Genomic DNA, 60948 nt, shown 5'->3' on the forward strand with positions numbered 1-60948 from the left:
TTTCGACCTCTCCAGTGCTTTTAACACCATACGACCTGCCTGCTCAGAGATAAACTCTCAAACATGCAGGTGGAGGCCCAGCTAGTGGCCTGATTACCACCTACCTCATGGGTCAGCCACAGTATGTGAGGCTGCAGGGATGCGTGTCTGACACAATCATGAGCAGCACAGGGGCACCACAGGGGACCGTCCTGTCTCCATTCCTGTTCACCCTCTACACATCGGACTTTAGATACAGCTCACAGTCCTGCCATCTGCAGAAGTTCTTGGACGACTCTGCCATTGTGGGCTGTATCTGCAGGGAACAGGAGGCCAAGTACAGCTTTGTGAGGTGGTGTGAGCGGAATCACCTGGAACTCAACATCGGGAAGACTAAGGAGCTGGTGTTGGACTTCAGGAAGCAGAGGACTCCTCTGAACCCTGTCAGCATCAATGGTGCAGAGGTGGACATTGTGGACGATTACAAATACCTGGGTGTCCACATTGACAACAAACTCGAATGGACTAAGAACACTGCTGCTCTGTACAGGAAGGGTCAGAGCCGCTTGAATTTTCTCAGGAGGCACAGATCCTTCAATGTGTGCAGAACCATGCTGGAGATGTTTTACCACTTGGTGGTGGCCAGTGTGATCTTTTACACTGTAGTGTGCTGGGGTAGCAAGGTGAAGGCAGCTGACACCAGTAGACTCAACAAGCTCATCAGGAAAGCTGCGTCTGTCCTGGGAGTGGAACTAGAGTCTCTGGGGGAGGTGGTGGAGAGGAGGATGCTGCAGAAACTATGCAGGATCATGGACAATGCCTCTCACCCCCTGTATGCCACACTGCACTTGTATCCACAGGCTGAGACCACCGAGATGCACTACGGAACGCCACAGGAAGTCATTTCTTCCTGTGGCCATCAAACTGTACAACTCCTCCCCCCTCTGCAGGAAGAACAGCTGAACCAGTAAAAAATGGACAGTACCTTTTTTTTCAACATCTACCTGGTGCAACATAAATACCTCTTCTGTCAGGGCTCCGCCCTCCTAGCTGTGGTGTTTATGTTTTTCCCTGTCCATGTGCTTTTGTTTTTCCTTGTGTTCCAGCCCCGCCCCGCTCCCCGCCTGGTCCCCGCCCACCTGATTGCCCCATTACCTTCACCTGCCTGCCTGCTCACCTGCATCCCATCTCCTCATCAGCCCAGCCCTATTTCTACCCTGCTTGTTCCTGTCTTGTTTGCCAGTTCGTCTCAGCGTTTCCGTACCTGTTTCGTTCCCGCAGTTTTGGTATTCTCCGTGCCTGACTCTGCCTGCCCTTCGTCTTCGTTTCCTGCCTGCCGTTTTTGTCCCTTTGCCTGATTGTTTGCCTGCCCGGTTCCTGATCCTGCCTGCTTCTGTTACTGACCCTGTTTTTGTCCACGGACTGCCTTCCGGTTTTCGACCCTGCCTGCTTTTGGTTTCGCTACTTTCCTGCCGTCATTTATAAACCCGCCTGCAACCTGAAGATCTCTTGGTCTGCGACTGAGTCCCTGCCTGAGTCCTTACATCTTCAGAAATATAATACTGTGCAATATGCAAGCCAATATTAGCAAACACTTGTGCAATACTCATATACAGCTAATGGTTGTGCAATACCTTGCTATTTGAATATAGTCTTATTTATATATTATATATTATTTTACCCTCTATTTATTGCATTGCTTGCCTATTCTGTCTTATTCTATTCTATTTTATTTTTATTTTGTATCTTCATTGCTGCATTGTTTTTGATACTGTAAGTGAGCAATGTCCAGCACAATAATTTCCTTCGGGATCAATACAGTCTTATCTTATCTTATCTGACAAGTTTAAGGTTATTAAAAAAATTGATCAAAAACTTTTTTTCACAAATACAAAAGAGTTCCAAAAAAGTAGTCATTGAACATATGTTTACTGATAAAGCTTCAATTACATTGAATGACCACTGAGCTAATACTGTACACAGCCATAAATTAGATATACTTGAAAAAATGGTGCTTAAATGAAATCATTCACTGAAAAGAGGTCCAGGTTCAGGAGTGTATTCTGTGGCCGCACGAGACTGTGTCCAAACTCTTTGTGTTCAAATGAGGCTAATTAGATGGTACAGAGGTTGTGGTTATTGTTGGAGACCACAAAAAAGATTTTAAAATGTTGCTCCTTAACTACACAAATTCTGAATGGGCTGACACATCAACCTCTACCACACTCATTGGTCCATAAAGGTCTGGTACAAATGTTTGGTCACATGTAGCTAGTTAGCTTGCCATACTTAAAATGTTGAAGGTTAAAACAATGTTCAAAGTACAGTGTATACTGCATGTGTCCACACAGCTATAGTATGCTGCCAGTCTGGTGTCAGCTGAAGTCACTTGTGTGGGCACATCCCTAATGTGTAGGCTGAAATAAGAGACTGAAACTGTATCACAAAAGGCTATGTTATCAATCACTTACTGCATAGGGGCCTACAAGCCTTCTCTGTTCATCTTCTGAATGACTCTCATTGCTGTCAAGATCCTTTATGAGCTTTAACACTGATCCACATGTAGGGCCTGGATTACTCTAGATTCATACAGGGCAACTCTAACACAGATCTGCATGTAGGGGTTACTCTAGGCCACTGCAAAGGAATATTCACATTATCCTCATCATTGACAGACAGGAGATGGAGTATGAGGAATCCAGACCTCTTATCTAGCTCAGTTGCTTATGTCTGACATTTTGTCCCATAAACCTGTGTGAGTGCATTGCCCTTTTCTTCTGACACTTATGTTGAAAACTTAAAAGTGATTGCATGTAATACATATTCTGTTTAGGTTCACCTCAGGCCTGCCAAGTGATGGGGCAGATTTGCTTTTAAATCTTAACTCTGATAATAGGGGAATCAGGAAGATTGACAAGATTGACAAGATGAACATGAGTAACAAGTAACTCAGCCAATTAACATCAATTTACAACTAATTTACATAATTGTTCTTGAGGATTTCAGGCTCTCAGGAGCAACGTTAATACTATTGAAATGTGTCCTGTCAGGACAGTTCTTTGCTTACAAAGCAGCATAATTCAGATTATTTAATACTACTGTAAGGAGTTTTTCCTGACAGCGGTGAATGGTCGTGCTGCACTCCCTGGGAGAACAAGGGGCTCGGGCGTAATTTAATAATTGAATTATTGGGATGTTGACGGGATTAGCTGCCTGGTGCGTGCTCCACACCTGCTGCCTCTCTGGTTAAGTGGACACCAGGACTATTTAGGCAGGTGAGTGGGAGCAGCATTAGAGAGATGCTGGGAGGCCGAGAGCACTGGTTTTATTGTGGGATTTTTGTTTTTTTTTGTTAAACGTACCGGCACGGCTGTATTTATGTTGGTTATTTTTGGTTTGGTTGGTTTCTTTGTATTTGATTTAGCCCCAGGAGTCACAACCCGGGGCGGATTTTGGAGTTTTGTTTTCATTTGGTTGATTCTTTTTTTTTCCCTTTTTCTTTTGGTGTGCAGGAGTGAGTTTGTCTTCATGTGTGTGTTTTAGGTGGCTCCAGGAAGAAGCGGCGACCAGGAGAGTGCCACGGTGAGTCCCTGAGGGAGAAGGGAAACAACAGTTCCAGGACACAGCTGGGACAGAGGAAAGCCCCCACCCTGTGAAAGTGCATGCCTGGGAGGTGGACTCCCCGGTTGAGAGGGAAGCGACATCGCGAATCGGCGACTGTGTGCGTGAGTTCCTGGCACGAGGTGGAAGAGGGCGGGCTGGCTGCAGAACTGACCCCACAGAGCCAGCATAAGCGGCCTCTGTTACTCTGTTACTGGACACTGGGGCTGCAATCTCAATGCTCAATTTGAACACTTATAATTTCTTCGCTCACTTGCCACTTCACCCACCCTCCACTGACCTGTGTGGGTATGGCAACTCTAACATTGCATTGGTAGGCACGCTCCAGCTTCCAGTGCGCTACGGCACCACTTACCTGCCATCCTTCATATTCCACATCGCGAAGAGGGGCACTAACCTCCTAGGCCTTGACCTATTCACTGGGCTAGGGTTCTCCCTGCGGGATGACAATGGGGCAGCCATACTCCAGGTCACCACCTCGTGGCAGCAGAAGAGGCCAGCACTTTTCGAGCGACTCGGCTGTCTGAGAGCTTTCACACACACGCCTATGGTGAGAGACGATGTGAGCCCCGTCATCCAGCCCCTGTGCCGGAGGCCCCTGGCATTGCATGAGGGCGTCACAAAAGAACTTCAGTCAATGTTGAACGACGCCATTATCGAGCCGGTGGATGCCTCCCCCTGGATTTCTAACCTGGTCATTGCTAAGAAGAAATCAGGGGGGGTACGAATCTGCGTAGATCTGTGCGCTGTCAACAAGGCTGTCATTCCCGACAAATATCCCTTACCCATAGCTGAAGAGCTCACCACCTTGTTCCACGGCTCCACAGTCTCCACTAAGCTCGACCTCCGCCAAGGGTATATGCAGGTGCCCCTCCACCCTGACAGCAGGGACCTTACAGCATTTGTCACACACGTCGGTGTGTTTAGGTACACACGCATGCCTTTTGGCCTAAGCTCCGCCCCCAGCTGCTTTCAGAAAGTTATGTCCACTGTCCTGGCCGGAATCCCCGGGGTGGCGGTGTATTTGGATGATATAGTCGTCCACGGCATGGACCAACACACTCACGATGGGTGCCTTCACAGGGTGTTCCGCGCGCTGCTGTGCCACAACCTCACCCTCAACGGTGAGAAGTGCACCTTTTCAGCACCATACGTTGAGTTCGTGGGGTTCAGAGTATCGGCTCAGGGCATTTCTCCACTCACGTTGAATGTCGAGGCCATCCACCGCATCCCGGAGCCAGCACCTGCCTCTGAAGTGGCTTCATTTCTGGGCATGACAGCTTATTACCGGTTTCTGCCGGGGTACTCCTAGACCACGGCGCCCCTCCGCCAGCTCCTCAAGAAGGACGCTCCATGGACATGGACGACAGTGTGCTCGGAGGCAGTCTGCACGCTTAAGAACCAACTCACCAGCGCTCACTTCGACCCATCATGCCCTACTACTGTTACCTGTGAAGCCTCCGCCGGAGCGGTGGGGGCTGTGCTCTCTCAGGAGCAAAACAGCACCAAGAGGCCCATTGCCTTTGCCTCCAGGGCCTTGACCCCCACGGAACAACGCTACTCAGTGGGTGAACGGGAGGCACTGGCTTGCATCTGGGCGTGTGAAAGGTGGCACCTTTACCTGTACCTGTACCACATGTTGTACACGCCCCTCCAGCCGGCCATGGCATTGGACGAACTCAAACAGGCATCGGAAAAGCACCCCATATTATCAACCCTCTGTACATACATACGCACTGGGTTGCCATCACATGTGCCTGTGGAACTGGTACCCTATGCCAAACTCAAACACGAGCTCTCCTGCTGGGAAGGCATCTGCATCTCTCGAGGGCTTTGCACTGTGGTCCAGAGTGCCCTGCGGGCACGTGTGTTGTCCATGGTGCACAAGGGTCACTTGGGCATAGTGAGGCTCAAGCAGCGATGCAGAGGCTTGGTGTGGTGGCAAGGCATCGACCATGACATTGAAGCACTGGTCAGGGATTGCACTGTGTGCCTCCTCAGTGGCAAAACAGGACCACCAGCCCCGCCACCATTACAACCATTAGCATGGCCAGCCCTCTTCTGGGACCATATGTCCAGTTGGACATTTGTGGTGAAATCCATGCTCAAGGGGTCCCTCACCACCAGCAGTTCCTAGTAGTGGTGTACGACCTCCACTCCAAGTGGCCAGAGGTCGTCTTGGTAGGTACAGTCACTACGAGGGCCGTTATCAACATCCTCGACAGCCTGTTTGCAAGATGGGGTTTGCCTCGGTCCATCACCACGGACAAGGGCCGCAGCTAACCTCTGCAGAATTCTCTTCTTACCTCAGCAACAGAGGCATTAAGCATATCCGCACAGCCTACTTTCACTCCCAGGCCAACGGAGGGGTGGAGCGTTTTAATCAGACTCTTAAGAATGGCATTAGAGCACGTCTATTCCAGGGGTGCTCATTCCAGACTGCCCTGAACCAAACACTGATTCATTATAGGGCGAGTCAGCACTCCACCACTAACGTCTCACTGGCGTCCCTAATGCTGGGACGTGAGATGGAGCAGCCTCTGGATAGGCTTAGGGCCCACGGTGTGACGGTACATGGAGCTCAGTGCACTCAAGCAAAACGGGTCGTGGCCAGGCACCAGAGGGAGATGAAGCAACGTTTCGAGCACAGGGCGAGGGTGTCTGACTGGGTGCAAACCCGACGGCCCCAGCGAGCCAACAAATTGGGCACATTCTGATCACGGCCCCTCAAGGTCACACACAAACTGGGGGCTGCAACAATCAGACTGAGCGACGGTTCACGCTGGCACGCCAGTTGTCTCAAAAGAGTGCCTGCTCTCTCTGCGGTGCCTGCACCTGAGTCTCTCCCATACTCCGCTACAACCACCAGCTGGTGCGAGCCACCGCCTGCTCAGCCTTTCACCTGACATTCCACCGGAGCTCCAGGAGCTGGAACCACAACCAGGCCCAGCCATCAGGGCTGAAGGTCGGCCTGCATGGGCACGGACTCACCCTGCCTACCTCAAGGACTTTGAGACCCCTTTTCACAGTTGAATTTGTTCTTTCATTGCAGTAGCCACCCTTCGGCCAAGTTATATTGAAGTTATATCTGTTCTTATTTTATGCACTTTATTGTGGGACTCTGTTCCATTGAGGGGGGGGAGAAATGTTGTGTACGACAGTACCATTTTCCATAATGATAATGGTGTTTGTAGTTAACTACTGTGCGGACCTTCATTCATTGTGTCGGCTCCTTAAACGGAACAGAGCGGGCTTGTCTTTTTGCGTTTTTTTTTTGGGACATAGGCGAGGTCTGGCACGGTGGCACAGGCCGAGCTACATCCCCCCCTTATTTCATTTCGTGTTCTGTGTGTCTGCGTGGTGTGAGTGTGCGCGTGGGTGCATGCGTGGAGCCTCCCCCATGGCGGTAGGACTTCCCCTCTGGTGTGGAAGAGTAGTTCTTTCTCTCCCTGTACCGGGGGTGCCAGATCAGAGTGTACTGCAGTGGGGCACGTGCATGGGAGGCTAGTGTGTAGTGTGTGGGTTTATGGTGTGTGGGATTGCGCACCTGCTATCTGGGTCCGGGAAGGGGAGGACAGGAGTTGGTAGCTGGGTTGGGAAGGAGAACAGTTGCGGGCGGGAATCATGAGCGTCTCTGTTGAATTTTTGATGTACCCTTTTGTTTTCTTTGTAAAAATAAAGTGTGCTTATCCTACTCACCTTATCCTGGTGTCCTGGCTGGCGGATCCCTAGAAGGGAACAAACTGGTTGGGGCAGGGCTGGGAATTTTGTCCACTCCCGACACTACCACTTTCTGATTTGTTCTCCATTTGTACGTGTGCTGCTGCCCTTTGTCCTTTCCATATCCTGTTGGATCTGTCACAATGTTGCATTGCCTTTCTGCATTGACTGTGTGAAGGGCTTTGTCACAGTTCTGCTATGATTGCAAAATTGAGTAAAATCTGACTGAACACATGGCAGTTGAGTTACTGGCTGGATACTTGTGCTCTCTATATCAATGCCAATATGCTCTCCTGTCAGCTAGCACTGAGCTAATGATGGAACCTTGGTCAGTGTCAAATCCACTGTCAGTGTCAAATCAAAACCTGCCGCATCTATTGTGAGGAAGCGGTATCGCCTGTGAGATCACTTGTAGCAGCTAACTCACAGCTGTCGGTACAGATGTCAGCGCAGGTTCCCAGTCATTTCCCTCCCTCTGGTGGGGCGGCACTGCCCCCCGACACATTCAGGTCATGCCCATTCAGGTGTGAGAACAGCCAGCTCGCCTTGTCCCCAGTATGCCACCGAACAACAGTTTCGGGTACGAGGAGACCTTTGTTTGAAGTTTGATCCATGGGAAATCCTGGGTACAATGACGCAGGGGGACAATGCGGGCACAGTGCTGCTCGTCCCTGGGGTGGCACAGCGGTGCATGGATCCCATAACCTGTCCCCAATTCAGGGCGTCCCAGGGGAGGCACCACTCCCCCTGCCCTACCTGCGCTGGGAGCCTGAGGTGACAGCACAATGGGGCACAGATTGCCTTACAGTAATTGAGGGCAGGGTGCAGGGCACTGTTCTGTGCAGGGTGCAGGGGAGCCCTCACTGCTGCTGCATGGGCTGGTGGGCAGACCCACCAATGACATCATCACCAAGTGCAGGAGCACCAATGGAAGATAAAAGAAATGAGAACAATTCTAGTCCACAAACTCGTTATGGTCTTTTGTGTTGTCACACTTGTCTCAAAGGTGAAATATTTGCTCACAGGCCTCCAAAAATTGATTCTACGGCTATTTATTATACAGTCTTGGAAATGAAAAATACATCCAATTTCATTGATAATGAAAAGCACCAAAATAAGCACCAAAAAAGACACTTTCAGACTACGGTACTTCTCACAGGATAAGCAAGGCCACCTGCGTTTCACTCCCCTGGAATCGTGGGGAATCTATTGTTGCATTTGAGATCGGCCAAATGTTGATTTGGGTCAATATATATATACATACATGACTGCCTCTTTTTCTAACAACTTCATAGGTTTACAATTTTGCACATTAGAGTCCATAATATATGATGTGGCATGCTTCCTGTTGTTGTTAACCTGAAACCAGTGTTGAAAATAACATTAAATAACACTATTATTTTGTGTGGTACTTGATATCACAAAAAGTGACAAACAGCACCTGGTGTCATGTCAAAATTTACAAAATTGCAGCAAATGATCAGTTAAACAAAAAGACATCTATGACTGATTATTAAATGTTTGTGTATATTTATTAATGCATAATGTTGGACACTTTTGGTAGCTGTGGCATAGTTTATGTACTGAACTCATTGCGTTACAGGTGAATGGCCATTTACAGTCTCAGTCCTTAAAATGATGAAAAATGATCACAAGTGCTAAGGAGGGATTTGTTCCAGGAAAAGGGTGAGGACCACTGTTTTGGGGGCTGCAAACACTGAAATAAAGCCTCATAATGAGGATTACCCATTCTAACTGCCTCACTGAAAAGTGTGCCCCCCCCCCCCCCCCCCCCCTTAGCTTAGTGCTTGTTCCAGGCCTTCCCAGGTGCTCTGCATGCTAATGACACCAGTCTCAGGCCCAGACCTCCTCTGCTTTGCATTTTAACAGTGCAGCAGCATTCACCAAATTTAATTTATCGGCAGGAATAAGAGCCGAAGAAACCTTCCTGAAAGAAAGCAGCCCTATTTTCACTCTTCAGATGCACTGAAGATTGTTGGTTTGGAGTTCAGGGTGATTAACATGCCCCCATCGTTGGCCCCAAACTGTGGCTCCCCTTCCACCCCAGCCAAAATGGCCTGTTTGTTTTGCAAAGTTGAAAGGCCTGGCTTGGAATATATAAGCAGAAAAAATGTATTTTTGTGATATTTATTAATTCCATGTATCAATGTCAGTAATCACAGAACGTTGTTTGTGAAAATTGTGCAATTGAGAGTTTTTGGTGGGTTCTTGAAAAGTATTGAAAACTTTCTCCTCTGAGACATCGAAATTAGTCTGCAGTCTAATGGACTTAACACACATTCACACATTGTGGAGACACATGGCACAGTTATTGTATGGGGTTAGTGGGTCTGTGGAATGCATACTCTTCAATGACGCATTTTTCTTCAGTAATAACCTACATTTATTTAATTTCGAACTGTATTGTGGATTTGGCGAGCATCTATGGCAAAATGTAAAAACTCTGATGTCAAAATTAACTCATACAAAACAGTAGTTTGGCAAAAATTGGGTGTGAGGCTTGAAAATAACCCTGTGTTGGTTCTGTTCTGAACATTTTATTGGAGTGAAGACAGAATATTAAAGGCATCTGTATTCAAATCTGTCCTCATAAACAGATAAGAGGAAAGAGAGTGATGTATTGGAGTGGGTTCTGGAGGGAGAGAAGGAGGAGAGAGAAATGGGGAGAGAAAGAGGAAGAGAGAGAGAGCGAGAGTTGTGCTATCAATCATAAGAAATCTGACACTGTCACATGACAACAATCTTGGCAGAGTTTCACTGCTGTAACAGTAGCCTCTTTGTCAGCCCAGAGGTTGCACTGAAATGTATAAAAACACAGATCAAGAATTCTCATTTACATAACCAGCACTGTTTTTTCTTCCTTAAATCGTGTGAGGACACGCTGCATCCAGGCAAGTGAGACAATCCCAACTCAAGGATTTTCCTGAACTTTGACTCATCGCTCTCAGCAAAATGGAACCCGGCATTCCCAAATATGGAACAGGCGTTCAAAAGAACAGTATTCCCAGGGGGGGCAGGGGGCGATGGGGTTTCTTGCCTGCATTCATAATGATTCAACACCTGAATGATTTTAAAGAGTGATGAAGTTCTGTGAATGGCAGCAATACAAAACAGATTTTTTAGCACAAAAAGATTGGTTGTTTGACTGCTGCTCTGGGAAAATTCAGTTTGCTTTTGTTGTTGTAAGTAACCATCAAGCAAGAATTTTAAATGGTTAGCCTTTAGCTGAAGGAGACCTAAAATGGTTTCATGTTTAAACCAGGAAAAGTGAATATTTGGATGTACCAAATTTTTATGAAACACCACCACAAAGGGCATTTACTTGGTGTGTATTTTGCATCCCCATTCATCCTCTGGTTTTATTTTCAAAACTTAATGCCTTTTTAGAGGGATCATAAAATCAATGTCCAGCTCCAATTATATATATGTTAACATACATATATGATGTATATGATGATTAAACTAATGATTTAAAGATTTTATACTTTTTCCTGAATTACCATATTTACAGTAATGTAGTGCTGCCTCGATACAATCATAGGTATATAATTACTTTCATTAATTCTAATTGTGCTACTTTTTCTTCAAACTAACATCACTTTCCAACATCATCAACCACAACAAAAAACAGAAACAGTACAAAATACAACCAAGCCTAGAAAAAAAAACATTGCTTATGGTGACACCAAAGCTAAAAATAGATGCGTGCAGATGTGTGCACTGCATTCATGTGACTTTCTAACTAGGTAACTAACTGTTCAAAATCCAACACTAGCAAGATTGCCTACCGTACCCCTGCCAGTTCTGACCATCTGAAAACACAGTACTTCTGGTCAGTTTTGCCTTACTGAGCAGAAGTAGCCAGAACTAGTAATGAAAAGAGAAAAATGTCAGGCTGCAGGAGCAGGGAATGGGCATACTGTACTGACAGTAAGACTGTATTGACTGTTCATCTTATATGACTTACATGAGCAACAGTGAGCTGAAAAATGCAGGAACACATAAATATACTATTTGATGACAATTCCAATTAGATTTACAATGCTTATGAGTATGGTTTAATAATTGAGATACCAAATGCAATACAAGGAAAGCAAAGAAAACAAAACAAAAAACAAATTCTATTAGCACTGAGCAAGTGAGATAATTTTATTTAATTTTATTTATTTAATTTATTTAAATTATAATTTTATTTTAATACAAAAAGTAGTTTATAGTTGAACAGCAACCAAGCTCAACCAAGACAAACAGAAACAGATAAACACAATGAGAATGTGAGCTCTTATTGAATGCAGTAAGCAGCATTCAATAGCCCCTCATTGTTGATGACACTTCCCTCTAGCTTTTCCAGAGCTACTATCTTCCTATTTACTCTCTGGGGACTCTATGGACATAGAACACCATGGCATAACAAATAAGGAAGTTCCCTTGGTGCACTTTTTCTGTTATAGCCAATCAAAACTGCTGTACTGATAATTCTGATAACCTCTGGTTAACATGCTTAAACAGACACTTTTTTTTCCAATAGACAGGAGGCTAGGTTTCAGTTAAAAAAGGGAAAACTTTCTTGTTTCTGATAATAAAATGACAATGCAGCCAAAATAACTGGGAAGACATTACAACACTAAGAGACAGATATTTTAAGATAGGAACCTTTACATAAAACCAGAATGGTATAACTGATTTGTTATACTGTATTTTATTCTGTTGTTTTAAACCTGGTTTAAATTTGTGGAATAAATTGTCACCGCACCACCATGCCCAAACACCATTACAATATACAGACTGTTTTCACTACTACGCCAATAACATGATCAATTATGTCATGATTTGTTTTTACAATAATTTAAAAATTGTCAATCTAGAAACCAAACCATTAAGTGTTAAGAAAAAACATACTAAAAACACAAATATATCAGGTAGATTTAAATAATACTTAACCCAGCAGACACCAGGAGCAACTTAAAGATGCTCATGAGATTGACCCAAATTTCAAATGGGCCAATATTCCAAGATGAGGACAATATGTCACGGATCAGATCAACATTAGGGACCGGAATCAATGTATTTTTGCTGTCTAGTCATGCATATCGTTATGCAGCTTTCAACCTGAATGCAATTCAATGTGACTCAATTTTTATGGTGGCAGGATGTATTCTTTGGTTAATTTGGTTCCCAGAACCATCTCTCTGACCATAATGCCACAATAGCTCTTTCAAAGTCCACCCTTTGTTCCTCTGATTTCCCCGGCAAAGTGAATGTACTCTGAGGTTGAATAGAAGTGGCCGGAGTAAGGTCACCTTAATTTGGTAATTGCATGCAGTGTGCAGGGTCAACGAAATGACTATTCTCTCCACATCCAGACCAAAAGGGGCAGGCAGTTTGATATATGGGCATAGCCAAATTTTTAAAAGCTTCTCATCTGGAGGCCAAGCAAGGCCTACGACACTAACATCAACAAAGCAAAACTATGGAGAAGGAAGGAACTTGAGTTATTTTTTCCTCTTCTTTATTTTGTTTGCTACAGTTATAATTGTTACTGGTCTGTATGAGCATAAAACATATACAAAAACTGACCTTCTAGCTTTTCTATACCTACATGACTAAAAGAGGTCATTTTGAGTCTAAAGTTACTAAAGCACAGAGGAGTTATAGTTAAACACAAACAACATTGTCTGTCAGCTAAGAGCTAGTACAGCTTGCATAAAAACCACCAGAGCAATGAGAGATGACTTCTCTCTTTTTTATATTCACATTTTTAAAGACAGAAAATTATTTTTATTCAGAATGACCTTGATAAGGGAGATAGCTTCCTTTGGTTACTGGCTCTTTTGGCAATAGTGTGTGTCCACATTTTTGTGATAAAACAATATGAGGAGGCATAGAGAGACGCACCATCATTTCAGCTGGATCATTTCAGAGTTAGTAGCAATGTCTGCAGTACGGTGAGCTGCTATTGGGTTTTGAGTAAGTGGTGGTACCGGTCATGTTTACAGCAGGGGAGCAGAACGGGATATCAATGTGATTTTTTCCAGTGTAAACTGTAATCAAGCCATTTTTATTCTATTGTCCACAACATATGAAATTATTTTTTTCACAATACTGTAATACTGTTTCAGTTTTTATTGCTGCCAACATCCATAATTGTGTTTTGCCTGCATGCTTAGGCATTTTTTAATTGGAACTTCACCTGGAGATTTCCTTAAGTAGGTTTCCAGCTCAAGAGCAGCTTGGGAAAAGTGTGTTAATGACAGCTGTTGAGGTAGAAATGACAATGGTTATATTGTGGTTATTTAATAGCAGTTATAATCTACAAATTTTAAGGAGCAAAAGGAAGAGCATCACCACTAATAGTTTTCCAACATAGAAATAGCTGTATCTAAACAGACTAGTCATGATAATAAAGAATATTTCAAAGGGGGAATGGGCATCTGTTGATGAGGTAGCAGCTATATGGCATGGGAATCTGTCTCTATCCTTGGCTTTCCCACTGCAAAGTTGCCAGATATGACATACCACTGGTTGTGTAGCAACTCAGCCCACAGCCGTAGATTGAGTTTGTGAAGGAACCAGACTGTGAGTGAGCCAAGTGAAAATCCTGGGAATGGCCCTTCATTCAGCAACCTGGTGAGAAATTCCCCTCATGGCTAATTCACAACCGGCAAGGTCAACATGCCCTTCCCTTTATATGGGGAATGGTAGAGTCCACTTTTGCTCCTTTGGAAACCCCTGCTTTCAGACGAGGCCCCCTGCCAAGCTCAGGAACCGAAGTGGTCCGTTAATTGGAGGTGTGGATGGTGGCGGGGGAGGTGGGAGGGCTGCTCTTTGAAAAGCCAATTAACACCATCAGTGCATGTGGAACTGCTAACGACCCTGCTGCTGTTCGGTTTTGACTGGGTCTCTTGGTGACTGTCCCAATGAGACTGTCTTTAGCTGATGGGACACTGCTACTGCCTGGGCAAGGTGAGCCCGTCTTTCTAAAACATGGTTGTTAGTACAGTATAACTGTAATGTCAGCTTGGATTTAGAAGGTGTCTACCCAAGGGTCTTGAGTGTAATTTGCAAGGATGACAATCACAGGTTGTTTGTTGCAGAACAGTGTCATGTTTAATTATGCTTGTTTAATATATCTATTATAAAAATAGAAAAAAAAACATAAGTGAAATAACAGCCAGTTTCAAGGGGTTGTCAGCTAACATGTAGGCCAGTTCTATCCATCTGGCCATCACAGCTTGCCATAGCCCTGATATACAGCAGTCTTTACCAGGACATGCTTTTCATCTCCTTAGATCACTGGTACATTGGATCATTACCGACACTTTTTGCTCACACAATGCGCAGAGATTACCCCTGTTTTTAAGTGCCCTTGTTGTCTCTGTTAAAATACTCAGCATTAACTATGGATGCAATCTGCTCATATATGATACATTTAGTTCCAGTGGATCTTTTTCACAGGTTCATATCAGGTCATCACAGCTTGGATGCCTATGGTGGCATTGAATTCTCCTATTGCCTGGCAGTTGTTTTGGAGAGACTACATTCTTGGCATTTTAGGAGACCAACCTGTGGGTGACAGTGGGCTGGAAAGGTTTATAAATTTAGAAACCAGCAGTTGACCAATTCTGAATTTTCTTTGTTCTACACTAACACTGGGTGATAGTCTAGTAGACTAAAGTGTGCATTCTCTCTAACAGACTGTATAATACTCACAGAAATACATGCAGGACCCATTTTATATCATGCATTCTTTCTCCTACTGTAAGTGAAGGACAGAATATTTTTGAGTAAGACAGCTACTTGACATTCACTCTTGGTTTCAAACAGAGTTCCCACATTGTGTCTTCTTTTTTTATAGAATCCTGTCAGCCCTGTCTTTCTCAGGTTTGACAGTCCTCTGTGGGTGTTGTTATCAACAGGATTCATGACCTCATTTTTAAGGTATTCTCTATAATTATACTCCAGTTTCATCTGAGAATAAAGTTTCCCATTCAGCTCAGTGACTAATTAGAGCACAAGCTGAACTTTTTTCCATTATAATTTACACTCTTTTGTGCCAGTTGTTCTGCTGATCCATTTACAACCATGAGCAAATGGTTCAAATATAGAGCAAGTAGGGTCTTGTCTATATTAATCTGTACATTTCATAAAATGCATAACACATGAAAAAAAGTCCATTTGTGTTTTTTGTTTTATTAGATTCCATCTGTAAGAGTAGAAGCTAAAGCAGAGCATGGCACAAGGATGGAAAGTGAATGTCAAATATACATCCAAATACAGCAAAGCTGATTTCACTGAAATGTGTGTGACTGACTTGGCTTTTGTTGTAGTTGTGGATGTGCTATGATCAGTGGAGTACTTTGTGGTTCCTGAGAGCATTCCTGAGAGCATTTCCTCAACAAAACGAATCATGCTTCTGTTGAGACTGCCTTGTTAGCCCCAGTTAAAGAGGTTACATTTGAAATGGGACCTCAGGTTTTTTGCATGGGTGTTCCCTTCCACAACTGTAGGTTTTCAGCAAGATTCAGGCAAACAATCTCCAAGGTCTCCAGATTTCCCCAAACAATTACTCTTCTGGTTCTATGACAATTTAAAGGAAATCACCACTGAGCTACAAATATTATGGCCTCAACATTCATTACTCTTATTGTTGTAAAATTTAGCCATCTTATTTTTCCACAATTTTGGCTTGTGTGTGAGTCAAATTGAGTCTTCCATTGAACTGAAATATCTAACCATGTCAGAATGGGTTTCTTTGGAACAAATATAAGCAGAAACTAATATCCTCAGATTTGGAATTTAAACTTGCTGCCCATTGAAGATGATGAATTTTGTCTTTTCCTCTAGTGCCTACATTGCAATGTTGGCTCTGAAAGAGCTCTGGTTTGCTGTTGTCCCAGAGTAACCTTCCTTCACCATATTGTCCTGTCATCTGAACATTGAAGAATCCATTGGCTACTGGGATAGCTGCCCTCTAATGCCAAGGGTCGGCTCAGCAAGGGTGAGGAATAAAAGCCCCAGCTCATGCATTCCTAATGGTCCTGACAGAGACAGGAAAAGCCTGAGTGATTAATTCCCCATGTCTCATTGAGAGGGAGGGTTCTGATTTGGGGGTGAGAAGTTTCTTTGTACTGGGGGGGATCCAGGATTTGGCCCAAGCTCTTCTCTCAGATCCATCTGGACCATGACTTTGTCAGGAGCTGAATGTGAGCATCTCTGGGGCTGGATTTGTGCGGTGATGTCGAAGACATGGTCCACCTAGTGGCTGCATGGTCCACAACCAATTAAACAGTGATGCACTATGCGTCTCCTCTCAACTGGAGTCAGAGTTGTGGATGGTGAAAGCCGAGAGGGGAAACGATACAGGTGGAGCATTTGATTGAAAAAGAAGCTCGGGATTCAAGAATCTAGTCAGGAGTCCTGGGAACTTGCCATAAACCCAGACAGGAAGCAGCCATGGTGCAAAAGGGAAGAGAGGGATCTCATGTCTGACAAGGTTTCATACCTGTTAACCATGCACTGACTGGGAAAGGTCCAGTTGCCCATAGAGTCTGACAAAGAAGTGCCGAACATACTTCCCACAGCCACAAGCTCCTCTTTTGACCTTAGGGATGATTGAAATGCACATTTAAGTAGCCTTTCACTTGAAATCTTGAGGACTTTCCTGATATTCAAAGGCTCCTTCTGTCACCCCTTCTCTTGGCCCACTGTGCGAGCTGCGCACACCATCCTTTCGTCTGGATATCGTTGTCAGGTGCCCATTCGTTTCTGCAGTGAGAAAAAGACAATCTTTATGCTAAATGGGGTGTCCCTGTTGGGACAGTGAATGGATGGTGAATGTCCAACATCGCAGCTAATGGGCTGAATGGTTGCTGGGATACATGCCATTGATGTGGCCAGACACAGAGCATTTACCTCACTGGGTTGCCTTGACTTCACAGAGCCCCTGAAAGTCCCCTGAATCATCAAGGCCCAGTGGCCCAATCTGATTTAACTACGCTCTGGAAGAAAACCTCAGCTAACGACAAAAAGACATTGGTTAACTAATTCCACAAACACACAAAGGGAAAGGAAGCAGTTTAATCCTGGGGCCTAGACAGAGAGGATAAGCCTAAAGGAATAGATTTGAGTCATCCGTGCTTGAGCTTAATGATTAAAGAGCCTGATTAAAAAGGGAGAGAACACAACGATCGCCATCCTTTTGGAGGTTTGATGACCGACTCTTTCTATGGCATTCTATGGCATGAACATACTGTATTCAAGGAGACTTGGATTGATCTTACTCAAAAACAGCAGGAAGCAAGTATAATATACTTAAAAGGAGTAGACACATGGTTGTGTGCAACTATAAGCTACAGCTCTATGGTCTTTCTCAGGACTGCAATGTCTGATGATGCCTTTTTGGTAATGAGACTGTCTAGTGTCAGTCTTATTACCTTAAAGCTGGGATGGCACTTAGTGGTAACAGTATACTTTGCTCTTTTGGTAGGAAATGTGTAACCATTTCAAAGTAACTGAAGTACATATGTGCTAAGTTCAAACAACTGGTACAGTAACAATTCTCTCTTCTTATCTCCTTGGCAACACCAATGCGAACTACAGCGTTGCTAAGTGCAAGTCTTTCTTGAGCAAACAGAACATCTGTTGTCAAGGGTTCTTGTTATACAATTTCTTTTTCCAAGCAAAAACTACTTTCCCTTCCCCTCCAGCGTATGTTAGTGAATAGAACTGTGCCGCAATTCATTTTAAGCCAAACTCTGCTTTGCATATCAATCTTTTCTCCTCGGCACTCTATCTCAAACATTCAAGTGGGAGCTCCTTTAAAACCCCCCACCACAGAGGCTCTGCCTGCGGTTGGGTAGCAGTAGCTGTGTTTTGGAATTCGATCGTCAGCTCTCTCGGCGCTGCTGTACTATGTGGCATTTGTGTGCTGCAGGAAGACACTCCGAGCGTTGTGCATTATGTGTGCTCAGATGATTCCTTTGTCTGATGCTCACATCAGCTGGAGGTCCTCCGGCCCGCTGAAAAGGCGGCCCGGTTGTTTGCCAGATGAGGCCCGTCAGCATGCGAGGCCTTTCCCACTCCTCACGCGGGCATCCTCCAAAGGCTGCCCTGTGACACAAAACGCCAGATCCTCAGGGTGGGGGCGGGGAGGGGCATGGCTGTCCCCGTGTTAATGCAAGCACGCTTTTTGAGAGAAGCAAACTGTATTGACTCAAATCAAATTAATTTATTCCTTCATCCATCATCCTATTCAGTAACTCCCTCCAGTGTGCCATTGATGGCTAAGCTCTGGTGCGTGCATTTGTTATGAGACAATATGATTTGCTGGCTGTGCACCTGTTAACTTAACCTCCCCACCCTCCAAGAGCACATTTTTGGTAGCATCCAATGATCCCATTGTCCATTGCATCTTGAGAGTGAATATGTTATGTAAAGGTTTTCATTTCATTTTAAAAGGATAATAAGACACTTGACTGGAATCACACAGGTTTCACCTCAGGGAGTGTTTTTTTTCACACAACAGAAAGCATCCTCAGAATATCTGGCACTATTTGAAATTTTTGGGAAATTTGGGAAGGGCCTTTCCTGGGTTCAGAGTTGAAGCACAGGGAGTTCTACCATGCAATTTACCATGCAAGGCAAATAAATACGTTTTCTATTTGTAGTTTTAAGTTTGATTTTACAACATAATGAAGTTGACAAATGGCAAATAATTGTAGTAACGCATACTACATGATAAGGGCCTCCTCTCACGAAATGCAGTGTAGATTGTAGTTTTGTCTGAGTCACTAAAACTAAATTGAGTCACTACTAACTAAAAGTCACACTTGCTCAAAGTTATTACTATGAAAAAGCTCAGTTTTTTGATGAAACACTTCTGATCAAACTTTTTACATTTTTTATTTTTTTGTTTCAACACTTGCATCATTGTTTATACTCTTTTCCTGCAGAGATGAAAGGTTTTTTTTGCAAAAAAATTGCTTCACCACTCTCCCGAGCTTGCCTTCTCCCCTAACATCCGCTGCCTAACGAGGATGCTGACGCTGAATAGGTACTGAATGTAATCCACACTTTCTCAGGCCAGGGGGGGCGGTGCCACGGTGGGATCCTCTTGCGACAATGCAGCACTCAGGAGCTGTTTGTCTGCTGCAAATGATCTTTTGCCCACATGTACTGTAACCCCCCCACATCCCACCCCACAAAGGCAAAGCTTAAAGACCCTTTTGTGAGAGGCATCCACTGTGTTCAGAGTGCCGGAGCGCGAGAGTGGCCAAGGCAGAGGGGGGAAATCAGGGGAGAACTCGACGGAACAAATTAGACATTCAGGGCTGGCTGTGTTTATGATTTCTCTTGGAAGGGGGGAAACAAAACCCGCCGCATTCCAATGGCCCAATGAATGGGGGGCGTCCGGGCCCCAATAGTAGATGCACAAAGGACAGCACCGGGAGAGAATCGCCTACCTAACAGAGGTTCTCATGGAGAGCTCCAATGTTCAGCCCCCTTGTGAAAACCGCTCGCAGGTGTGGCATTATTGCTTTGAAACATTATCTCGAAGAGAGGGAGGGAGAGTGTTAATGTTCCTGTGTACCTCCCACTCCACACATTTACCCAATGGTAATTGTGGCACTGCTGAGTTTTGGTAACACGTCATTCGATGTGAAGTGAATTGCATCACTTTTTACATATGAGGACAATTCTTGCTTCATGTAAAACTGCATCACAGAGTGCGATGCCCATGGGCAAAATGACTCACTTGCTCCTCTTTTGAGCAAATCACAAGGTCACAATGGCATATTTGGGTCAATACAATAAGTGCAATGCACATTAGGTACAACAAATAACACTGTATAACTTTTGTCATTTATCATGCATGTTGAATTTCAGCTGTTATGTCATGCTTATGCAGGCCTCATGTATGATTTATGTAATAGCACTTAACAATCTGACCAATTATGATAATATTCTTGTGTTGCATATTTCCTTGATACTGATGCCTACTATAGGAGGACCCATACTTGCTCCAAAATTTGTTGTGACAGGAGGATTGTCCCAGAAGTTAGTCATGTCACCCAGCAATCACTTTTTTCTGTCATTGATCCTGTTTGTTCATATTGTACATCAAGTACAACTACATTAGGCCAGTTAGAGTGCAACAATGTAGTGTCACCAACAAGGGAAATCTACAACACATATCAGTTTCCTGGATTTGAAACAGTACGTGCTATTTTGTCAATATAACATGGCCACTGGTGGAGGTACATGTAACTTATTCTGAGTTGAATCATTGGTAGCATGGTAGCTAAAAGTGCTCCCTTTCGAAACATAACAATGACAAAACAAGTCTTGTCCTTCACTTCCAAAATCATCTGCTAAATTGTGCATCTAGTGGTTAGCAGAGTCAGATTAGCCTTAGATGCTTCAGTACTATTGCACCCTTGGAAAAGCTTTACATGGCTTATCCTGGCATGCAAATGATAAGGTACAAAATGACTTCCAAAAAAGGGGAGCCATTTTGAAAGAAAGCAATAGCAGTAATTGAGATGATTAGCCTGATTGTTATTATGGTCGGAGCTGGGCTGGTCGACAGAGGAGACTGTGGTGAGCTTGGCTACCCTGGGCTGAGGGGTAGACTATAATGAGGCGATGAGACCCCCACCCGCTGTGGCTGAATAAGACTCCCCCAGGTCCTGAGCTCACAGGAGTCTTATCTGATCTGAGCACTAGGCCTGAATGTGAGTAGCTTGCCAAGTTAGGGAGGGGTGGTGGACAGGAGTTCAGAAGCATGCACAAGGCAAAATGATGCTCTTTGGGAGCTGTTTTTTTATATACTGTGAAACTATGCATCCATTTCTCCACTTGTACATCACAACCAGATGATACATGTCATGTTGAAATTGTGACTTCTGTTAAGTGATTACATGAGGAGGTGGAACAAAAATCAAGAGTCTCTAGTAATCTTGATTTTGCTCACCCCTGATCTATTCATATATTTTGACATGTGGATCTATGAAGAGTGAGCTGTAGTTAGGTAAATGGATCAGACAGTTACATGTTCAAGGCCAGGGAAGGTGACATTACCCCTTAACATGGTTACCACGGTGACTTAAGTAAAAATTCACATGTATAGCTAGATAATGTGTGTAAAAGTGTCAACTGTGCACGTTGCTCTTTATAACTACAAGTTAAATGTGACAGAATATAATTGCCTTACCTGATAAAATGGGGGAAAAAACACACAATACCTGTATGTAATATCACACATGCAACAATGAATATGCAGAGATGTAGTCTGCATCATCTCCAGTGTGGGTCTGTCTTTTCGGATGTGTTTTTTATACCAGTATCGTTTTATCTGTTCATTCTGGGGTTTTACATGTTACCCAAGCTATTCACACCTGAAATGATATTATTTCTGCTTTTGCATGCAGTTTTCCATGGCATGCGGTGTGGAAGTGTGTTATGAGAGGCAGTCAACAAGGCCTCCCATTTGCTTTCAGCAAATTTTAGTTTTTCAGAAAACTGGGGGAATTTCCACTCTTTCATTTCATTCATGACCTTTCATTCCAGACCTAAGCAGACAGTTGGAAAAATGGCATGATACTGTGAAACTTTTTAAGTATTTCAATAACACCTACCAATTGGCACTTTCATCCCCTCTCACCTTTTAAAGATATGAACCCAGAGTACTGCTGGGTCCCTCTCTGTCTTCAAGAAACATCTGAAGACACAGCTCTTCCGCTCTCACCTGAGAGCGGAAGAGCTTCTCCCCCCCTTCTCCTACTAAACTATAAAGAAATCAATAATAATAAAAAATGTAATGGTTTGATGTAATGGTTTGGTTGTGATGGCTCAACGCACTCGCTAGCTTTACCTGCTAGCTGGTACTTCGCCTGGCCAACCTTTGGAACTTTGTCATGCAGTACTTCTAATATCGTTGACTCTGTATGGTTTTTTGCTTGTGTTGTATTGTACCTCACTTGTAAGTAGCTTTGGATAAAATGAATAAATGTAATAAATGTAAATGTAAATGTTGCTTGTGTCTGTTGCTACTTAATCCTAAAACTAAATTGACATACTGGGAGGCAGAATAACATGGACTCATCGGTGTAAGATTAGACTCTTTTCAAATTCAAATGATTGTATTTAGATTCTAATGGCAACATTTTTTACATATACATTCACATTTTTTGTGATGTAAAAGCCAGTTGTACCTGTATCTGTATATCAGATCCTCCTTCTTTGCCTTCAAAGGTAGGTGTGTGTTATTGCGTGTGTCACTGGATTTGGTTCTTTGAGAATACATACATTCCAGAGTCACAATGTGGTGTGGTGTGTGTGTGTGTGTGTGTATGTGTGTGTGTGCGTGCGTGTGCGTGTGTGTATGTGCATGCATGTGTGTTCCTTTAGTCTTAGGAGTGTAAACAACCAGTGATCTCCTTGATTTTATGTATACTCTTTTGTTCAGTAACAGTCTTGCCTTTCTCAAGTTACAGGATCCAATACAAGTCTGAGAAGAATTGCTTAGGACTTTGAATAAGAATGCATTCTGACGGTTATCCGGGGTATAACTGAACTAATGTCTGAACTTAAATGAACTGATATCCAAATGGGTACAGAAAGCCTACACCTGACTTCATAAAGGGGTGGGGTGGTTATGCTATTTATACCTTTCAGCAGCCAGCCAGATGTCATGGCAGTTTGAGCTGTCATGCATCCAGTTTCCAGAATTTTAGGTTGAAAGAAATAATGTGATAATTATGTTGTACTGCTCAGAAAGTGATTAATGAATTTCCTTCTCCTTCTGTAAGAATGGATACCAAAGCAAGCCTGCAATGGTTTAAGAAAGACTTTCCTCACTTTCCCTAAACATATATGTGGATAGGAAACTTCCACATTAGACAATCCACATTAGACTCAAAGATACTACTGACCAAACAAATTGGGAGAGTCCAACAAGACTCGTCAGTCGTAGGAAAATCATGTGAAAATGTAATTAAGATAATGTTCCATGACCAGCTATGACTGATCAATCTGACGTGTCAGGGTTTTACTCATTCATAGAAAACAAAAACAATAATGACAACATCCATAAACTAGCTACAGAAGTATATTATGGTGTTGTTTGTGCTCTTTTGTAAGTACAGCACATGCAGTGAATTTTAAGTAGTTATCCAGATAAATAGCCATGTTCTGCTGAGTTCAGTCATTATTTAAAAAAAACACATAAAAATGATATAACCACAGTTTTGATTAGCATTGTTTGGGTTTGTGTGAGTTTTAATAACACAATTTAGGTAGCCTAAAATTGTCAATTACCATTTTCTCTCTGATTTGATGAGGGGAGGTTCAAGTCTTATCATCTAAACTTCTTAAACTTTCATGTTACAACTTCATATGGTTAACCAAAGGAAGTATAGACTCTGCCACAAAACTCAAAAGAATTTCTTCAGTTGGTTAAACTCTTAACTGTGGGAACCTAAAGTGTAGATATAATTTTGTTACATTAATTGATTAGATTAGAATACATTGTGTACTACATTTGTTCTGAACACACTGGCTGCATGTCTGTTTTCTTCCCACAAATGAGGAAGGATAACTCTTCCAACCTTGTTTAAACAGCTGTAAAAGTGATTAACAATAATTAGCATGGAATATACTTTTTGGTGACAAAAGAACTCAGCATACTTATTAAATAATAAAATTTAAATGTTCCAGCACATTGCTTTGTAGAGTAAACAAAGCAGTGAAGTTTAGTGAAGTGTAATTTTACTGGCTATGAAATATTGTACCCTATATTACTCAAGGTAAGAGGTAAGTTTTCTTGTTAAACTGTGTTTTTTGACACACATCAGTATTTCCCAACCCTGCTCCAGGTCACATTGTGTATTCTGGTTTTCATTGCATTTGAGCAATTAATTGGGTTTGATTGAGCTGATAATTGAAAACAAACAGTTGTTAGTCTTGATGATAGTGGTGGTGGGGGGGTCAGCCATATTGACCTTCCCTTTTCTCTAGACCTTCCCACAGCTTTCTTTGCTCCAGATGGCAATTGAATTATATAAAACAAGATAACATAAAACAATTTGGTTTATTTTGCGTTGCTCTAAGTGGGTTTTGGGGATTCTGAGTTGATATGCTGCTTCTCTGAACTGGATGTTGCATTACACATAGCATGGCGTGGTGCTCCATTCTGGCCTTTATACTCCCACCACTATGAATTTGTTACAAAACAGGGGAAATTTGTTGTCTTTGGCATCTTTTGTCTTGGTAATGCCATGGCTGAAATATTTCACCCCTTTGTTTCTTCTGTGTTTTGAGCCCCGTTGCTTGCATAACTCGTTTTAGCTGCCCTAATTGGAGGCTGATGACGGACCCTGAGTGGATGCATGCTATCACCATGTTTTTCTCATGCAACTTGCCTATAAAGAATGTCAGGTTAGAGAGGGCTGAAGGAGGGTACTGTAAAACTGGTACATCACATTGTCTCATGGTGTTCCTGTGCATCAGCAAGGCATTGTGAAAACAGTGAAAAGCTATTTTAAAAAATCTGTAGACGTTGAATTATCGTATTGGTAGATTAAACACACATAGGCACACAAACTTGCACACACAGGTACACACATGTTTGTATGCTGTGACACACATGCACACACACAGAAACATTTGAAATGTGTTGAGCAAAAGTGTTAGTGGGTCATGCTTGGCAAGATGTTCCCTGTATGCAATGTTCAAATACTCTTTGCCCCATTTATGGTTAGAGCCTTCATTGCCTATGTCTAGTTTAAACAGTCAGCAAATTCCTCAAGAATACTACAAGTAAATTTGTGTTCAGTGGAAATGGACTCAGAGGTCATGAATAATCAGATACACATTTGACACAAAGTTTCCAGATTTTCCATGGAACTGTGTCTTCACTATAAGTTTTATTTGCAGTGAGAATGTAAAACATGTGAGTGTATCCATACTTCTAAGACAGTTTTTATGAAAGCTTGACCACTGGGGTTCAGCTTTGTTTATTTTCTCTGACTTTAGACAAAAGCCTTTCATTACTGTAGTACCCCGACCCCACCCCACCCCACCCTTGCCTTTATTTGTTTGTTGGGGGTGTGTGGAGGGGGCTGTGGCTTGAGTGGGCATTCTCCACTGGACCAAGCACCCCTGCAGCCAATGCTGTGCAACCTCCTACCATCGTCATCTAGTCACTCTTGTCACAATGTACAGATATGGGGGCCCAAGAATAGTTAAAAATATTGACAGCTCCAGCAAACTGGAAAGAAGAGCTTTCAATCATCATTTTGTCCTGAGTGTTTGATCAGCTAATATTTCGTTTCCACTGCTACTGTGAAAAAGTAGGCAAACATTTGCTTAACCTCTATTTTTCATCTATTAAAATGTACAGTACTGGCACAAGTCCTCGCACTGTATTATAGGAAATTGCATCATAGACAAGAAAAATTTTTGGGTTACCCCCATCTTCATAAAAGAATCCTATATTTAAACTCTCAAAGTGCATTTCATCTTCTCTGCTGTGCACGTTAAGAATCGGTTTTGCATTTCTAATGAAGCCGAACTGACAAAGCGTGAAAGCATTTTGAAAGAAAATGGGAAGAAAACAAGCTAGCCTTTTTTCCCCAGCCTGGAAGCTCATTATTTCTCCAGCCCCTCTGTTCAAAAAAGGGAGCCCCCCCCCCCCCCCCCCCCCCCCCCCAGAGTTGAGTTGGCAATCCCCTCCCTCTTCCGCAAGCCTAGAGTGTGAGAGACTGTCTCTTTCTCTCTCTCTCTCTCAGAGCGCACACCACCTCCCCTCCTCTCTGAGCCATTCTCTCACTGGCTCTTTCATTCCTGCGCTCCCTCCTCTCCTCTCCTCCACTGGTCACCCCCGTTCTTACTCCAGCTGCTGCCCCGTCCAAGCTTTCGGCTTTGCTGAGAATAAACACAGAAGAAAAAAGTCCGGGAGAACTCACTCCAAGCATTAAAGGTCAGTATGAGGATGCTGTTTACTGCTGACTACAAATGTAATTCAGAAGGTAGCTGTGCGTGACTGCACTCCGCTGAGCACTGTCAGATCTGAGTGTCCGAGTTTCTCAACCATGTGCGTGTGTGGAACTGCTGTGGACTGGCAGCGCTGCTCTGTTCCTGCTACACTCCTGTTGTGGTGTACTATGTCGTGTGTGGAGTTTAGGTGATTGAGCAGCTGCTGGATTACTGTGTCTGATAAGGAACACATTCATTAGGGAGAACTTGGCATCACAGAAATTTTGGTGGAGTTGAAAATACTGATATCTCTTTGGAAGTGGGCCCACCAAACCTATGGAAACAGCATGATCTATGAAGTCAGCTAAATTTTGTCATTTCATTCATTGCTGATGCAAAATTTGTCAGTGCAATATCTTGAATATTTTTATCCCTTTGTCCTGAAAGTATTTGCATTTGGTTTGGATTTAATAGTATGTTGCAGACATGCTATAAATATGTCACATAAATATAAATATGCTAACATAAAATGTGTCACTCAAAAGAAAGATAAGGCAAGAACAATTACAATATACACTGGTAGACAGGACCTTATGAGGGTAATCACAGGAAAAAAGAAACTTAGTATGATGAAAGTAATTGAGCACAATGAGAGAGTTTAAGGGTATGGGGGAAGTGCAGTTCAGTGCTGTTTCTTTAATTCATTTCATTTTTAATGAGGGTTAAATTCTCAGGGAGTGAGTGTGCATATGGATTAGCATGAAGTTAAACCAGTGAATGAAAGGACACCTGATGTGAAAGAGCTCATCTCTGAGGCAGGTGTGGAAAAGTGCCATGATGAAGTTCATAAGGATACATAGGGATTTGCCCACTTGAGCTTTCTCCCAGCTTAGAATGGCCAATGGGATTTCAGTCCTGATTTCTGTATTTTTGTTCAGTTCGATTCTAGTGGCAAAAGTATGGACTCTTCTCTTGAAAAACATAAGTACTTTGCCACACTGTTGTCATTTAACATGTGTATCTGAGTTGAACTTTAAATTAATTTGCCTTTTTCTGGAATGTTCCTCTGAAAAAATGACTCTGAGAAAGTATGAATTGCTGAGAAATTATGAATATACCAAAAATACATCAATTAAACTTCCCCTACAAGGACGATTAATAAATGCTCTTGTGTATCCACCATGATGAGTGCCTTCTTTTAGCACTAATATTTTGTACTTGATTTCATCAGGATTGTTAGCCGATATTTTGTAGATAAATGTAAAAGCCTTGCCCTTTTCTCTCAGTTTTGACACAGGAAGATAATTAAATTTATGGTAATATAAGACAAGTGGTCAGAAAGTCAGGTGTTGATTTGCTTCAGTGATGCTCCCTGGGTCATTAACCCAGTCTCCTACAAGTACCAAATTACTGCCATTCCCTCCCCATCCAGTTCCTGCTTCTTCGCTGATTAACAGAAAGCAAAACGGAAGCATCTTTCCAAAGTTTTAATAACTTTAGGGCCAGCGACATTTTAAAAAATCCCCATGGATTCGAACACAAGGTCTTTTTGGTTGAAATGAGCTCAGATGAAGATTCACAAGACATTGTCTGCTCCAGCAAGTGGTTAAGTAAAACATTTTTAAGTGAAGAGCTATGGAGATAAAATGCAGTCTATGTCTATTATATCTCTCCTAGAGACTTCTTCCTTTGCGAGGCTGGTAGGGGTGAGCTCTCTGTGCCAGTCAATCGGGTCGGTTCTGAGCGTTTTGGAGCACAGCAGCAACCAACAGTCATGACCCAGAGTAACGGGGAGAACCCGCGGTCCCGGAACCGCGTCCAGCAGATCCGAGAGGGCATCCACCTGCGCTCCTTGAGGGCCAAGAAGAAAGTGGAGAACATCACCAAGGATGATGTCAAGGGCTTCATGCGGAGGAATGCCTTCGTCATCTTCACCATTGCTGCTGTCGTCATCGGTGAGTGTATGACTGTGTTCGTCCTCTCCAGCTCCCATGCTGTCTTTGGGATCGCAGTAGCACCCAGGTGCTGTTTGAGGAGTGTAGATCTTTTTTCTGATGACAGTGGAAAGCAGGGCCTTTATTGTTTGGGAGGACTTATATAATAGTGGAGCACCCTCCTCCCCACCCCTCCCCAATGCATACATACATACACTCCTCCCCCAAGTCTCATTCCCTCAGAGGTGTTGGAAAGCAATGCCATTCATGAAGGAGGACAAACGGAGAGTCTGCAGGACCCATTGAGGCAGATTTAAGGTTTGGCACTGCTTAGCGATGCTTGAATGGAATTCTGTAGGATACCCAGCACCTCTGAGAGAAGGAGCATTCGCACTGTTAAGGCAGAAAGTAGAGTTTTTCCCTCATCCAGTCCCAGTCACTCAGACTCCATTCTGTTTTCCAGTTCAACCATTGGGACAGGGCTTGATCCCACTCTACCCCTGAGCACAGCAATTTCATTTCTGTGTAAAAATGTATTTAAATCAGTTCAAAAGAATAATGTTACTGCTGATCTACATGGAAATCTGAGGGCCAATACTGCAATTCAGGTTTACAGTTTGTGACAATATGTTGAAATTACAAATGAACCCTCTGTGAATTGGCTGTAGCTTTTCCAGTAGAAGATGTTTTTTTGTTTCTTCATTTGAGGTCATTTCAACTTTGTCTTGATAGTTATGCACATTTAAATGTGGTGAGGATTTTAGGCCTTGCAGGAATTATGTTATTATATTATTAGGAACTATATACTTACATTATTATTAAGACCATTGCTACATCTGTGAAGATGGCCGACACTGCACAAGAAAAAGATCAAAAAGACCCTCAGAGATTAGAACTGTTTGCATACTATCACACCTTGTAGATTAAGGCACAGTTCCCACATGTGTTAATATTAAGTCACACTGTGCAGCATGTCCCTGCAGCGATGATGTAACCATTTGTTAATAACCTTGCAAGACCTTAGGTTTCTCCCTATGAAAGCAGTGAGCTGAACTGGAGGGAAAGAATGAAAAGAAGACGGAAATGAATGTCTTTATCAAAGGGGCATGAGACAGATTGATTGAGTCCACAGCCCTGACTGTGTTGTGACTCTGAAATCTGAGACTAGGTTTTTCACTGCATATCAGTGACAAAATCAGTCCCCCCCTCCCAGTGTGCGCCCTTTGAAATGCCTGAGCGAGATGTGAAAGATCGTTGTGGGCCAGTGGGTGAATGGGCGGCTCGGAGATCACAAGATGCTCCAGATTCCACCAGCTGACCCTGGAGTTCCAGGCATGTGTTCATTTCCCTCAGGGAAGGAGTGTTGAAACACTCTGACAGCTGTCCCTCTCCAGTCCCCAGATCCTGACCCTCACCTAATTCCCTACCTTGTCACCCCTTTGGGTCATTGCACCCAGCAGTGGAATTTCCAAGTGTCCACTTCAGATGATGGAACTGGGGCTCTGGGCTGTCTAATCATTGGCTCCCATCCCACAACCAAATTGTGCATGTGGGCCCCCCTTCTCAACCACAGAGCTTCATGGCTCATGCAACAGGATATCCAGGGTCAGCTTTCCCACTCCCTATCCAACACCATTCATTTTCAGAAAACCATCGGCACTGATCCAGGATCAGTGCAAAGGAGCTCCTCTTCCCTGCTTTTTCACTTCTGTGTTTCAGTATTAATACTGATGATAGAAATGATTTGATAATTATTGTTTTTGTTGTGAGGGAATACCTATAACTGCAATTTCTGACTCCCTGTGAATGGAAAATGTTTCTGATAAATCTTTCTGCATGGAAAAAGTATTGATCCAATACCCTATATATGCCTCTCAAACTCAGCGGTGTATTGTAGAAAGTTTAAGAGGTGGGTTGTAGAAGACCTCATGGAAAATCTCTTTGAGATTTCCTGTTCTACTAGTTCATAGATAGAGCAGGTTTTAATAATGCATGGCATTCATACCACTCTTAAAAGCAAACTCCAACAGTGAGTGAGTGCGATCTAACTCCCAATTAAACAAACAACACACATGAATATGCAAGCATTTGCCACAAAACAGTCATCAAGTCATTAAGATGTTGACTATATTAGAGGTTTGATACATACAGCACCATATAATTCCAGTATCGGTTTTTAGTGGATTCATTCATTAAACAGTTGAATTGCACAGACATGGAGCACAATCATCTCTCTGATCATAAAAGCAAATAGAATGTTTTGTGAAGTTTTAATCCACACTTTTCTGAGGTGCTACGCTGACCTGGTACTTCATATGGGAAACAGATGGACTCATTGCCACTGATGCCATGTAACAGGTGACAGTTTCCTTTCGGCTGTCTGTGCAAGCCAGCTCGACATCTGAAGATGTGGCATAACTCCCTGTTAGTAATGGCAGGTCTGAATATGACTCAAACAAATAGACTACTGTTGCTTCTCCACTAAATCATTGCTCTCTGGTTTTCAGCATTTTGGAAATCTTTTGTCAGTGTTTGTAAATGAATGTGGGATCTTTTTTGCACTGCAGTCTCACTTTTTTTACTGAAGACTTCAGTAAAACAAACAAATGGTCACAAAATGTACTGTCTCTGCATACTCTCAAATAATGACTTTTTATCATACAAAATACATAAAACAGTAGTCATACAAGATACTGAACATACAAAATAGATGAAAAGGTGTATGCATGAATATGTCAGGATCTGAAAATCACGTATTAGTCATGGATTTGGAACCGTGGATTTGGAAAAAACATTGGCAAAAAAGTTTTTGAATTTTTCTCAAACTTTGCTGCACATTGAAAATGACAGGAATTCATTTACAAGCCATGTGGAGTGATGTAAGGTCACAAATCATGTTGAGTTTTGCAACAGGGAGTTGCTGTTCATTAAATCTGTAGTTTTAGCAGAGATTAGAGAAAGGTGAAGCTTGTCTGGTAAAATTGCAAACTTGTAGTGTGTAATTCTTCTGTATTCTACACACACACACATATGTACATATTTCTTTTATTCCCCAAATCAGTGAGGATTGTTGTGAGTGATGCCCTCGCCTAAATCACACCATAACCTTGTGTTTGTACATTGCAGCGTTCATCCTGTGTAAAAAGAAGTTTCCTTAAAAGCAGGTGATGTGGTTATCAGCCATCGTGCTCAATGACCCATCGTGTCTCTTTCAGGCATTATGTTAGGATTTGCTCTGCGGCCGTACAAGATGTCGTATCGCGAGGTGAAGTACTTCTCCTTCCCCGGAGAGCTGTTGATGCGCATGCTGCAGATGCTGGTGTTGCCCCTGCTGGTCTCCAGTCTCATCACAGGTACACACCGCTGCCTGTCGCCACACTGTGCAGCACTTTGCTGAGAGTAAAATAATAAACAAACTGCTTACGTACTCCCTTTGGTGGATCTCAAAGCACTTTACAGTGTACATGGGATGGGGGTTGCACTTCTAAACCACCAATGCGTAATACCCATGTGTGGTGCATGGCTGCCATTTTGCATCTGAACATTCATCACACGTCAACCCGCCACCCTTTTCAGAGAGTTCCCACTGTCCGTCAAGGACCGTCAGGACCGTCAAAATTATCACTGGGAACACAACTAATCAGTGAGAAAAGAAGTGATCAGGAAGCCATGGCTGTCATCTGATACAAATGCTATTCCTGCAATTAATATGTTGTAAAACATGGGTTTGACAATGCCTTGTTTCACTCATATTAGTGACCTACACCAGATATTAGGTCAATATCTGTGAATGTGAGATCAATTCCCATAATGTCTTTTAGGTTGGACAACATTTAAACCCATTCTTCAGTTTGTTACAGCATTTCCTCACAAATAGTTAATACATTATAGAATGTATAATCCTAACTGGGAGGAATACATTTTTTATACCTACTAAAAGTATACTTTTATACATACTTAAATATACTGGTGACTGTACATTAGAAAAGGTATAATTTACTACCAGATTCAGAGAGGTCATATTATGTACAAGTTATAGAACAAGGTATACAACCAAAAAAAAAAAAAAAAAAAAAAATATATATATATATATATATATATATATATATATATATATATAATTGTTTCAACAAAAGAGGAACAGGAAGTGGCAAAAATAAAACAATGTACCTGGAGATATAAGTTGTATATTTCACATATAAAGAGCAAAAGAAACATATCACTCTATTTATGAACGTGTTTTTTCATAATACAAATAGATTTTGTACATTGATTAAATGCTTTAGTGTTATTTATGACTAACTGTGACATGCGTCATAGACTGCTGCATAACCACTGTATCGCCTAATTAGTGAGAGAGAGGCAAGTGGGCATGGGCGATGAGGGGATTTAACCTGTTAAATGTCAAGCCTAGTGCAAATCAGGAAAGGAAACACAGAGAGGGATCAATATGCTCTGCTCATCAGTGGAACCATGTCTCTCTGCCATCAGTATGCTACAGGATGGACTGAGACAGCGCACTGTTGCTTGCCATCTGGGATGTTCACAGCCAGCAATTTCAAATCTGGCAAGGCATTACTGTCAAATACACTGACAATAGTAGGCTGCAATCTGGGAAACTCTATGTACGTAATTTTCCATTTTACAAGCTATTGTACATTGATTTCATAGCCTATTTTACCCTGCATTGACATACATTGTTTTGTGAAATGGGTGCGCAAGTATTCCTAGCACTATTTATAATGTTAATGGTGGACATAATTGAATGATACACACTATGTTGCTTCACACTGGAGTTCAACTCCCTGTATATATTTTATTGTTGTTCACTTACTTTGAGGTCATGTGTGTTACCACAGTACTTTGGTTTGTGTTTTTTGGACAGTGCGCTATTTACCACTGCATGCAACAAAGTGCTTTTTATTTCTACAGCTGTCGCTGTTTATTATTTTTTGCTTCTTTTGTAATGTGAGACAACCCCCCTGTGTTGTGTCACATGTGGACCTTCAAGGTTCTGTAGATTCTGGACTTTCTCTCAAACTGAGATTGTCACTGATGCTTCTAAACAGCTGAAAAAAGTGGCACATGCTATTTAAATTCTGTATTCCTACCTGAATCTATCTGAATGCTTTTTCCTTGTTTTTTTTTTTTTTTTTTTTTGGAGGAAATGTTTGTTTTCAAGACTTCTGTGTCTTAGCGCTTATGAAGGCACCTCTTTGTAAGGGGCCTTGCTTTGTGTGGGAGATAACGTTATTAATGACCCAAGAAGAATTGGCCTTTTGATAAAAGCGAGTGTGAAGCACAATGTTTCTATCTCAGAGGATTACATATCTGTGCTAATCCACTGGTTTAGATAATTGAATCCCTTTGATGGGAAAATAAAACTGAATACTGATAGTATTTTACAATATGACCCTGAACATGGAGCTCTTCTAATTTCATTAATTTCTCTACTGAGATTATGAGCCCTTGCGTTGTGATTGCACACTATCAGGATTATTGCTTTAGTGTTAGTTTTCATGCTCCTCTTAAATGGTTTAACAGTACTCAAATTTTGGTTGGGTTGGTTTATCAGTAAAAAAGTTTTTTTATATAATATTTTGCTAAGCCATTGAAGTGAAGTTATGTGAAGTGTTTTGGTGTTGGGCAGATCTTTAGAAGGAGGTTAAGGGCCTCAACTGGTTTGAAGCTCAGGCTTTCTGCTGCTAACGAGGATCATTATCCATTGAACTATTAGTGACCCTGATAGTGTTTAAGGCAGTGTCACTGAACATTGATTACGCTCACTTTGTGTTAGCTTTCTTGAGTACCTTTTGAAAGAATTGCACCACATTTCCAGTGTAATGTAGTTGCTTTCTGGAGAGAAACTGTATTATTGCAATCACAGGTTTACCATCCCTTAAATTACATGATTGGCTAATTGTATGTCATCCAAGTTGTGTTAGCAGCATATTTTCTATTGTTTGAACGTACATTACTTCCTTGAGGCATATAAAGTGATATTTCCTCAGCCACAAGGAATACTTTAGAGCATCAGGTCTGCACATTCTGGATGTACAGAGAAAATGCATATAAAAAGCACACCCTCCCCTGCAGTTTCTGCCACCATCTTGATGCCGCTGTGAGGTCAAGCCTACATGTAATAGGTAGAGTGACATTAAGCTGTTTCACCGGGGTGAATGATGGGACGTGAAGTCCAGATTGTAAATTTGTGAAGGATGTGTGACAAGCTCTGGACTTCCTCTCCCATCAGCCCATGCATGGACTGCTCTGTGATGCCCTGTTAAGCGCAGGCCAATAATGGAGAAAGAAGTAAGATGGGAGAGGAAGGGAGTGGAACCAGCTGCCATATGGAAGGGGCAAGGGGGTGAAAGAGGCATCCAGGACAGGTTTAGACAGATGGAAAAGCGATAGCAGGTAATTTGTGGGGTCGCACAGTGACCTGAGGAGGGGTTAGAGTGGATGCTGCCTCTGTGTGGTCAGCACCTCGGTTGGATCTTCAAGGCAGAGCCGAGTGGGAGGGGGGTCAAAGGTTATGGTGGCTGCACTGAGATACGGCTGGTGAAGACAAAGAGCCCATTCAGCATATTCATGAAAAGGAGTTTGTCTAATGAGTCCTTTGGAACTGCGTCTCTCCAATAGCATTTCACGCTGATTAGAGTCACTGGTGGTTTTTTGGTTGCAAATTAAATTTACTATTTATTTCATTTTTTTTTTCTTTTTTCCTGTTTGTGTGTGTGACCATTGAAATTTGAGATACCCTATAATGGGATTTTTTTGGCATTTTTAGCACCTAATGTAAATATGTCTGTTGTGAATTACAGGAATTGAATAATAATACAAATCAAAACAATAAATATGTATTTGCCCTTTAAAAGAACTATATTTATGGTGATTGAACACTTTATGAGTGAAGAAGTGAAAAAAAAACATACCAAACACTGTACATTATACAAATGCAAATATACACAAAATAATTCCAGGCACATAGATACATCAGGCAACACTCCAAAGCCTAATAAAAATATAAATTGAACGATATATTGATAAATGTATTGATTAAAAAGATGTTGTACATTATTTAAACTGACTAGACAATTTAGTAGTCTTACAGAAGCTGGTACATAAATGCAAAGATATCTCTTAGTTTCTATGGACAAATATTAAAATGTCCTCCCTCACAGTCTAAACATACTGATTATTTCCAGCATGCACTGGAAATGTAATGAAATTATTTTCCAACGAACATTTTGTGGGATGTTTCCAATAACGAAAATGCTTTCTCAAAAAGCATTATTAACATGAAATACAAAACCTGAAAATAAATTCATCTGAATAAGTGGAGACTGTTGTTTAGGTGTTGAGAGGTCCTGTTTGGTTGTGCTGCACTGTTGCCATGTGCCAAGTTGAAATGGTATTACTTGAAAACTTGGTGCTCCAAGAAGACAAAGTAAAACGGGCCAATAAGAAAGGCCTTTAGAGTGTATAAATTTAAATATCATAATAACTTCGAAGGCACCCAGAGTTACTCAGTGGTTAGTTTCATGTGCCAGGCATTTATCCGTCAAGCTTGAAAGGGCCATTGGTTTGATGTGCTGGAGTGCTTAGTTAATCCAAGATGAATTTTTAAAACACACAAACTTTTCCCTGAGCACTTAGAATTGGTTTCATGCTCCAAGCAGATATGTAAGTAGCAGTAATAAAATGATACCTTGGTTCCCAGAGTTTGAACTTGTTGTATGCCTTGCATCCATCCTAAAGTGAATACTGACATAGTGTAGTATAGCTCTTTCAGTTCATTGTTTGTCGCTGTAATTATGGCAATACAACACCAGTTAAGATTGCTGTTATGGATCATTGTCTGGTACCATATAAACACTGTGAGAGCCCTGTAATTTTCTTCTGTTTATTGTATTATTGTATACTTGGTTTACTGTATTGTAGTGTAAGTATACTGCTCTCTGACGCTAACAGATGTTTTTATTGGATTTGACTGTTACATTTTTGCTTTTATGCGTAATGCATAGTACTGTAGTACTGTCTGTTTTGTATCCAGCATTGCTGTTATTGCTCCTGTATTATCTATTTATTCATACAATATTAGTTTTTAAAATCACTTTATGGAAGAGTATATGCCACATACCTAACTGAATAAATAAATAATACTAACAGGGCAAGGACAGCAACATTATGTGACCTTAAAGAGGCATTCCATCACATAAATAAATAATCCTTACCAACAGTTAATGGCTGTTGGCTTTGAACATTTTAATTGCCCTAAATGAGATTTTGCCGAGGGAAAAAGACTTTCACTAGAACCATATTGCCTGTAGTGCCCCAGTGTATAAGAGGGTTATGTATATATATATATATATATATATGTCTTTCAGTGTCACCAGATGTGTTTGGACTAACAGACCACTGTCTTAAATGTTTCATCTGACTGGGACTGCACCATGTAAAGGCGCTATTAGCGTGAACAGTCTGAGGACAGGTTATGTTGTGATAATTACTGAGTTTGATTTGACAGTGGCTTGGATCTGGGGCTGAACATCACAGCCACAGAGAAACTTACTTTGTGAGACTCAACAAATTATTATTAATGTATCAATCCAAGTGGATGGATTATCAGTCTAGTCTATCAAATACAATTTCTACTGCCATGCCAGCTCAATTAATAATTTCACAGCTTTGTGAAAACAAAATATTAATGAATAATATATCAATTAATTATGTATACATCACAGTATTTGTGTATGAGTTCATTATAGTATAGTTATATATTGTAGAATATTAGCAGCACATAACACAGTGTGTGGTAACTGTTTGGTGTCAAACTGTGTGAATATACAACAAGCTGTCTCACCTCTACTATACTAAAAACAAAGAAAATTGAATGAGGCTAGCACACAATCAGCAGTGTGAGCCAAAGCAATTATCTGAGATAAAGTTAATTGTTAAAAGCTCAGAAGTAATAATTGTAAAGTACACCGTTCCTTATGGCTGTAATCTTAAGGCACATCTCTTAACTCTGTTACAACTTTGTTATAAAGTATAAAGTTTATTTCAGTTTGTCAAAGCTGTTAAGCGACAAACATAAAATGATTATCTTGAACTCCGTTCGATAGTTAGCTGTGTTGATAACATATCCTGCCACTTTATTGCAACTGCATGTTTACTATCCATTCAGTGCAAAATCAAGCAAAATTTTCATAGCACTACTGGTTTTATCATGTATTGTTATCCCACTGTCTTTTTTCTGACTAAAAGGAATTAATTTTGATTTTAAATTATTCGCCACATTATCGTGTTGATTGAAGGATATGATTCATTTTAAAGGGAAACCTACATTTATGATAAAATAATTTTCCTGATCTAGATACTTCATACACATAGTAATGACTGTAATGTATTTAATGTAATGCATAAAATTGTTCTGCACTAATATACTTCTTATAATTTGAAAGAGAATTGTGGAAATGGTATGTAACTCTTGCCACTGGCAAAGGAGGACAAAGAGGAGAAGCAGAAGTACCTAATGATGTTTCATTAAATTTAGAAAGTAAGAGACTACATCCATCTAATGTTTTGGGGCAAATGCGATTGATTTAATCAGAACCACACAGGTGGTGAGAGAATGTGGGGAAGAAGGGGGAAAGGATGCTGTTGTCATGTGAAATGTTTTGCTGCTATTTTTCAGTGTCCCTTGGTTTCCATTTTCTGGCATGGGGACAGTCACTCCTTTGTGCTCTCTTGTTATTAAAATGCAGTAACTGTAGACAGAGAAAGAGAGAGAGAGAAAGCACAAGAGAGGGAGGGGGCAGAGAGAGAGAGGGCGAGAGAGAGAGGGAGGGAGAGGACAGTGGTGGTGGTGGTGGGGGAGGAGTCTACCACAGTGTTTGTCTGGTATAGTCAGCTGTTACTAATCAGCACTGGGTGGCCTGTGATGAGTCCTCCCTTGCTTCTGCCTCCTGCTTGGCTTAGCACACATAAAGGACAGAGATGTCCCTCCGCCTCTTTCCTCAAAACCATATTGTTTTGAGGCATTGCATTACCATATACAATAAGTGTGACATCATGTTCCTTAGCAACATTGCCCTTGCGTCCAAAGTGTTTGAGACAGACAACACTTAGATTTAAAGTTGTTAAAAACAACCGGTCATCCCTTGAAGTGTTTCTGAATTTCACTCCCCGATGTTCACTTTCTGTATTAGGTGTTCGCTTCTGTATTTGTGACTGCTATTTGTACTTCATCATTTGTAATCTTAGGTCTTCATTCATGTGTAGTTGTGAGTGTCTTTTTTTTGGTTTTCTGAAACACTGTTATTGGGTGTGAGAAGTAGGGAGTCGATGCCATTTTCTTTTCAATATCTTTTTTCACACTGGTTTAGTTAGGAGGGGAGAAAGGGAAGTTTTGTTGTATTTTTTGTTTGATATTTATTTTGTGTTAGGTCAATTAGTTTCCCCCCTTGTTAGTTAGAGTGTGTTTTGTTTATTATTTTGGCTTTATCAACTCCTGAGTTTGGGTTCCCTGTCACCCCCTTTATTTATGTTATATTCTATTTATGTTATGTAATACATTTTTGTTACTTTTTCTGTGCTTTGGTCTCCCCTTTTATCCCTGTTATGGTCTGAACCTAGACTGGGCTGTAACAAAGGTTTAGAGGTAACAAGGTGCCAAAAGACATACTGTTGTTTTTTTAGAGTCTTAAAATTAGTAGTTTTGGCTAGCTGAACTTAATTTCACCCCAGCTCATAACAGGCAGTGATCATTACTTACAGTGGGACTGTAATTCCAGTTTAAATCCAGGATATTTTTAGACCATCTTTTCTGTTTGTGCTTGCAATACATTGTTACTTTCCTTGTAAAAAACCAAACTAAAGTATGAACATTTCGGCTTTGTCAGTTATGTTTAGCATATCTATTTAATTCATTTTTATTTACAGCAGAACTGAACAGTGCTTAGTTTTTTTCATATGAAACTGATACTGAATATCATGGAGAGAATTTACCACAAATTCATCAATTCTATTGAATTTAACATTAAGTGTATCCGCGAATAATAGTGTTGATCCCATAGAAAATGAATAGAGAAATTAGATTGTAACCCAAGAAGCCATTGTTGTGCACAATGCTCGGAAATTGATCACAACTCTTTTTCAGTGCTTCTTTTTCAGCAACTATCACACTGAAGATGTTTAGGAAGTGGAGGAAGTGTCCCCCAACTGTGTGGCCTCACAGCTCCCTAAGGCTGTGTCTCTGGCCACCGGTATACAACTGAATGACAGCGTGACTGAGATCACGTTAGCAGTGCTCTCCCAGGGGCTGTCTTTGACCTGGCACACATGCAATACAGTTGTTTTCCAGTGTGAGGAAAAGCAAAACTTTTGTTTTTGTCCTCCAGTGGGCATCCAAAACTTGCTCTGCTTTGCTTCTTCATCCATGAGTTGCTTCCACTTACCCCGGTCCTCTCCTGGACAGCTCATGTGTTTGGCTGTGTGATGGAGAAGCGGGCTTTTCCAAACCCCCACTCCATGCAGGTTTCAGTCCCTCAAGGCATGATCTGTATTCCAGTAATGAGCTTCTGAGAAGGACTGCTTTTGCTTTTTTGTTTGCAATTCAACATTCCACATGGCTGATAAAACCATAAATGAAATATATGTAAGCTGTATGAGAGAATGAGTGGGGGTTGGGTAGTTCTAGGTAGTTCTGCTGAAGAGTTCTGGTGCTATTCATAGACTTCATCATTGTACAAATCCTTCTTTTCCTCATTCCTGTCATATAAAAGACATCATTGTAAATAATGTTTTATGTTATAATGCTGCCTGAGGTAATGAATAACTCTGTCACTCAAGGAGTAGAGTTGTTCATAGCCAGGATGTGTACACTTGTCCATCATTGTGGAAGTCTTTGCTAGCTACAAATTTATGGAAGCCAAAGTACTAATTGGGCTCATGACTATGCAATCATTCCACCTTGAATTTTGTTCTTATCTTTGACTGATGAACGGAAGCAAGCTTTTCCCATAACATATACCTTATGACTTTTCCCATTCCCTATACCAGATTAAAATCTTATTTAAACAAGACTTGGTCCAGTATCAATCATAACATTAGTTTAGCAGACATTCTTAACCAGAACGACTTACTAAAGCTACTAGTATCTCATTTATAACGCTGGTTATTTAAGGGGGCAGTTCGGGTTAAGGGTACAACCATAGTGGCCTACTGAGGAACTGAACTGTAAACCTTCAGGTTAAAAGGGCTGCACCTTACCACTACACCACAATGCTGCCCACAATAATTTTGCATTTCGTTTCCCCCTTAATCATTTTACTATTTTCAGCTTGCTGTGAATTGAATACAAAGTGTGAATATCACCGTTTCACCTACCAGCTAGTCATGAAAATGTTAAAAGTGTGGTGTGAGCCAAAAAAAGAATAATGCTGTAGACATGCATTGTACACTGATGCACAATGACGTTTTGTAGACGTCGTGAATTAGCTAATCATGAGATTCCAATCATGAGATGTTTTGCTAGTCAAGCCCTGTTGTTCATGTGCTCTGCTGGTGATAACTGTGCGATCAATAATGATTTCAAATCAAACAGTTACAGACACTCATCCTGAAATGAAACTTGTTCTGGTGTCTTCTCACTGCTTTTGCTGCACAACAACACGAGACATCACATTTGCTGCATAAAGATGAAATGAGAAATAACGTGTTTTTATCATAGTTGTCCATTGTGTGTGAAAGTATGAAAGGGTGAGAAGCCACAAATTAGTGGTGCTCCGCCTGAGGTGATCAACAGACTGAACAGGGTACCATGAATAATACAATGATTTAATTTGCAGGAATTTGCTACTATTGCTGGTGTGAAAGGTGCAAATGGGTTTGGTCATCACAGAGATTAAAAAAACATGTTGTAGAAATGGGGGGAAAACAACCACTCAAAGTAAAAGACAAACAGTACAGTGGGTAAATGAATGAACAAACCCAAACTATTCCATTGTTCTTTTTACTCAGTGAGGTTTTGAGAGGCAGGATGACTTAAAGCTTAGGACCTGGGTAATTATTCCATTTGGTCCGGGGAAGTTTTCAGGATGATGTGAAAGCCACCTCATCTCTGTGTTTGAAAGGGCCAGGAACCATCCTCAGCTTTCCCATCAAGCAGAGATAGGGATTGCCTATGTTAAGCAACAAACCACCAGAACACAGGGAAGTGTATCCTCACATTCGCAGCGTGCCATCTTGAAAGCAAGGCTCTCACTTCTTGCCTCTTAATTTTAGTTGGCATGATATTTTCCTTTCTGTGCTGAGGTGGCACTAGCATTTATACTGGTGGATTTTTAAAGCTGGGTGTTACAGAAGTTGTTTAGATGGGTCATGTATCTTATATATTTTATTCATGCATATATAACTCGTTTAAATGTTACAAATACACATTTGTACATTTTAAACGTCTTTTTCTGACTTAATACTGATTATCTTCAAGGATCTCATTTGCTGAGATCTCGATTTGGATAGCCTGCGCAGCAACTGAAACTGCACGTCACCCCTCCCTCTACCACAACTGAGAGCCTTTTCACCCAAACCAAAAGCATTAGAGCTAATATTATGAGCCAATACTAGCGCATATGAGCCAATACTAGCGCAATGCCCCCTACTGGAAGTCACATGGAAAGAAAACGTCTGCGAGCGTATTCTAATCTATATAGTCTTCATGTGGAAGCTGTTAGAAAAAAATGAATAAATCTTTATTCCAAATCATTTGGAGTACAGACCCTTGAACGTAGTTCCTGTGTTTTTAAGATCTGAATTTTTGCCAAAACACTTTAAACACACTTATGTGTCTCGTGTCAGGTGTTCACGGCAGTAATCTATGGCTGACTGCAATGCTTCTCAATGGAATTGTTCTGGAGCAGTCTGAAGCTCTGTCAAGTTCCAGTGTGGTTTGTAACACTGCAGTGCTGGTCAGGCAGGGGAACTGAAGTGCCTCTGGGCTGGGGACCAAAGCAAATTTTTCAATTGAGTCTTTTGAAGACCTGGAAGCATAGAAGCCCCACCCCCACACCTTCCACACCCCCTGCCTGTACCCTCCAATGGACACAATCATATGGTCTGTCAGACACTCGTCTGATAAACTGCACCGAAATAGCTGCACTCCACTGCAAACCTCTCCAGCATAGCAAGTTATGGCTTTGCCCTGGGCAGAGTGCACAGCGAAACTGTTTTTTCTTCTGCAAATCAGCCCATGGTTTAAAAAAAAGCAGCAAACGAGTGAGGACGAGGGTGGCAAGTTGTTTCATCGTATGTATTTGTCCCTGCTTCTTCCTAAAGGGTGTTCCCCTTTATGAGGGGAAAGTCATTTCTTTAGTCCTCTAGAGGGAATTGCAGAGGCTACGTTCGCTGTTGCCGTGGCGATGAGGGGGGTAACAATGTAGCTGTGTGAGTCAACAAGTTTCCCAGGGTTGTCAGGGAGGGGGGTGGGGGTGGGTGTGTTGGGGAGTGAGGGAGGAGAGGGCCCGGGCAAGAGGAACAGGGCCATGAGATCACCGAGGGACAGGGGACAGGGAGGGGGTGTGTTTGGGAGGGGAGTGTGTGTCAGGGGGTTTATGGGGTGTGGAGGAAAGGAAGAGGAGGAGTAAGAGGGACGTGTAGGGGGTGCGCTGTACAGGATGAAAAGAACACATACATCTCGTGGCCCACAAAGGACGCTTTTGCCTGCGTACCCCTGAAAGGGAACAATGTGGCATAATGGCTGGTGACACGCTGAAAACACAGGGCTGACTTTATTGCTTCTTAGTCCAGTTCATTGTCCAGGTGGGGTCCCCGCCGGCACAGTGGTAGCTCTTTCTCTGTCCTCTCTGCCACTTTTAACCCAATTTCTTCATCCTCTTTTTTGGTTATTTCAACCCAGGGGGTCAGGCGTAAGGACAGCGACAGCTCTTGCTCTGTGTGCAATGTTAGCTTCTGTTGCATGGGAATTACGCTCTAACGTCTCAACTGCGCAGTTGCACACTGGCTGCGTTCTGAGTGTGGCGTACCTAACCAGCCCAAATGCTCACTATTTGCTTGCATTGTCTCACCATCTTATAGATCAACTAGATGTACTGATTATGCTGTAGATTGTCACAAGGCATTTGGAGGACTTGAAGACTTGTGGATGGCCATTCATTCAGTGACGGCATCATTTGATTCGTAAGAGGAATGAATGGATTTCAGGGTGTGGGTGGGAGGGGGACAGGGAGGGGTAAAGTTAGGCAGGGGTTATCCAGCATGTGCATCCTTCTCTGTGCCTGTCCATAGCTGCTGGTCTGGGAGATCAGTGGCACCATCTGCTGACATGGGGAGCTGGAAAGCAGAAATGCTGGCGGTTCCAAAGTCTCGCCAGATAGTTACTGGCTGACTGGCTCACTGAAGAATATAGCATTTGTATTTGAAGGATCGGTTCTGGCGTTCAAAAGATACCATGCTTAACCTTTTCACATGTCACACCATCTGCATAAAAATGTTATTTAGTCAGTTGCCTCATTTTGACAACTTAAATTTGTTGGAGTCATCGCTCTGAAAGGTCTACAATAAGGTGTCCACACCTCAAGGGATGAATTCACCACATGGCTATAATGTCAATATATGGTTAACTATACAGCATAAGCTGCATAAATAAAGTTATTTCTCATAGTATAGGTATGACTTGCTATTCATAAAGCACAGAATACATGTTCATGCAAGGAAAAGTCTTATTCACTATAAATACTATATCTTTATCTGGATAATGTGTAATGAGCTAAAGAGCATTTGAACCAGCTATCCATTGTTGAGTCTGGACTGCAGATCAACTTAGAAGCACCCACAGCCAATAAAAACAGCCATGATAACCTGAGTGAATTTGATAAAGGCAGCTCAATCTTTGATAGTATGAGAAGCTTTTTTCCTACATTTGTGTTCCAGCAAGTGGAACTATAAATTGAGTCACATGAATTTACAGGGCTGATATTTTGGTCATTGGTGTTTTCTATTTTAAACCAGACTTCACAGGCTTAATTTGTTTTCAGGAAACTGGTTTGAAAAAGCTTGGTTGCTTTGTTAACATTTGTATTGCACCTCTGCAAAGTGCCTTGTAAAGCATAAATTCATATAAATTTGTATAAATTCCTTTATTAAGGGCTCTCGAGGTCATTTAACGTGCTTTACCGATTCACCTTTGCTTTTACTACTGAGCCGCCTGGTTGCCCCAGAAAGACAGCACCCTTCCGTCTCCCATGCTTTGACCATTCATGTGCAACCCCCTCTCTTTGCAGGCATGGCTGCACTGGACAGTCGGGCGTCAGGGAAGATGGGCATGCGGGCTGTGGTGTACTACATGACCACCACAGTCATCGCCGTCTTTATCGGCATCATCATGGTGCTGATCATCCACCCAGGGAAGGGCTCCAAGGAGGAGTTCACCCGGCAGCAGAAGATTGAGCAAGTCAGCCCTGCTGACGCCTTCCTTGACCTCATCAGGTACCCTGCAGCAGGGGCACTGGGTGGGCTCAGGGTGTGGTTTAGGACAAGTAGTCCCTTATTAAAACAATTAATCTTCAAATATGTATATACTACACTTATCACCATACATTCTTTATTGTTGTCATTATATCTGCATATACTGTATTTCAGATTAGTTAACAAAATTAAATCTCAGTATTGTGTGTATTGTACAATGTATGTATACTAAATAATAAATAAGAGATATTTTGATATTCAGGAAATTATATTCTTTATGTTATGGATTCCATGTTTCACCATATATTGACCTATTTATTTGCAAACAAAAGTGAGAGGAGTGAACTATTGTCAAACATAATTTCATTTTCACTCAGCAGTATGTGGCAAAAATCTTTGTTGTAAAATTATATTCAATATTTTTTAATTCCAGGAACATGTTCCCTCCAAACCTGGTGCAAGCCTGCACACAGCAGGTAACGATATGTTATAGTGGTCCATCCACTTTTTTCAGCTTTTGCCTTTTCTTTATGGCTTCCCCTTCTCCCCTTTGCTGTCCTTGTTGGCAGGAGATATGGGGGGGGGGGGGGGGGGGGGGGGGGGGTGTAGGGGGGACAACATGGGGTAGCAGTTTGGTCCAGTCTCCAGATGGCTTCTATATTTGTCCCCGCTTTTCTTTTGTAGTACAAAAAATGACTGCTTTTTCTGCCCCTAGCTGAAGGCAAGTTGTTTCACCCTTTGACAGGCATGTTTTATTGAAAAGCGTTTCTGTAATCGAGAGATGAGGAGCTTGCCACCTTACACAAATCACCTATAAGATTAAGGGTATCACTACCTTTGTATTTTGTTTACTGGGCTTTGTGCATTTTGCATTTGAAAAAGAGAGGGTATCCATAGCAAACAACAATAACAAGAGAATAATAATAAGAGACATATTGAATCAATATTGAACCTGATATTAAAAGGACAAATTTAATCCAACATGGTTCCATATCATCATTGCTGATAAGGGTGGTGAGGTTTGATGTGCATTGGATTTGGTAGAGAAGCCGTGGCAGTGTTGTGGCAATGAAAGGGTGGACAGAAAAAGAGAGGGACCTGCTGTAGCCAGGCAGTAAAGGCCAGTGAAATCAAGAGTGAGCCCAGGGGATATGAGGTTAAATTGGACCTCAGAGCTCCAGATGCTGGCCCCAGAGGTAGAAATTTCACAAACACCACTACACAGAGCCACTGTTTTCATGTGGTTATCAAACTGGAGGGGGCTCATCTGGGGTTCAGTTCCACCTCAGTGCACTTCGCCCTCTCAAAAATCACAAACTGACTAATGATGACTAACACCTCTGGAGATGTGGTTTGGCCTCCCACCTGTTTGTCCACCAAAAATGGATCAAAGGGACAAAATGAAAACTTTATTGTGACATAAATTGTTGGGTAAATACATACATACATACAACTGTGGAACCTTCTAGCAAATAAAAAGGTTTTGGAATGCTTCTCCAACCTTCCCTCTCCACCTCTCTGACTCAAGTTCAAGACACAGTACGGCAAGAGGGTGGTGCACGTGAAGGTGACAGTGAATGACACCATCTTCAACCTGACCAATGGCAGCCAGGAGATCGCCCGCGAGGAGGTGATCCCCATCCCGGGCACGGTGAGTGGGGTCAACGCCCTGGGCCTGGTGGTCTTCTCCATGTGCTTCGGCCTGATCATCGGGAACATGAAGGAGCAGGGCCAGGCCCTCAGGGACTTCTTCGACTGTCTCAATGAGGCCATCATGCGCCTGGTGGCAATTATCATGTGGTGAGTGCCTGTGTAGGGGGTGGGGACTGGAAGGGTAACCATAAGAGGGAATTGTGAGCTGGAAATACACGTCCGGACTGGCAAACGCATTTACTTGTGGCTGTAAAAACTTTGAATACATCAATAGGATCAATGTCCAATTTGCTGTTGAAAATGAATGTGCTATAGGTGTGAGTGTCACAGGGGATTCTAAACTGACTAACTTGATCTGAGGTTGTAAGTTCAGTTTTTTAATTGCTGAAAAATGTCAAGGCAATCAAACTTTTGCCTCTGAATGTAGGTCAAAGGCATTCATAGCAAAGCAAAGTGTTTTTAAGTAAACTGCAGTTTTTCCTCCAAAATAATCAAAACGCACTTCCGTTCCGTTACACAAATATCCCTCACTATCCTAACTACAGGCATTTTGCATTAAAACAGGAGTGTATTTGTGGTTAGTTTTAGTACAACAGATTCTCATCCCTGTAATTAGTAGGGCCATGTTGTAATCACAGAAATATTTTTCATTCATTAATCATTTTCAGTAGTTATGCATTTTTGGAACACCACACACTGCAAGACTCCAGGACGAGGGTTAGGAGCAATGAAAACAGCCCTGGAATAGCGTCTCTGCTGTGCAAATAATAAGCAAAAATCAGTAAGTCAAAAAATAATTGTGATAAAATGCATCCCCCTAATTTCTCTCTCTCCCTCTCTCTCCCTAGGTATGCCCCTATTGGCATCCTGTTCCTGATAGCGGGGAAGATTGTGGAGATGGAGGACATCACGGCGATGGGCGGCCAGCTGGGCATGTACACCATCACAGTCATCATCGGCCTGCTCATCCACGCCATCTTTGTGCTGCCCACCCTTTACTTCGTCATCACCAGGAAGAACCCCTTCATCTTCATCGCTGGCCTACTGCAGGCCCTCATCACTGCCCTGGGCACCTCGTCCAGGTGGGTGTCCGCAAATGTTTCCCAGCTGTGGTGTGAGTGTCATGTCATGCATTTAAGAGCAGATTCACAGAACTGCCCAACAACCATTTCAGTTGTTATTTGCTATCATCTTAATAATAAGTGATTTCATCATAATAATCAAAATAATACTAGCAGTATTCATAGTAGTAGTTGTATTTGTAGTCATTGGCAGACTGATATTAGTATTAGTATTGTTAATATACATTATGTATTGTACACAAAATGCAGAGTCTTCAACATTATTATGGCTAGGTACTTGTGGTGTATATCATAAGAGCTTCAAGGACAGGTGTTTAGCTTTGGAATATCAAATAATACATCAGCATTAAAGCCTCAATGTCAAAAAACTGTGCTAAGGCACAAGTGTACAATATAGTGCTTGAAATGATGTTAAAATCAAACATTACCTTATCTCATAACTTTGATATAGCGCATTCCAATGATCAACAACATAACCTTACCTCACATCAAGGCATTGTCACACGTCTACCAAGAGCAATGTAACATTATCTCATACTGAGTCTTTCTTTCTCTACTCCAAGTGAGAAGTGTTGATGTGTCTGGAACTAGGTATTGGGTATCTCCATATTCTGGGAGCTACAGTACAGTATGTTTTATTGTAAATAGGTCGGTTTTGAGTCAATACCAGAAGATTTCAAGTTATTCTTCAGGTACATTTCAGCACTGTTGGGGAAAAGAAGCAAATTTAGTCTCAACAAGGAGGCATTGCTAGATAACCAGGGGTTGCTGAGAAAAGAGCCCGTTATAGAGTGTAGTGTCTGGTGATGGACTGAGGCCAAGGAGGAACTGTACCTTGGATGACCTAGTAGGGTTGCACCATCGCCAATTTGATGCAAGCTGCAATCCAGTGGAGGGAAGCGAGAAGAGGCGAGACATGGGCATATTTGGGACTGAACATCAGCCAAGCAGCCAATTATGAATGAGCTGATGCGGTCTGGCAGCACAGGCAGGGAGTCCAGTCAGCGGGGGAGTTAGAGTTGTCCACACAGGGCAGTACAATGACCTGGAAGAGCAGCTGGGTGTTGTGGGTATTGAGAAATGGCCTGATCTTATTGTTCTGAGGAAGAAAATGCACAATTAAATCATCTGTTAAAGAGAAGTTTGCATCTATGATGACACTGAGGTTCTTGGCAGAGAAGAGTGGGAAGTGGGAAGGGAACATTGCAGAACCATCTAAGGTCATGGGTAGACAATAGATAAGAGTGTTTGGCAGGCAGGTTTTTTTGGTACAGGTTTGTCTTGGAGTGGTTGGGACTGATGGCATGCCATCTTACTGGAGGTGAAATAATGGAACCGAGTGATCTTGTGTAAAGTAAAGGACTCCAAAGAGGGAATTTATTAAAAATATTTATTTATCACCAGTCTTCTGTCAGGGCTCAGACAAGGACTCAATCGCGGACACGAGAGTTTCGGGTTCCGAAGGGCTTTTATTGAGAGCGTCAGGCAAAATCGCAAACCAGAACAGGCAGTGTCGTTAACAGGCAGGCAGTCCGTGGGTGAAACCAGGGCCGAAAACAGGAACAGGACGGGTCAGGAACCAGGCAGGCAGGCAATCAGGGCAAGGCAGCAAGCAGGAATCAGGTCGGGGAACAGGCAGGATCATAACTGGGAGTAGTCACAGGCAGGAAACACGGTGGGAATGAAACAGGCACAAGACACTGCAACAAACTAGCAAACAAGACAGAAACAAGCAGGGTAGATATAGGGCTGGGCTGATGAGGGGATGGGAAACAGGTGTGCAGGAAGGCAGGTGGAGATGTTCAGGTGGGCGGAGACAGGGTGGAGAGCGGGGCAGGGCTGGAACACAAGGAAAAACAACAAACAAAAGCACATGGGCCAAAATGACAGCTGGGGAGAACACAAAAAACAACAGCTAGGGGGCAAGAGTACTGACAGTCTTGCTGTAGTGGGAAGTGAAAATGTTGAGCTTGGTATTTTAGCTTTGAGTATTTCAATGACCAGGTGACCCATGAGAAACATAATGCCAGTGTCAATGCCAGGCTAGCCAGGGGAAGTCAAAAGAAGAGCTGGAGATGTTCTGTGAAAAAGTGGTACTTATGGATTAACAATTAAAAATTTATGTGTACCAGATAGTCAATTATTTTCTCATTGCACCACACTGTTCAGACCAGACATGGACGGATGTTATGTACTTTAACAGCAGTAAAAATCCTTTTTAGAATCACCTTAATGATATGCAAATTACCAAAGACCAAAGTGGCTGGAAGACCTGCAGGTATTCACTTTTACACATCATAAGGGTAACTGTACTTCTGTTTCAGCATTACCTCGTTAATGTGTGGAGGAAAAAATGAAAAAGGATAAGATCTCTCTCTCTCTCTCTCTCTCTCCCCTCTGCCTCTCTCTCCCTCTCTCGTTCTCTCTGTCTTTGTGCTACAGTTCAGCCACACTGCCCATAACCTTCAAGTGCCTGGAGGAAAACAACAATGTGGACAAGCGAGTGACGCGCTTTGTGCTGCCGGTGGGTGCCACCATCAATATGGATGGCACTGCGCTATACGAGGCTCTGGCAGCCATCTTCATTGCGCAGGTCAACAACATGGACATGAACTTTGGCCAGATCATCACCATCAGGTACATCTGGGTGGGAGCTCCTCAGACACCTCCCCTATCCCCCGTCCTGGGCCCCACGTCTGCATCTGAGAGAGTGCACCAGCACATGTGAAACACACTGCCATTTGTAATAGTAACAACGCTTTGCATGTGCGTCAGTGATTAATGTTTGACAATAAAGACTTGACGGAACATTACTGAGGTTATGCGGATGGAGTTCAGATGTTGAGAAAGCATATTGGCGCGCATTAAATGAATAGGTGTCTGGCACCACTATGAGTGAGGAATTAATGTTTTAATGAATGGACAATAGCACAAAGAGTGAAGGCCTGACTGCAGAGTGGCCAAGTGTGCTAATAGACAAAGTTGCCTGTCTATTAAGTCTTGTACTCATTTATATTATCTGTGTTGTGAAACAGTATCACGGCCACTGCTGCCAGTATTGGTGCTGCTGGCATACCCCAGGCTGGACTGGTCACCATGGTGATTGTGCTGACCTCTGTTGGACTGCCCACCGATGATATCACCCTCATCATTGCAGTGGATTGGTTCCTGTGAGTACTCACCCCACCTCTGCTCCACAGTCAGACACAATGCTCTCAGCCTGACATCTCTTGATGTTGAGGTATTTTTTCTCCAGACTCATGAAATGCTTGTAATGGTAATAGCATAGTCACAAGAAGAGTAGAACTGCACAATCATGATTTTAAAGGAATTCAGTGGGAACTGAACTAAATTCTTTCTGTTCTTCAACATGAAAAGCTCTGGCCTTTCGTGTTTGACAGCATGAATCTGGGTGACTCAAGCCATACATTTAACCCTTTTGCTGCCAATACACTGGTTATTCTAAAAATCTAATTTACGTCAGATTTGAACAGAATATCAATGACACTCTTTTTTTACCTGCCCCAGAGTCTTGCTCTATATTTTTCTTTCAGTTGTGCATTTTTGCAATTGGTGTTAACACAGAAACATAATTAGCTGGCCCAAATTTGTCACTTCAATTAAAATCCCCCTGCCCACATATCACCAGGCTAATTAGAAAAATAAAAAGAAAAAAGTTCTGCTATTTAAACTAGGATGTAACCCTATATCCAGCGAGAAAGTGGAGAGAGAAGGCCTTTAAAAGAAGGATATTTTCCATATTCCATATTTTTTCCATATTTTCGGGTCTGCGCTGCAGATGTCTGGGATCACGAGAACATAGCCGAAATATGATACATTCCTATTCCTGGGCTATTTTTTCTGGATATACCTTCACATGACTTTGTTGCTGCAGTTAGATAACAAGCAGGAACAGGATTTTAAATATGATCTGCAGAGTGCTTTCTCCCTGTCTCATTTCACCCCTACAATTTTAAGCATAGTGTTCAGACTGTTTAATTCTGAAGCCGCGCCCCTCCCGTTACACAGGGGAGCCCCTTTTGCTCTGTTCCTCCTTGGCCTATTCACTCTGAGAACATATAGTGGGGTTGGGTTCCTTTCCTGAGGGGGACTCTTTAGTGTGGCACACAAAAGGGGACTTGTGTGGTCGAGTGGGAACCCCTAACCTGACAGGTTATAGGGAGGGGCTTGGGAAGTGTGGTGTGGAAGTCCATCACAGCCCTAGGGCAGAGGTAGAGAGACAGAGAGAGTGAGAGAGAGGGAGAGAGAGAGAGAGAAAGAGAGAGACAGACAGAGAGAGGGAGAATGAAAGAGAAATATGGCATCAAATAGTGCCAGAAGTGTGCGTATTAATAAAAACTCGTAGGCACTGTTTGTGCTTCTAACTTTGTGTAGCTTAAAGCACACTCAATAAATAAAATGCTGCAAATTTCAGACCCACAAAGCTCAGGTTGTACTAGCGTGTTACATATACATGAACATTCTTTTTTACAGAATTGCCAGACACTTTTGGCAGTATTTTTACATGATTGAAAAAGAGAGAGACACATAGAGAGAGGCGGAGAAAGAGAGAGAGAGAGAGACCAAAGAGAGGCAGAGCAAGAGAGAGGGACACACAGAGAGTGACAGAGAAAGAGATAGAGAGACACACAGAGAGAGGCAGAGAAAGAGAGAGAACATATTCTCGAAGCACTCAGTGTTCTTCATCCAAATGCAGATTGTATGGCAATCAGCCCTTGCATACTTAGATGGCCCACTTACTGTCTGACTTCCTTGCTGCTTTAAACATATTTTTTGTGAGCAATTGTAAACATTAAGGGGTACAGAAGGATCACCTCATGCTACCTGTGAGGTTGTCTTCTTTGTGCACTTACTGTGAGATTAGAATTCATGACTGTTTAGCTAACTGTAAGGCTTGTATAAACCATTATTTTAGGTATAAACAAACAGTCCTCTGGACAATGATGTGATCTTACTCAGTGTTTTTCTGAGAATTCCATTCAACAACAGTGTTTGTGCGCCTGGATAGCAGGGGCTTTGTGTGGTTAAATAAAAAGCATCAATGAAAGCATGAAGTTGAGGGGAAAGCATAAAGAACAGGAAATTGAGAGGGAATAATTGAATGAAGGGAAAATAAATGACAGTCACAAACCCAGAGGGTATCTGTTCAGAGTGCAATCATAGAGAAATACAGTGTGCCAGTTTGACAAAAACAAGCATCAATAACAGACTAAACATCAGGAATTATAATTTGCTCAGGCCCTAACACCCTTCCAGTCAACCAATCAAATCACTTTTTGGCATTTTAAACCTTAGAGTGGGGCTTCAGACCTTCAGACTTCAGGATGTCAGAATACAGAACAAAGTATTGTTTTGCCATTCCTTGCGGTGAGATAGCATGCAAGACTGTTTGACCTAACGGAGTCAGATAGGGTTCGGGACTAATTATGACAACAGGGAATAGGCACACTAGTGATGTCACCGCTCAGGTCCTCACAATCAAATTATGACCCTCTCCTCTGACCCTTTCAAACTAATAGAAAAAAAAAAATCATTTTTATTGACTGACAGCCTTAATAGTAACTTAACTGTAGTCCAACCAGAGAATAGTCACACTTTTTTGTTGTATTCAAAACACAAAGTCATATCATATACATAATGACACTTCGTCCTCACTGTCTCCTCTTTTCTTCCTCTCCCCACCTTTACTTCCTTACTTCTTGGGGCCCCTTCCCCTCACCTTTATCATTTCACCCCCTCTACCCTCTTCCCTTTCTCCTCTTGCCTCCTCCATCCTTTCTCTGTCTTTCACATCCCTGATCCTTCCCCCTCCATCCTTTATTTCTTCCACTTTTCTTCTCCCCCCTCTCTCTTTCTCTCTCCCTTCCTCTTCCCCATTCCACCCTCTCCCTCTTACCTCCTCTTTCCCTTCTTTCTTTCTCTTTTCCTTCGTCACCCTCTCTGCCACCACAATCACCTTGCCCTTATCCTTTTCTGCCTTCCCTTCCCACCTTGTGCCAACCGACCCCTGCCCTTTACCTTCCTGCCCTGGACTGCAGAGACCGCCTGCGCACCACCACCAACGTGCTGGGAGACTCGATCGGGGCAGGCATCGTGGAGTACCTGTCCCGGCACGAGCTGCAGACAAAGGATGCGGAGATGGGCAACTCTGTGGTAGAGGAGAAGGAGATGAAGAAGCCCTACCAGCTCATCTCCCAGGAGAATGAGTATGAGAACGAGAAACCTCCAGACAGCGAAACCAAGATGTAGACCTGTCCCTACCCACCCCCCCCCCCACGTGTCCCGTCAGGTCTTATTCCGTATTCCTTTTTTTTTTTTTTTTTTTGGAAGAGTTACTGTACAGGTGTTAGTGATTTTCCCCCAGAATCTGCTGTTAATTTCATGTTGGATTTGTTTTGTGTCATGTAACATTACTTGTCTTATTCTTGATAAACCAGATAACTATGGAAGAGTGGTTCATACATAATAAGAAGGAAACAGACCTTTTACCATATTTTTGTACATGCTGGCTAGTGATATTGAAACCCCTGTATTGTCTGTTTGTAGCTGTGTTGTTATAGACCATGGATGGGTTTGTACAGTCAAGTTTCCTTTTTCCATAGGCTCTCAGAGTTAAGACCTCTAGATTAATAATACTTCTGCTAAATATATACTAGAGCGTAAGGTTGTATTAGTAAGTGTTCTTGCTCTGTTTTATTTGTTGTGTTTTTTTTTTTTGGGGGGGGGGGGGGTTAATTACGGCTTTTCTTCCATTTGATTTTATTTTAAATTCACCACCTGTAATGATAACCTATTATCTCTGCAGCGGCATTTTTCAGGGGATGGATATTTAAGCGGTGTTCCTTTTTGCTATTTGTCAGGTTAAATGCTGCCATTCACAGCCCATACAAAATTTGGGGAAAGTGTCTAGAATATTAGCAGGCTTTTCCCACATTAGCATAACACATTTTTTACTGGAATCCTACCAATATGGAGGACTCAAGCAGGAATTCTGAGACGTCATGCTGGTAGCTGCTGGAATAGGTTTTGTTCCATCACTTTTTGAAAATAACAGCGGAAGGTATTGTACGAAGATGGAGAAAACAGTGGGTCACAGAGATGAGTTGAAAAATGGTGTAGTTTGATTAGATTAGATTAATGAAGAACAAACTTCTGCCATTTGGATTTTTGTTGAACAGCAGGCATTGAAGCCCTGTTGAAATTTCCAGGTTAAACAAATCTCACACATTAAGGGCCAGTCAGAGTTATGACTGACTTGAGTTATACCTGTCCACTCATGTCAGAGCCAAGGTCATTATATTGGTCATTTTTAGTTTGGGTCACAGAGGGATACATTTGAGTGAGAACAGTACCCCTTGAAAGTGATGGCATGACAGACCTTTTTGGGGAGTACTTGCCGTGTCTGGGAACCCCGTATCTTTATTCACTGTACCCTGAAAACAGATGATGGGTCATTTGCTTTAGAGAGTCCCCATCAGTCATTTTTGTCAGCAAATTTAATTTAAGTAAGCTTTACAAGATAAAGTTTCCTTTGTATGCTTTTGAAAAGGGTTTATTTGAAAATTCATCCGGTTCACTTTGAGGTCTAAATATTTACATTTTTTATCTGATTTTTTTTTTTACATCCACATGGAGGGTGTGATTTAGCCATGTCCTTTTGACTGTGTTTAAACATGAGCAATGTTAATGCTAAAATCCATTCTATGATTAGATCAGGAAATAAGGTTTTGCCTTTCTTTTTCCATTCTTTTTCATTTTAAGCTTTGTTTTGTGTTTATTGTTTGTTGGTAAACTGAGCCTTCAAACATGTGCAACATAAAATGTTTAAGATCTGAATAGACATCTTCTGTGTTTTTTAATCATTTTTGCTAACAGATAATGCAGTGTATAGGAAGATGTTTTGACAATGTTTATATAGAGAATGTGTAGATACTTGTGTAAATTAACTGTAGAGTATATGAATAATGGTTTACTTGAGTAAGTCTGCTGTATGTTTGCTGCAAAACAAGAGTAAGTTTTACCTGACAACTGGACGAACTGCCCATCCTACGCATCGGCTGTCAAAAACAAGCATTAGCACAACATTTTGCGATTGTATAAGAACTAACTCTAATGGAAACTGTGATTTGTACCCTTTGTTCATTGTTTTTATTGTGTTTGTGTGATTCTGACTGTGTGGTCAGTAAACAAGGGCAGCACATAAGGTTTGATATACAAATTTTAAAAACACACAAAAACAAATAGACGAAGAATAGAGCTAGATTTGTCTCTGGTACATATAGTTTTAAATAAAAAATGAAAATGAAAATGAAAACAAGCAGTGTTTTCTTAGTTTTGAATAATTTGTTGTACTTGTTTTGTGTGTTGTGCTTGGGCTACTAATGTTTTTTGCCATTGTAATCTATTTCATTTTAAAAAGAACATTTGATACCAAAGTTTTCAAACACTGAAGACAATCAGGGATCTGATACTCTCGCTCATGGAGACAAAGGAAATGTGAGCTGGGCTGCTGTTTATGGATTATAAAACCGATCTGTTCAACCTTTCCTAAAAGAAATCCTGTGCAGACAATGCATCAGATCTACAACATGACAGTCATGAACAGAGGCTTTCACAGAATAGTTTTACATCACGATACTTCATGATGCCAGGATGGGCACTTAAAAGACACTTGCCTATAGTCTGCCTATTGAAGACCATTTGCTTGGGGTGTGCTTGTCATGTCTAGCTAACCACTTTCCTAGTACCAGCTGACTTTCTCCAGAGAATAATTATTTTAAAGTCAATAACTTTATTTTCATATAGCATTTAAATAAAAAATTACCCCCTTATTATCACAATTCATTCATCCAAAACCTGCCAACAGTTATGGCATATTTATTTTTAGATACGTATTGTAGACGAGATGTGAAAAACAATTATTCTCTTAAATTTATTCAGATCCCATATTGTAAAGGGGTAAATATTACTGATATCCACAAATATTCTGGTTGCAAGTGAAAAGGTGGTAAAGCTTTTGGGATTTTACGTTTGTCAGATGTTTTACAAAGTGAATCTAGTCTCAGTCTAATCACTTTGTCCTAAACTTTGAGTAACTAAGCAGATGTTTGGTCTTTTTCTTTTTTGCACAATGTTTTTACCTAATTTCATTGATAACCAAACTCACAATTTTGTGTGCTATGTGACTGGTGCTTGCAATTTAAGACAGAATGTAACATAACATGGCTAAACAGAACTCCCAGACATGCTGTAACATTCAGCATACAGAGGCTTTACACATCCTTTTTATCATTCAGAGGATAAAGACTTTCTTACAAGTAGCTTTTTACTGATCTTTCTTTTGTCTGCACCTTCACCTTCCTGTGTTTTTCTCTTCATCTTCCTCTCTGCCTCTTTCTCTCATGCTGTCTTTCTGTCTCTTTCTCAGTGAAGTGGCATCACAAGGTTCAATCTCAAGATGACATTCTTCCCTGGTGACATCATATATGAGGACGTGGACATCAAAAAGCTTCTGATGAGCTACTTTGCCAATCATTGGGGGGGCAGACACACACACTCTCTCTCAGGAACCATACAGACTCACAAGAAAGAAGGAATTTAGACCTGCCTTTATTTAGTTTGGTTTAGCTAAATTATCTGCTTTAAATCCAAGAATTACAAGCCAATAAAAAAACAATTACATGTATATAAATTGTCAGTTTAATAAGGCTGACATTCTGTGTCCTCCAACATGTTTCTCAGTGGCTTTTCCGTGACAAGCTTACATACATGTGTTCTTACCATTAAAAACAAACAAGCAAAACAACCTTAATTGGACTGTAATGTAAAAATGAGAAGACCACATGCATTAAATCACTTAAATTATAAGAACACAGGCACAGTAAATTTTGTATATTCAAAATTACTACAGGGCAAATTTATAGGTATATTCATTCATAAATTGGCAGAGATGAAATTATAATGGACAGATCTATATTCAGATAGATATTTCCCCATCATTGAAGGCTACAGAGAACAAATCAGTACCCGGATATGTGAAAATTCTATGCTGTCAACCTTGAATGAAATAGATATGCATTTTTAAAAACTCCAACATGTCCATGCCCTGGTTTCTAATGGTAACTCCCTAGGGAAGAACTGTGAAGTGCCACGTAGGCTATACCTTACTTCCTGTATGATGAGCATGTGTGGTTAACTAACATCTGGGGCCAATGGGACCCTCGTGCTTCACACCATGAAACACTGCCTTTTGCTGCCATCTTGTGGGAAATTATATTAATTCATGTTGGTATTACATAAAATTCCTTAGGAGTCTAATAGTCCATACAACCATTAAATATAATATCAATACTATGTTTACAACACCTGGTAAATGTGAACAACAGCAATACAAAAGAATGAAATGAAACAGTAATAATGGAAAAAAATGTTAAATATGAAACTACCAATACAAAACAACTTTTTTGATCTTTTGATCTATCATTTCACAAAAACTTTCGTCTTTTCACATATATTAGAGGTAATCACTTCCTTCCTTGCCCACTCCACCCTTTCTCTCTACATACAAACAAGAATTCTTTTAACAGGGAATCTTTATTTCTAACACAGGAACATACCACATCCCAAAACCTAGCATGAAGCAGTGTTTACCTGGAACTCTAACTCTAACTTCTGTAAGAGTGGTCTTGTTTCCTGTGTACCACTTACACATGAGGTGTGGTGACAAATTTGAACATTTTTCTTTTAAGGGTAAACGTGCACAGTTAAGTGTACCTTTTTATACATGTATACATAAGGTGGCATAAAATGTAATATTTTAGAATTTTACATAGGGGTAAATCTGAGACATTTATTTTATATGTGTCTCTATATATATATTAAATTATATATATATGTATATACACACTATATGGACAAAAGTATATGGCCACACCTGTCTTTCAGGGTTAGGCCCCTTATCTCCAGTGAAGGGCAATCTTAATACTTCAGCATACCAAGACATTTTGGACAATGCTTATGCTTCCAACTTTGTGGCAACAGTTTGGGGAAGGCCCTTTTCTATTCCAAGATGACTGTGCCCCAGTGCACAAAGCAAGGACTATAAAGACATGGTTTGATGAGTTCGGTGTGGAAGAACTATATGGACAAAAGTATTCAGACGCCTGACCATTACATTGTAATGACATTGTATTGAAATACATATACTTTAATATGGAGTTGGTCCCCCTTTTGCAGCTATAACAGCTTCCACTCTTCTTGGAAGGCTTTCCATAAGATTTTGGAGTGTCTCTGTGGGAATTTGTGCCCATTCATTCTGTAGAGCATTTATGAGGTCAGGCACTGATGTTGGACGAGAAGACCTGGCTTGCAATCTCCGTTCCAGTTTATTCCAAAGGTGCTCAATGGGGTTGAGGTCGGGGCCAGTCAAGTTCTTCCACACCAAACTCATCAAACCATGTCTTTATAGTCCTTGCTTTGTGCACTTTTTTGCGGTAGGGGGTGCTGTCTGTATTTTGACACGGGGAGACGATTTTTGTGGCTTTGAAGTGTTAAAATAGTAATATTATCAGTATTTTAACAGATTAATCTGTTAAATTTATGTGTATTTATTTTTCTTTTGGAAGTTTATTTTTCCCTTTAGTTTTATGGAGGATGGTCCTCCCTTTCCTCAATGGACGAATGTGTATATATATATATACACACACACACACACACACACACATATACAAACTCAACTTCATTTGGGTCCTTCCTGGGACTTAACTTTGACTCTTGGGCTGCGCTTTACAGCTGAAGATAAAGAGGTAATGACAAGCAAAAATGTGATAAAAATGATAGAGCGTGTGTGGGCTCAGTCATACAAAGACAAGGACATCTATCTGTGGGAGTCCATTGAGGCCACCGGGGAGAATTTGTTACCATTTGTTACATTATCATACCATCACACTTACATTAAGCCAGGGAGGCTTTGTGTATGTGTCCGTATGTATTGGAGCGGTCCACTCTTGTTGGGTATATTGTGTTGCACTTGTGTGTTGGGCCGAGTGCATATCTGTGGTATCACCCTTGTGTGTTTTGCCCCGGCTCTTGTTAATGTGTTAATGATAATTTCCTTGTTTAGGTAACAATTTGTGTTGTTTTGCTGGATGCTGGATGCCTGATGTCTGGAGTCACTCTGGATAAGAGCATCTACTGCCAACAACGTAAACGTAATGTTAGATATGCTCATCTTGTACAACGCTCTGGATAAGAATGTCTGCTATGTAACAAAATGTAAATGTCAACATGCACCTTTACTGTATACAGAAACAAAAAGAAAAGTAACATTTATAGCATATAATCAGATCCATATCAGATCTGCGAGGTAGAGTGCTATGGGCTCGTGGCAGGTCACAATCCAACACCTAATCCACTCTAGCTAATCCGACCATCTGTGCAAACCAGGGAGACATAAGTACACCCTTTGAACAGAGTCCGATCCAGTCACAGGGCTATCTCTCGAGTCTACCATAACTCTGAGAATCATATTTTTAACTCTTGTGTATGAAAAAAGAATGCTGTCAAGGCTGAGCTTTGTCAAGATTGTTTTCAGCATGAAAAGTTATGTGGAGTAGTAATGTCCTGGGCCAATGCAGCTCCGAGCTGTACTCATAGCTTTTCAAAGATCAGTCTTTCCCTGGGTTTTACTAATGAGACAGCTCTACAAGAGGTGTAATCGACTATAATATTTTCTAGCAACGTGTGTGTTTAAAATACCTATCCAGATATATGTTCTAGAATATAAATACACAATGTCTGTTGAAACAGAAAGTAGAAGACTTTAACAACTGTCATTTGGTCTATTCTGAAGAACCAGAAAATAACCCATGTTAGAATGGATAATCACAGCATTTAGATCATAATTACAGTTTTTCATAAAAATCTACTTGCTTCAAATAAACATTGACTAAAATGAGATATATTTTGAAATATAATATGTCCTCACAGAATTTTGACAAAACATTGTAAAATGCATTTGTTCCATTAAAATAAATAAATATTATGGTTACTGTTCTATATGCAATATTTTGACCCACTTTGGAGATAATAATGTATAATCATGCTTTACATTCCTATTTTTGAAAAGTTTGCCAGAATGTATGCTATTCTGATAAAGCAGATCTGTATTTCTATACACAGTGGAAACTATTGTTTTTCCTCTTCCCCTGTTGACCTCTCCATTCCTCTGGAATCTGTCACTATTTCCCCTTCCCGCTCAGCTTAATACCTCTGGACACTCCCTGTCTACCAAATATAGAATTTCACCACTGCAAAGAAATTCCTGGAAGACTTCAGTTTAAGAAGGTTCGGTAGTATAAATATACAGAGCTCAAATTTATGTAGAATGGGTCTGCTGGGATTGCGCTGGTTTAGAGTCCAGTTCTTCAGGAATAGGTCTGTACTAGGCCCCATGT

The 60948-nt window shown here is 41.7% G+C and overlaps 1 protein-coding gene across 1 annotated transcript; it reads left to right on the plus strand.

Moving 5' to 3' along the window:
• Positions 1-26147: 26147 nt before the first annotated feature.
• Positions 26148-55143, plus strand: slc1a3a (solute carrier family 1 member 3a). The gene is made up of 10 exons (XM_036526670.1): positions 26148-26320; positions 27994-28271; positions 31466-31603; positions 44555-44759; positions 45172-45214; positions 46267-46538; positions 47240-47473; positions 49916-50110; positions 50509-50643; positions 53533-55143. Exons 2-10 carry the CDS (start codon positions 28091-28093, stop codon positions 53741-53743), a joined length of 1614 nt encoding a protein of 537 aa, XP_036382563.1. The 5' UTR covers positions 26148-26320; positions 27994-28090; the 3' UTR covers positions 53744-55143.
• The last annotated feature ends 5805 nt before the right edge of the window (positions 55144-60948 follow it).

The sequence above is a fragment of the Megalops cyprinoides genome, chromosome 4 (assembly GCF_013368585.1).
Source record: "Megalops cyprinoides isolate fMegCyp1 chromosome 4, fMegCyp1.pri, whole genome shotgun sequence".
NCBI lineage: Eukaryota > Metazoa > Chordata > Actinopteri > Elopiformes > Megalopidae > Megalops > Megalops cyprinoides.

Coding starts and splice junctions, on each gene's coding strand:
- slc1a3a (XM_036526670.1), top strand. CDS start 28,091: ATGACCCAGAGTAACGGGGAGAACCCGCGGTCCCGGAACCGCGTCCAG. Junction 46,539..47,239: donor CTGGTGGCAATTATCATGTG/GTGAGTGCCTGT, acceptor CTCTCTCCCTAG/GTATGCCCCTATTGGCATCC. Junction 50,644..53,532: donor ATTGCAGTGGATTGGTTCCT/GTGAGTACTCAC, acceptor CCTGGACTGCAG/AGACCGCCTGCGCACCACCA.